The sequence below is a fragment of the Arachis hypogaea genome, chromosome 16 (assembly GCF_003086295.3).
Source record: "Arachis hypogaea cultivar Tifrunner chromosome 16, arahy.Tifrunner.gnm2.J5K5, whole genome shotgun sequence".
Lineage (NCBI taxonomy): Eukaryota > Viridiplantae > Streptophyta > Magnoliopsida > Fabales > Fabaceae > Arachis > Arachis hypogaea.
In genome coordinates, this window is record NC_092051.1 from 6139730 (window position 1) to 6209162 (window position 69433).

At 35.0% G+C, this 69433-nt stretch overlaps 9 protein-coding genes, 1 long non-coding RNA gene and 1 other non-coding gene across 13 annotated transcripts; 8 read left to right on the forward strand and 3 right to left on the reverse strand.

The window, feature by feature from the left end:
• The first annotated feature begins 2339 nt into the window (after positions 1 to 2339).
• On the forward strand, positions 2340 to 10018 carry LOC112754759 (RNA demethylase ALKBH10B). The gene is made up of 7 exons (XM_025802514.3): positions 2340 to 3139; positions 7520 to 7650; positions 7745 to 7862; positions 7981 to 8079; positions 8175 to 8290; positions 8406 to 8560; positions 9128 to 10018. The coding sequence occupies exons 1-7, from the start codon at positions 2677 to 2679 to the stop codon at positions 9609 to 9611; spliced, it is 1566 nt and encodes a 521-aa protein (XP_025658299.1). The 5' UTR covers positions 2340 to 2676; the 3' UTR covers positions 9612 to 10018.
• Positions 9672 to 12281, reverse strand: LOC112754760 (uncharacterized). 2 transcript variants are annotated; one of them, XM_072219216.1, is made up of 2 exons: positions 10734 to 12281; positions 9672 to 9809 (listed from the first exon to the last, which is right to left on the reverse strand). In XM_072219216.1, exon 1 carries the CDS (start codon positions 12209 to 12211, stop codon positions 10781 to 10783), a length of 1431 nt encoding a protein of 476 aa, XP_072075317.1. In that variant the 5' UTR covers positions 12212 to 12281; the 3' UTR covers positions 9672 to 9809; positions 10734 to 10780. The 2 variants fall into 2 exon arrangements, with proteins under 2 accessions (XP_072075317.1, XP_025658300.1); XM_025802515.3 differs by lacking the exon at positions 9672 to 9809 and adding an exon at positions 9896 to 10289.
• Positions 12282 to 13798: 1517 nt separating this feature from the next.
• Positions 13799 to 16460, forward strand: LOC112756503 (exosome complex component RRP4 homolog). The gene is made up of 6 exons (XM_025805107.3): positions 13799 to 14195; positions 14292 to 14337; positions 14437 to 14526; positions 15129 to 15194; positions 15286 to 15351; positions 15732 to 16460. The coding sequence occupies exons 1-6, from the start codon at positions 13939 to 13941 to the stop codon at positions 16167 to 16169; spliced, it is 963 nt and encodes a 320-aa protein (XP_025660892.1). The 5' UTR covers positions 13799 to 13938; the 3' UTR covers positions 16170 to 16460.
• Positions 16461 to 16651: 191 nt separating this feature from the next.
• LOC112756504 (protein RESISTANCE TO PHYTOPHTHORA 1, chloroplastic) lies at positions 16652 to 18289 on the reverse strand. Its single transcript, XM_025805108.2, has 4 exons — positions 17864 to 18289; positions 17255 to 17465; positions 16978 to 17147; positions 16652 to 16895 (listed from the first exon to the last, which is right to left on the reverse strand). Exons 1-4 carry the CDS (start codon positions 18167 to 18169, stop codon positions 16869 to 16871), a joined length of 714 nt encoding a protein of 237 aa, XP_025660893.1. The 5' UTR covers positions 18170 to 18289; the 3' UTR covers positions 16652 to 16868.
• A 296-nt stretch (positions 18290 to 18585) lies between these two features.
• On the forward strand, positions 18586 to 18667 carry TRNAS-UGA (transfer RNA serine (anticodon UGA)). Its single transcript has one exon. It is a non-coding gene; the product is annotated as a tRNA-Ser (tRNA).
• A 3657-nt stretch (positions 18668 to 22324) lies between these two features.
• On the forward strand, positions 22325 to 26519 carry LOC112754771 (uncharacterized). The gene is made up of 4 exons (XM_025802533.3): positions 22325 to 23224; positions 25164 to 25374; positions 25805 to 25934; positions 26024 to 26519. Exons 1-4 carry the CDS (start codon positions 22494 to 22496, stop codon positions 26311 to 26313), a joined length of 1362 nt encoding a protein of 453 aa, XP_025658318.1. The 5' UTR covers positions 22325 to 22493; the 3' UTR covers positions 26314 to 26519.
• Positions 26520 to 26871: 352 nt separating this feature from the next.
• LOC112754770 (probable indole-3-acetic acid-amido synthetase GH3.6) lies at positions 26872 to 29287 on the forward strand. Of its 2 annotated transcripts, none has more exons than XM_025802532.2 (3): positions 26872 to 27232; positions 27333 to 27440; positions 27838 to 29287. In XM_025802532.2, exons 1-3 carry the CDS (start codon positions 26952 to 26954, stop codon positions 29180 to 29182), a joined length of 1734 nt encoding a protein of 577 aa, XP_025658317.1. In that variant the 5' UTR covers positions 26872 to 26951; the 3' UTR covers positions 29183 to 29287. The 2 variants fall into 2 exon arrangements, with proteins under 2 accessions (XP_025658317.1, XP_072075318.1); XM_072219217.1 differs by having other exon boundaries at positions 26892 to 27232; positions 27338 to 27440.
• A 2022-nt stretch (positions 29288 to 31309) lies between these two features.
• On the forward strand, positions 31310 to 33785 carry LOC140179690 (uncharacterized). Its single transcript, XM_072219281.1, has 3 exons — positions 31310 to 32121; positions 32206 to 33240; positions 33339 to 33785. The coding sequence occupies exons 1-3, from the start codon at positions 31429 to 31431 to the stop codon at positions 33633 to 33635; spliced, it is 2025 nt and encodes a 674-aa protein (XP_072075382.1). The 5' UTR covers positions 31310 to 31428; the 3' UTR covers positions 33636 to 33785.
• Positions 33786 to 33897: 112 nt separating this feature from the next.
• On the reverse strand, positions 33898 to 35100 carry LOC140179691 (probable indole-3-acetic acid-amido synthetase GH3.6). Its single transcript, XM_072219282.1, has one exon. The coding sequence runs from the start codon at positions 34918 to 34920 to the stop codon at positions 34102 to 34104; it is 819 nt and encodes a 272-aa protein (XP_072075383.1). The 5' UTR covers positions 34921 to 35100; the 3' UTR covers positions 33898 to 34101.
• Positions 35101 to 40050: 4950 nt separating this feature from the next.
• Positions 40051 to 42445, forward strand: LOC112754769 (uncharacterized). Its single transcript, XM_025802531.3, has 3 exons — positions 40051 to 40849; positions 40931 to 41944; positions 42042 to 42445. The coding sequence occupies exons 1-3, from the start codon at positions 40172 to 40174 to the stop codon at positions 42207 to 42209; spliced, it is 1860 nt and encodes a 619-aa protein (XP_025658316.3). The 5' UTR covers positions 40051 to 40171; the 3' UTR covers positions 42210 to 42445.
• A 3034-nt stretch (positions 42446 to 45479) lies between these two features.
• Positions 45480 to 46512, forward strand: LOC140179675 (uncharacterized). Its single transcript, XR_011873438.1, has 2 exons — positions 45480 to 45804; positions 45983 to 46512. It is a non-coding gene; the product is annotated as an uncharacterized lncRNA (long non-coding RNA).
• Positions 46513 to 69433: the final 22921 nt, after the last annotated feature.

Sequence of the window (69433 nt, forward strand, 5' to 3'; positions counted from 1 at the left end):
TCTTTGCACGATTATATTCATTTTTCTATATATGGAAATGTCAATTACAGAATAATTTAGTGCGTGGTGGCAAATGGCAATGCAATGAGCATTTTGTATCTTTTGTGCAACTTGAACTGATACCTCATCTGATCTTGGGAATAGTTAATAGCCTATTGTTTTAATAAATAAATATTAATTTAGTATCTTTTAAATTGTAGCTGTCTTTCATTATTTTAATGCTTGAATTATTATTATTATTATTATTATTATTATTATTATTATTATTATTATTATTATTATTATGTTGCAAAATATGAATCAAAGTAGTGAATGCTTTTATTTATGTTATTTTGATATCATGATGACAGTTTATGTGACTTCTAAGCCAGCAACGAACATGAATAATAATTAAAATAATCAAATTATTTATTAAAATTCCTTTAGAAAGAACTAAAATAGACCCTGTCAACCAAATTTGAACATACTTTTTTATTCATATATCCTACAACTGAAATTATGTGAAATGCTAATATGTTATAATTAAGGCGACAAATAAATAAATAAATAAATGTTATGACATAGCAACAAAAATAAAAAATTAACTTTTGACATGATTTATTTACATTTTATATTTTTAAAATTTCATTAATTAAAACGACTTATAAATACAATTTAGAGAGTTAATAAGACACCATTTTATGTGTTTGTGTATAGAAAAAATTCAAAGTATACTAAAAATATCAGTGTTCTAATTATTTTAACTGTTGATATGAATTATAAAATATATATATATAATATATATTAATTAAAATTAATAACTAAAACAATTGAAACACCGTTATTTTCTGATACACTTAAAATTTTTTCCTATGTATATATTATTGTAGTTTGTTTGGTTCCAGAAAACACGAACAACTAACCACCACTATTACGTATTAACAAGAGCAATACCAAAGCTCAAGGTCTCCACTCTCCACCAAAAACAAAAGTGGTTGTAAGTTGAATCAAAGCAGCATTACTTAGCATTCCAATTTCTAAATTGCCTTACTTTGAACTTCAACAGCTACTACCATATCTCATTTTTTTAGATAAATTAGTCACATACTATCATATTTCATATTAACACTTAAGAGACTACTTTAATAAAGATACTAAAAATATCTTTTTTTTTTAAGATGTTCACACATGTTATATTATTATTGGATATTTTTATTAAACCGATTAATAATTTATTTTTTATTATAAACCAGAATAAAATTGGTTTATTATAGTAACAATAATAAATCTAATTGTCTGCATTATAACTATTAGACCCGATTTGATCCGATCGAATTATACCATATAAATCGAATATCTTTAAATTTTTTGGTAAAAAGACAATTATATTCCTGGTTTTTTGTTTTTCGGACATTTAAATCCCTAAAAATTTAAAAATACAATTAAATCCCTAAAAAAAATTAGATTTATTGTTATTGTTATAAAAAAAATCGATTTTATTCTAATTTGTTAAGAAATTCAAAAATAACCGATTCATTAATACGTCTAACAATAATATAATACATAAATATCTTTACAAAAAGACGTTTTGCGCATCTTTATGGAAGCATCCGCTAACACTTAATATACAACTTTTAAATTTTAACAATTATAATATCCAACTAATTAAATATACATTATTCAAATAACAGTATTTGACATAAATATTTGGTCTCGAGTCTTTACCAGGGTGGAGGGGTGTGGGACCCTTGGTCAGCTTCGCTCGGCAGCCAGTGATGTGAGAACCAAGAATAGAGGGCCTGAAGTGGGCCCCAAAGTCACCACCCTCACAATGCTCCTTTCTGTTCAGTCGTGGTGCAATTGCATAGACCCCGACCCATTGGGAAAGGGACCCACTTCTCTTCTCGCCCTTTAGCTCTCTTCTCTATGTTTTTTATTTTTTAATATTGGGAGACTCAAATCCGTTTACCTCTAATAAATATGAAAAAAATATGTCATTTAAATTATTAATTGAATAAAAAAAATCCTACTAAAGAGATAATGGACTATTTATACAATATGTACAATAGGCTAAGAGTTACAAAATGAACATCTCTTATACTATTTAATTTTTAGATTCACCAAAAATCGAATTTTTGATCTTTCGGATCTAGAGTTCTAATACCAAGTCATGATACCACTCATTCCAAAAACTTCAGCTATTGAAAAAAATAACACTAATGATTATATATCTAATACTCCCTAAATCTTTATTGTGTATATTGTACAAATATTCTATTAGCTCCTCATTCTTTCCGAAAAAAAAAAAAAAAAAGACTTTGTTATTGGTATTTGGTAATTTTCTGACTTAAACCTCTTTCATGTTATTTTGCCAGTTTGCCACGAATACCGAACTGTACGGAGTTGGCACTCACACAAAACAACACAACACAACACACTCCCCTTTTTATTGTATTAAAATCCCACACTCTCTCCTACCCTTCCCCTATTCATAAACCCTCTCCTCTAACTTCTGCATGTGAAGCATTTAAAAAATCAAAAAAAAAAAAAAAGAAGAAAAAACCTTAAAACACAAGAACCTCTTTCAGACTTTCACTGTGTCTCTGTTTTTGTCTCTGTTTGCGTTTCTGAAACTCATAAATATTGGGACAAGCTTCCTTTCCTTTCCTTTCCTTAATTGCTTCGACTCTGATTCTCATGGCGGCTGTAACTGCTGCTATTCCTCGTACCGATCCGCCAATGGTCGTGTCGGATTCCTTCGCCAAGGACGCCATACTCGCCTGGTTCCGCGGCGAATTTGCTGCTGCAAATGCCATCATCGACGCCCTCTGCTCTCACCTCGCCGCCGCAGCCTCATCCTCCGACGAGTACGACGCCGTGTTCGCTGCCATACACCGCCGCAGGCTCAACTGGATTCCCGTCATCCAGATGCAGAAGTACCACTCCATTGCTGACGTGACTCTCGAGCTCCGCAAGGTCACCGAAAAGAAGACGGCGACGGCGGAGGAGGCGGAGGCGGAGAGTAATGGCGGCGGAGACGATGAGAAGGGGAAAGTGGAGGAGGAAGTGACGGAGAGTGTTGGAAATGGCGAAGGCGAAGGCGAAGCTCAACAGAGTCATGAGGAGTATGAATCTCCAGAGAGCGAGATTACTGATTCAGGTACTTTAATTAATTACAATTAACAATCTAATTAATTACATATCTTAATTCTTTCTTTTCTTATCCACGATTCATCCTTCTAAAAGCTTTAATTAAGCTTCACTTTTCATTTCTCCGCAAATTCATTCGCTGTTTTCATAAAGCAGGGATTTTTTAAATTTCCTCTCTCTAAAAAAAAGCACCGGTGATTTATTATTATTATTATTTAAACAATTTTTGTTGGTTTGTGTGATATTATTGTAGGGACGAAATCATGAAATTTCTGTGTATGTATATCTTTTCAAAGAAGCAAAATTTGTTTTATTTTATGACATCTTATTAAAAATTAGTAGTATATTGAATTAAATATATTAATACTCGAAACATATAAAAGTCGTTTTTATTTCATTCATCATTAGAGTTTAACAAAATTTGAACACGAGAGTAAATAGTATTATTTGACATGGAAATCAGATTTGTATAGAAATTGTTTATAGCAATAGAATCAAATTTAATTTTCGTTGTGCAATGGTAGACCGCAGACATCGTTCAACCTTTTTGATCCTCCATTTTCCAACACTATTCTTTTCCAATATGTAACTTTACGGGGTACTCTATTGTATAGATTAGAGTGGTATAGAGAGAATATAATTCTTTTTATAATTATTTTTTATTATTTTATTATTATTTAAAATATGAGTTCTATCTTTATTAATCTCTTTTTCATTCTATTAAAAGAAAAATCTGTGTAAATTTATATTTTTACCATATAATTCATCTAATTTTATGCTGAGCTACCCTGACTAGGTGGAACTTTTAGAAAATAACTAGAATTTATTGTTTTTATTTAATCATTAATTATTAATCATTAAAATTATGAGTTAAAAATATATAATTAAATTATTAAATTAAAAAATATTAATAATTAGAAGTGATGGTAAAAAATAAAGAACAATAAATTCTGTTATAATTGAACTTTCGATGTATGCTCTCTTCCTTTTTAAGATAACAGTCTCAATTTTTATTAAAAAATCAATATATTTAGATGATTTTTCTATTTAAATGTATTAATATCTTAATATATTTAAAAAGTATATAAATATTTATTTTTTAAAAAAGTGATTAATTTGACAAAAAATGATTTGTTAGTAAATTAATTTCTTTTATCTGATAATAAGATAGTAAAACAGTGAATGAGTAAATATTACTAATTTAAAAGAAATTAAAAGTTGTTACTTGATTATTGGATAAAGAAATTAGTTTTTAATCTTTTTCAACTGAAAAATATTGATTTATTTTTACGAGTAGTTATCAAATATTTTTTTAACTCGTTTTTAGCTGAATCGAATTTTTTTTATTGAATTAACTATATTTAAATCTAAATTTTTTAGTGGAAATAATTTTAAATATTTTCATGTAATGTTCCACCAGAAAGTATATTAAAATATTTTTCGTGTATCCCTTATACTTACCAAACGCATTTTGTACCGTTTGATTTTTGGTGTGTATATAATTTTTTCTATTGTAGAAGAAATAAGTCTATTACTTTGTGATTTTCTTTTTTTTTTTTACCAAGATATATGAATTTGTGACTTTATATTTGGTGTGGAATTGCGATGATTTTAAAGTAATTTTAAGCTGAGAATGCAGTTCAAAGATTCTGTCCATAATACCGCTACATGTGTATTAAAACATTTCTTAATGTAAACAAAGTTGCATGTGAAAATAACGATGTTATTTACGCACCTAAAAAATTAGGATATATTTGATTTGTATTTGTATCTTTTATTTTTTATTTTTAGAATTTTATAAAGATGAAAAGCCAATATGAAAGTAAAATAGAAAATGAAATTCTATCATTTTTATTATTTTTTATAATATTCTAATAACAAAAAGTAGTAAAATAAAAGAGTCTTATTAACAAATACATTAAGATAATAATTTTTAAGGAAATCATAATTAAAAAATTTGAATAGAAAAATATAAACCTTTTAAATTTTGAAAAAAATAACATTTTTATTTCGATTTTATTAACCAATGCTCTTAGTCTCTTTGAACACCTTTTAACTAATTTCAAAACAAAAATAAAAAATATTTTCTCAAACCATTGTGCTTTTTATTTTTTATTATTTAATCGAAGAGGTGTAAGTCGATATCAATTATAATGTGCAAAATGTTATTTTATATTTAAAAGTCAATTGAAAGTAATATAAGCAATGCTTGGAATCTAAAAAGATTTTTAAAGAGATTGATTAGAAGAATAAATTATTTTAATTTTTAACAATAACCATATTATAATTTAAGAGAGAAAGATGGTTAGTTGGGGTTAATTCTCTAAAATAAAAAATTAATAGAAACAGGAAATAAAACAATTATTAATTAGATAATTTATACCATATACAGTTAGATTTTGAGTAAATGCTCTTTTCGGTCCCTGATCATTTATCCGATAAACTTCCCACCCCTTAAAAAATCTAAACATCCAAGTCGGTCCTTATCTATTTTGATATATGTTAGTTTGAGTAAATGTCATTTTCAGTCCCTAATCAGAAATTAGAATGTACATATATCAAAGTAGATAGAAACCGATTTAGGTGTTTAGATTTCTTAAGGGGTGAAAAGTCCATCGAACAAATGGTTAGGAACCGAAAAGGACATTTACTCTTAGATTTTTTTACTTTGTCAACCTTAATTTAGAAGAGCTTAATCCTCGTTATTTAGGTGTAGTGATGATTGACGAGGATAACAACGTTAATGAAGGAGAGATCTAGAGATATGAACAATGATTTTATTACAGGCGGCGGAAACATCATAGCAGACGGCATAATATGGTTGTTGACGTCACGTGACTGGTTCCATCTAAATGGTATCTTACCACGTGCGTGCGGCCTTCCCTCTCAATGGGGCTGGGTTGGATTGGTTGGATTTTAGAATATCTGGTAATGGTACCAATATTCTCTACTCTTAATTTAATCAACCCCCAATAATCCTGCCAGAGGAAAAAAAAAAAACATTGATTTTTCTTGTAGATTAATCATTTAATGCAACCTTGTTAACAAGTAAAAATTTGGAAGAATGTTGCATCATATTAGTACTTAATTTTGTGTGCATAAAAGTGAGATGTTTCTTATTACTTTGTAGTTTAATATGATCTTAGTAGTTTATAATTTATATTCGTCACCTCGTATAACTTTGTATCTAATCAACTTAGAATTTGTTGATTTTATTTTTTCAAACGATTTAATTCCTCATCAAAATCAAGGTGTCAAGTCATGCATCAATGAGCCGTGTTGAATGCGTTTTTCTTCTTCCTTCTACGAATAAGAATATGTTTTTAAAGATACTTTTTAAAAAAATCAAAATCAAAAGTAATTTTTTTATTAGAAGCTTAAAAGATTCAAGTTTTCAATACATTAAATATTTGATATGTTAAAAAGTTTTTTCTTAAAAAAATTATTCTAGTAACTTTGATGAATGTTCTTACAATCCTCTTAATATAATCTCTTATACTAGAATCTGTAAAAAGAATGTATACAAAGAATAATACAAAGATCATTTCTTAAAAAAAAAATAGTGATATTATGAAAACATTATATCAATATAACTACTAATTATAACTCTTCACGTGACGTTATATCAAGTTTTTAAACATCCTTTTTTATATCTACAAATATGTAAATATTATAAAAACAAATAAATAATATAGTGTTATGTGTAGAGTTCAGGGTAATAGACTAATAGTAACATGAGTCCTATCAATGGAAAGCAAGGGAACAAATGAATAACAACGGTTGAGAAAAGAAATTGGAAAGAAACACATGTTTAGGCAGCCAGATGTATTTATTTCATAGAGGGGACATGTGCTGCTGCCTTCCATAATTTTTTTTTTGTTTTTGATTTTTGAAGGAGCCATCATTCTTTTGTTTGTATTATACCATTATTGCCATGCCTAGACTCCACATCTCTTCTTCAATTCCCTTTATTAATTGCACTACCACCGTGGGGACATTGCTCATGACATGTGTTGCTGCGATCTCTTTCTAATTTATTTTCTTAATATTTTTTAAATGGTAAACAAATTGCATTTAATATTTTTCATTTAAAAGGATATGAGTGTTATATAGTGACAGTTTAGGTTAGTTTTGTCAAACATCTAGTTAAGCTCTCTGAGGTTGTCTAGTTTAACGGCCTAGTAGGATTTGACACCTGCAAGATAATCAGAGGTTCTACCAACTGGAATTCACAATATCTCTAATAACTAAATTTTGATAAGTGAATTTCTTTAGTACATATGGGTGGTGTGAACTCTTGAATCTATTTAACAATTGATAATTAAAAAGCATGTACTAAATTTTTGCTGGGTATTAAATTTTCGAAGATTTTCTTTGGTCTGATGAGCAGGATCTCAAGAAATGCACCCCAGTTTGACAAACATTAGCATATGTTCCAATCACGAAGAATGTGAAGGACGCTCATCACTGATAAAGTTGACAAAAGGTTTCCAAGCAAAGGAGTCAGTGAAGGGCCATATGGCAAGTTCATCAATTTTTTTCACAAACTAAATGCATTCTTTTATAAGTAAAACAGGTGGAAATTGCTAACAGAAAAAAATGTTCCAATTATCAGGTCAATGTTGTGAAAGGATTGAAGTTATATGAAGCCATTTTCAATGACTCAGAAATCTGTAAGCTGACTGATTTTGTAAACGAGATCCATGTGGCTGGCCAGAAAGGGGAACTCTCCGGTAAACCGACTAGAAACCGGTCAAACTGGCCGGAAACCAGCTGATTAATTTGATGCAAGCTGTCCTGTAGTCATTGTTTTCAGAATACTAATTGCAACATCACCATGAATAAATGTAGGTGAAACTTTCATACTATTCAACAAGCAGATGAAGGGGAACAAGAGAGAGCTGATTCAGCTAGGTGTTCCAATATTCGGGCAGATAAATGATGCAAAGAGTAAGAAATGATAAGTAGAAAAAACTTGATAGCTTTGGTAGAGTGGTGTGATGTGTAATTCTACTCACCCTTTTTGTTTTCATGTGTTTTTACAGGCAACATAGAACCGATTCCAGCACTTCTTCATGGTGTCATTGATCACCTTATACAATGGAAGTTAATTCCAGAGTATAAAAGGCCAAATGGTTGTATCATTAACTTCTTTGAGGAGGTATTGTTTTCCCTTTACTTCATTTATCCGGTGTCAGTACATTTTAGGAAGGTTGTACAACTGTATAAGCATCTGTTGCAACTATGAAATAACATAGCTATGTCTATAATTTTAGGGGGAATTTTCTCAGCCATTCCTGAAACCACCCCATCTGGACCAGCCTATATCAACCCTTCTTCTCTCTGATTCAACTATGGCTTTTGGACGTATCCTAATGAGTGAAAATGATGGGAACTACAAGGGGCCACTCATGCTCTCATTGAAGAAGGGGTACATATCAAACAACTTTACTCTTTGCAGTCCTAATCTTCCATTTATTATTTAAGATTCTATTCACAGTGCTGGATATGAAGGAAGAAATAGCTTCATCATGTAAGTGAATAATGTGAAATGCTATTATACAAGCTTTCCACAGGATGCAACTATACATGTTACAGTAATAATAACGCCCATATTATTCGGATCTTGCTTCTCTCCATTTCCTTTATCCTTTGGATAACAGAGAATCTTGCAAGCACTTCCAATTCACAAAATTATATTGTTTTTCTGCCTAGGAAAACTTAATAGCTATTTTGCATTTTCATCATTTACATAAAGGGTGCATTACAGGACCCCATTGTGATCCTTGATAGCTTATTTTTTCATAATATCTCTTCTCATTCATATTCAGTGGCTGCATCAAGAAACACCGATACGGTTGCCCTTAATGACAAAAGTGACGATAATATTCATCTTATTATGCAAACAAATTTGAGGCATCATGTAATGTGTATATCTTCTTCTAAAAGCAGATAGGTGCACTGTGCATATTAGATAATGAAAATCTTACTTTGGCAGGTCTCTTTTAGTGATGAGAGGAAATAGTGCAGACATGGCAAGGCACGTAATGTGTCCATCACCGAACAGAAGGATTAGCATCACCTTCTTTAGAGTGAGGCCAGACTCCAATCAATACCAGTCACTAACTCCTACCGTGACAAACGCAATGACTCTTTGGCAACCCGGCATTGCTAGCCCATATGCTGTGCCAAATGGAGCTGTAAGCAGCTATGAGACTATGGACATGATGCCCAAATGGGGAATACTTCATGCTCCAATGGTCATGCTAACAAACCCTGTACACCCTATGGCAATGAACCCTGGCAAACTTCCTGGTGGCGCTGGGACTGGGGTTTTCTTGCCTTGGAAGGTAGCATCCAGGAAACCTGCAAGGCATCTCCCACCTCGAGCCCAAAAGGGACGCCTTATGGCATTATCATCGCCAACCAATTCACATATGGGAGAGTCAACTTCTGAACCCAGCATTACAGTTGGAGGTTAAGGTAAGATTTTAGTTTAGAAGCAGCACTGGTTTCAAAGGAATGTGAATCAAGAAAGTTACCTTGGAACAGTGGAGGATGTCCATTTGTTGTACAAAGGAGCCCGATTGCTGCTAGAAGAGTGTCTTTTATCCATTTTTCACCCCTCCCCCGTCTTTTTCTTTTTGAACTTATTAGACGGATAGCTTATAAGGTATAAACTATAGAGTTCACAATAGGTTAGTATGTGTTCCAATCAGTTTAAGGATTTAGGAATCTAGCTTTCAAATGTGAAGAGTGTGAATTAAGAGATAGGTTATATTTTTCATTTTAAACATCAACATTATTCAAAGTTATGTTTATCTACTTAATACTGTGTTGGTACATTTACATATCAAGACAAGTCAAATATTTTTATTCGTTTCCAAAATTTCTGGACTGCCACATCTGATTTTCATACTATTTCTGGACTGCCACATCTGATCTTCATACTGTTTTAACCGAAATAGAAAGTACTGCTTTAAATGCTTCAAGTGAAGATTTTTGTTTTTTAATTACTTTCTGATCTGTCATCCGTCGTCTTCATACCTTCATTTTTTCACTCGGCAGGCACTACTTGATACGTTTATTAGTTTAGAGAGAACTAATATATTTATATAGGTTAAATGTGCTTACTTATTATACTTCAAACTTTCAACACACTGAAATCAAATGAACAAGTTGCTGGTTAATTGTTTCCATTGATAAAGCTCTTTAATATAACAAATTAGACTAACTGGAAGAGCTATTTAAAGAAGAGTATTCCAAATGATGCAACTATAAGTCTATAACCAATTCTGAATTTAAAAAGGATAATTTGCTGGCACTAATAATTACAACAGATCGATTAACTTATAAAAGAAATAGTAAGGGGATTGTCATGAAGAGTTATCGAAAATTCTGTTTGAAGTCATCATAATCTCATAAATATTCGAAACAAATGACATTTAAAAAGACAAGATAATCTATATAGAAACAATTGCTTTTCATACAAGAAGGACAAAAGAAATGACACCACTATTTCTAAATCAATTTATACATAAGTAGAAACAAAGAAAATGCTAATTTAATTTCACTTATCAAAGAATAATCATAATCACACTTACATAATTATGCCTCTCACCAGAACTCAGATCAGTGAGCATCAAGTGTCTCAAGACTTAACAGCATCATCATCATCATCTTCAATGTCCCAACTCAAGTCTTCTTCTTCCTCTGCAACACTCAGCCGCTTCCGCACATCAATTTTGCTTGGGCTTCCACTCCGAGGTGGACTTGTCTTCTTTTCATCAATACTACTGAGATCCTCAATCTCATCCCAACCGAGATCCTCCTCTTCCTCGTGTGCCGGGCTCTTACTTGCCTCAACCACCGAAGGTTTTCCATCATCAACTTTTGTTTCCACTATCACTTTCTCATCAGAACCAGCTGCATAATCACTATTCTTCCCAGATTCAACCACTTCCTTCACGACTTCCTTGCATGAGTTGCTTCCATCATCCGCCTTTTGAGCAATCACTGAACTCTCAACTTTAGTTTCCCCAACAGAATCATTGCCATGTTCCTTACTTTCACTTTGCAATGAACTATTCCCCCCCACTTCCACACTCAATCTCTTTGTTTCGACCACACCCTTTTCACCAAATTTACCACCTTGCAACTCAGAATTCCCCTCAATTGCCAAAGTTTCACCACTAACCTCCTTATCAATCACACCCTTTGATTTACCATGACCCACATTCTCTTCTCCCTCCTCCTCCTCCTCCTCATCATCATCATCTTCAACATCTGTTACATCCCAACTCAAATCCTCCTCTTCCCTTGACATTGTCGTCACAAGTCTAGCCCTCACATCCTCAGCTTTCTTCAGCTTATACACCTTATAGAAATACCTTAACCAGAAACTCTCGTTATCCACGCTATTCGGAACAAGCCTCTTGTAAATACTCTCCATAGCCTCATTCTCACTAAGCAAACCCTCCAATTCCTTATCCTTCCCTTCCAACGAAAACCCTAATTTCCATTTTCCATACTCTTCCAAATCCTCAGGCTCATCAGTGTAAGTGCTAGCATCACCCTGAATAGCACGAATCTGAGCTTCAAACCTACTATACCCTTTCAAATTCGAGCTACTACCATCTTTGCTAGGGCTTTTAGTGCTTCTGTTGCTATTGTTATCGGAATCGAGATCGGCGGCTAGGATTGCTTCCTTACCTTGGGAGATGATCTGGGCCGTTCCTTTGACAACAGTAGATCCCAACTGATCGATGGCCTGGCCCACCGTCTCGAGGGAGCCATGGGCGACCTCGATCTCCTTCTTGAGTCCCGTGCCGAATTCTTGGAGGTCCCGGCGATACGTCTCGATTATCGATTCGGATTTGGAGGTTAGGGTTTTGATCAGGCCACCGAACCGAATCCACCCGCTGCCATCGACGCCGTCACTGTGGTCGGTGGTGGCCGTGGCGGCGTCGGATGAGGAGGGATCAGGATCGGTTGCGTTTTGCGGGTGAGACGCATTGTCGGATTCAGATTCGGATCCAGGGGGATCTGGATCGTCGGAGAGAATGGATTTAAAGAAATTCATTGAAGAGAGATTAGAGTAAACGAGAAATGTGAAGTTTCTGTTGATCCTGTTGCGATACGATGGGTGCGTATCTAACTCTAGTCTCTATATATACCTCTTGCGTTTGAAGGGGATGCTACTAAAATGCACGTGCTATAGTTTCTGAGTTAATGATGAAGCCCAATAAGGCTCAGGCCCAATATAAATGGATTAGCACATACACTTTTGTTTTTTAAAGTTTTCCACCAGATCTTAACTCTTAAGTTAAAAGGTCAATGATTGTCCTGACCAAAAAAAAAAAAAAAGAAGAAAAAGGTCAATGATTGTTGGCTTGTTGCGGATCTAAATAACTAAATTTTTAAATAGAATTTATCGTTAATGCAGTGGATTTCCTCATGTTTATTTAAACAGAAGTAAATTCACTATTTCAATAATTCAAATTGGTTATTGGCACAAAGACTTTGATATAAACTCACAAAATTGATAGAATTTGATTTACGTCAAAGGTATATATATAAAAAAAGAGGCATGCTACAGATACAAGTCTTTTTGACTTATAAGTCTTACAAGTTGCTATACATACGGGTCTTTTAATGCGTTATTCAACCGTTTCCTATTTTTAAATCACTACACTCACCATGTATTATTATGAACGACTTTTCTTCTTCTTCTTTCTCTTCCTCTTCCTCTTCCTCTTCTTCTTCCTCTTCCTCTTCTTCTTCTTCGTTTTTTTTCGATTATCATGGTTTCTGAAATCAAGCTTTGAAATCGTTTTGAAGATAATGAAACTTCAGAAATACACCCAAACGATTACAAAAATACACCCAAACGATTATAGAAATACACCAAAAAGATTACAGAAATACACCCAAACGGTTATAGGAATTCACCCAAACGATTATAAAAATATACCCAAAAGATTACAGAAATACACCCAAAGGATTACAAAACTACACCCAAATGATTTAAGAAATACACCCAAAATTTGTTGAAGTACACCTTATGCATAATTCAGAACTCTTTCTCTTTCACCTCTTCATCTTCTGCTGCTTCTTCTTCTTCAAAAACGATTTCAGAGTTTGATGTCAAAAAACAATGGAAATCGAGAATAACGAAGAAAGAAAACAGAGAGAAAAGCACGTAAATGAAGAAGAAGAGGAAAACGAGGAAGAAGAACGTGCAGGAAGAAGAAGAAGAAGGAGAAAGAGAAGGCAAAAAACGAAAGAAAAGGAGAAGAAAAAGAGTAAGAGGAAGAAGAACGTGCAGCAAGAAGAAGAAGGAGGAGGAGAAAGAGAAGGTAAGAAACGAAAGAAAAGAAGAAGAAGAAGACGAAGAGGAAGAAGAACGGTTCGAAGCGCGTTTTGAGCGTTAGTTTTAATTGGACTTGTAAGGCTTACAAGCCTTAATCGCTTGTATGCGAAGAATTTCTCTAAAAAAAAAGTTAACTAATTAATATGTTTTCTCTTTTTATTAAAAATATAAGAATAGAATTATTAGTTATATATTAACTAAAATTTAATGGTACTTAAGTTTTTTCTCAGCTAAAAAAAAAAAAAAAAATTGGAGAGGAATTGTTGGGTAATAGTGGGTCAGGTGGGTTCATTAACTTGGGTTTAGCCCTTTCAATTTTCTTTTTCCATCTCTCTTCGGACCAAAAAAAAAAAAAAAAGGCTCCATCTCTCTCACGGAGGTTTAGGGTTTATGGTTTTCAATCTTGTTCCTCCTTCCATTGAGAAAGAGAAAGAGAGATGAGAGGATTACAGTTACCGTTGAGCCAAACTCAGAAGGTTCGTCTCCAGAACGCTCTGCAGCAGCTGGAGTCGCTCTCCTCCAAGGTCAACTCCGATGCCTCCGTCACCGTCGCCGATTCCATTTCTGTTAACCACGAGGAAGGCGTCCTCAAGGGCCACGGAACCGCAGACATCAACGGCGACCTCGTTGCCACCCTCTGCGGCGTAGTTGAGCGCGTCAATAAGCTCGTCTATGTCCGCGCCCTGCGATCCAGGTAAACCGTAAACCCCGAACACCTTATCTCTCAGCTTCTCTACTCGCCAATCTCCTTTTCTTCTCTTATTCGGTAGTTGAATTGAGCAAATTGCAGGTACAAACCCGAAGTTGGAGACATCGTCATTGGACGTGTTGTCGAGGTAGGGAAGAAACTGCTTCGTAGTTCATGTTCATAGTTTCATATCTGATGTGGCTGTGGAAGTATTTCATGCATTTTTATCGATTGGATTATTGTCTAGGTTTCTCAAAAACGTTGGAGGTTGGAGATAAATTACAGTCAAGATGCAGTTTTGATGCTTTCTTCTATGAATATGCCTGATGGTGTCCAGGTATTGCATGAATTTCTGATTCTTTATTGGAAAAGTTTCTGCATAGCTTGCTAACTAGCAGATTAAGCCTTAACTAATTGTAAAAAATTACTTTGGTAAGTCATATATTTATCCACATCTGCAATAGAACTGTTGTTTCCACTTGTTACAATGTTGTCTATGTTAATAGGCGCTTCATAATGATTATGGTTATTCAATATTTAATCATTGTTAGTTTTGTACTACACTGATTTCTGCAGTTTTTTTTTTTTTTTTGTATTATCGAACTGACCTGGGCCTTTGGGATGCGCTTGGGTCCTTCGGGCAGCTTATAACTAATATTAAGCTTGATCATCTGATTTTTGGTGCCGTCTAGCCTCATAATATGTTGGTTGTATTGCAAAAAGATTTGAGATGTAATTTGTGTAAAGAAAAATTAATTGTGGTCAAAGAAATAGTTAAGGTCAGGGGTTCAACTGTCAGTTGCAAAACAGATATTGTTATCAGATGCAGTGTTTTTAAGCTTCAATATTTTTGATCCTTAAGATATTTTTTTCTATTGCCTTTTCTGCCTCACATAAGCTTGAATACCCCTCATTTGAAGTGATTCTTTCTTCTGCTAGAGACGGCGGACAGCTGTGGATGAACTAAATATGCGTTCAATTTTTGAAGAGAAGGATGTTGTTTGTGTAAGTACGATTTTATTATTTATGTCAAACATGGCTTGCATTTGGTGAAGGATCAGTTGATTAAAGTTCTAAATTATTTACATGATTACAGGCTGAAGTTCGTGGTTTCCAGCGTGATGGCTTACATCTTCAGGCAAGAAGTCAGAAATATGGGAAGGTTTGTTGTTTATACTTGGGAAACTTTGTAAATCATTTTGCTTCTTGTTTCCTCTCAAAAAGTATTAGCCAGTTACAGAGTAGGAGATGGTAAAGAAAAGTAAATGTATATGGAGATGGCCAAAGTTGACAAATATAAAACTATACTTCCAACTGCCTGTTAATGATTAAAATGTCTTGTAATGCAAATGACTTTGAATGAGGGAGAATGAAATTTTGGTTGCCATGGTACTGTCGGTGATTATATAGCATAGATTTTATTTAATATATTCAGGTTGTGTAAAATACATATTGAAATTATATCCTTAAATTTTATTACGTTACTAATGGCTTTATTGTTGTTGCTGATGCTGATGCTAATTGTTTACACTTTTCTGTCAGCTTAACAGAGGTCAACTGCTAACAGTCCCACCTTACTTAGTTAAGAGGCAAAAGCAACATTATCATCATCTTGAGCAATATGGTGTTGATTTGATACTTGGATGTAATGGATTCATATGGATTGGAGAACATATTGAAGCCAAAGATGACATGGTAGAAGATCAAGTGAGCCATTCCAATAGAAATTCAGCAAGTCTTGAAGAACAAGAGAAAAATTATACGGCATTGGAAACAAGAAAATACATATGCAGGGCTGCTAATGCTATTAGAGTATTATCTACTTTGGGTTTCAATATGACATTAGAAATCATCAAGGGAGTTATTGATTTAAGCCTTTCTCTAAATCTTGATATACATGATATGCTTGGTTCGGAGTTCTATGTTCAGGTTGCTGAAAAAGAGGCTGAAAGGAGAAGCTCAAGTAAAAAGAAGAGGTAGTTTGTAACATCGTGGTTGAAATGTAGCTCTACTAGTTTCATTATCTATTTTTCCTCTGCATATGGGTAAAAGAGAAGAAATCGTTGCAATGTACACTCTTTACCCAATTTAGTTGACGTTATTGAATGGTTGATTTTAGACAACAATTAAATAGTTGTAAAATATACAGAGTCCCAATAAATTGGGAAGACGAGTTGCATTTTTTTTTAATTTTCTTTTCAATTGTTAACATTAATATTTTGACCTTGATTGTTTCACAGCAATAAACCGAGCTCGTCGTGTTTAAGTTTCCTTACAAGTCAAGAAAATACTTTACAGCCATGGATACAACCATCGAAAATCTCACTGATGCAACAACATATTACATTCATTGACTGACTAATAAAATAAAATCGTGTCATATTACCTCTAGGTTGTTGTCGGTAACATTGCAATTTTCTATTTGTAGGTTCAAAGTGCAATGAGATGACAAAGTAGCAAAATGTTTGAAAGAGCCTATATCATATACATATTCATTTGATAATGGGAAACAACTATAAGGATGTGTCTAGCTCCTTTAGTATACCCAGAAGATGTTTTAATACAGAATTTCTTGCAAGAAATGTTGCATGTCTTTTATTGTGTGTAAAAAAAATAATTCCAAGAGAGAAACAAGAGACCAAAAATGCCTTGGTAACAGTTGACTGTCTACTTGGTTTCCTAGTCCGTTTTCTGCAACCACCCAAACTGCAAGTAATGTTCTTTAGATAACTATACATGAGAAACAGAAAGCTAAGAGCAAAAATGGATAACAAGAAAGTATAGTTACCTTCCAGGCATACATTCCAAAGAAGGCTATTGTATCTGCCGACCAAACAACAGCAAAGGACTTCCAAAAGAATGGGATTATAACATTGATCAATGGGATGAGGAGAAAAAGATAGTTGAGAGCTTCCTTCTCATTCTTTGAGCAGTCTCTAGCTCGTAGAGAAGGAATTGCTGCATAAATGGATTGTTGTGTTCATCAGAGAAGTTTTAGTGCTGATTGGCAATAGCATGTGATTTCAAATCCAAGTTACTAGATTGGTAGGTAAGTATAAACTTACTGAACATCCAAATGGACCACATTCCCATTAATCTCCAAATGTCAGGTTCGTTTGAAGGGAATATCAGATTGAAAGACAAAGCTCCTCCCAACAACATTGATACATAACCTTGAACCTCAAAAACAGTGTACAATGCAGTTCCAGGCACTGCAGGATTCTTTGTAGCCGTGGAAGCCCTTGGTGCAAAGGTAGCTGCTGTCTTCTGAGCTACCTGTAATGTATAACACACACACACACACACACAAATAAAAAATAAAAAAAAAATAAAAAAAAGAAAAAAAGAAAAGAATTTAGCATACAATATTCAAATTATAATTTGGCACTCTAAATTACCCACTACATTATACTTTCAAGTGCATAATCTCAAATTAGAAAATCAACTTGCAACATTAGACACTTGTCCAAATCCAGAATTCAGCAAGGAGGATGGACCTTTTCAATCTCCAAACTCAAAATTAGACACGTACCAATGCCCACATGCAAAGTTTGAAACTTTGGGAATTCATCACTATTATACGCAAAAATCTTTAAGAAAGAAATATTTTTTACGAAATGGGCATCCTTAAAGAACTGTGTTTAGATATTAAATTAAAGGATGCGGGAAGTAACCTTTTTAAGCTCCTTGTCGATGGGAGCAGAAGAAGAAGTGGAAGTGGTAGTGGTTCCTTCGGTAGCATCGGATTCCAATTTGAGCTCCTCCTCTGAGAGTGGGGATTGGGATTCACCATCCAGTGTTTGTAAGCGTGTGTCTACCTCATCGGAAGTGGCACGTGCAGAGAGCGTGCCGCGGAGCAGAGAGTGCGGCTGCTGCTGAGGGAAGAAGGTGGTTCTGATGGTGGAATGGAACCTAGGAAGATTTGTATTCACATGGGGAAGGCCCGAAATGGTTGAAGGGGGTGAGAAGAGAGTGTTCATCGGAAAAAATTTGAGAAGATAAGAATTTGGTGGAGGTGGTGGAAGCTTGGTGGTGTTCCTACCCTATTCTTTTACCCATTTAATTAACTCAATAAATTATTATCTTCGTTTTTATATTATGGATTTATAAGTAATACTAATGTGATTTTATATGAATAATTTACGTATAACAAAATACTCCTCAGTTAATATTTTAAAGTTTAAACTTTAAACTTTCATAAGTAAAAATATTAATTTTTTATTTTATATGAATATAAAACCAAACATATTTATTCAGATATAAATTTACTGACATTTTGAATTTTCATAACTAAAAATAGTAATTTTTTTTATAACTAAAATATTAAATATTATTCACTGATTTGCATTATAAATAAAATAATATATATAATTGTAGTAGCCGAATTTTCCATGTAGTCGATATGTCCGAGTGGTTAAGGAGACAGACTTGAAATCTGTTGGGCTACGCCCGCGCAGGTTCGAACCCTGCTGTCGACGTTTTTGTTTTTCCATTTGATAAATTTCAGAACTATTCTTTTTTGTACGTTTCTAAATTCTAATAGCCCCACATTTGCACAATGTTTTATTTTCTGTTATAATATGATCTCTTAGCTTGGACCCATCATATTCAGATGTCTGCTATGGTGGGATATCAAACACGTTCTCAAATAACTAACACAACAAATACAACTCCATATTTCTCTATCCTTCATATAAAAAAATGGACCCTATTATTGCAATCATTTTTAATATTATATTAAAATTATGAGCACAAGGCACACGAGTTATGAAAACCAACCAGAGTTTTGGGTTCTCTATAGCCTTTGTGTACTTCAATCATGCTTCTTCATTAATCATTAATGGTCCTCTTTACCAGTTATGTAGCTTCATTAGCTGTAATTGTAGCCTTAATTCATAGACAAAAGCTCTGTCCATGATTCGGATAAGATAAGATCAATGAGCTTAAGTCATGAATGCTCTGCATAACATGGGTATCCAACTACCTCTCTTTCAAGTTTGAGACTTTCAGCTGGAAAAATAATAATAATAATAATAGTAATAATAAAGTGACAGTTTTATTTGGCAATTGACATGGAAATTATTCCCTTTCAAAACTATCATTGAGTGTAATTCTATTCTAATAATTGTGGATGACAATATTCTATTCTAATAAAGTGCTACTTTCAATCATTTTGAGACTCAAGTTCTTAAGGCTCGAAATTATACTGTCCTTGGCTAAAACAATCTAATTAACCTGTTCATTCGTTATTTATTTCATATTTATTTCTTAGCGTTGTTGCAAATTAAAATTAATTTGGCAACTTTTCCCCCCTTAAATTCTGTCACTATCATAAGAATATGTAGAATTATTATCTCCCATAACTGATTATTATTAATAATGGTGTAATGAAACTATCTGAAAGGAACATCCAACGACCTGAGTAATTAAAATATGATATCCCAGTATGTGACAATCAAGAAGGAATAAAAAGTTTGTCAATAAGTATATATCTTTCTGGGCTGTTAACACCAAATTTATGCAATTGGCATCTTATTTGATACATCAAATCCAAGTAGCCCCACGTATTAATATACAGCAATAAACATACACTTCTCATCTAGTGTCTCTTTATTTATGGATCATCATTAACTATATTCGTGGATAATAGGGACATTATTTCCTTTAAATTAATTAATTAATTACCAATTTCCAATTATGTTATTCAGGCTGACATACATACTCATCAGCCTGTTGGGCTCTGATTCATTGCTCCTTTTTTTTTTCCACAATTGTTTCTACATAAAGTGACAATTACATTATCAAAATAAATATATTAATAAATAGGTGAAAATATATGTTGGTATTATTCTCATTCGTTTAATTTTAAGGTATTTCGTTACATCACCTACAAGTTAAACAATTGAGCATGATAATAACATGGTTGAATGAAACAACTTCATATAATTATTGGATTAAATCTCATTAGATTATTCGTATTATTATACTTTTCAATAATATTGCCAATTGTCATGGCGGTCTAGATGTGAATGTTTATACTGTACAAATATATAGGTATGTCATCATATTCTTTTGGCTCTGTATGTCAAGAAAACCATATAAATCAGTACATAAAATGATTAAAAGGAGGATTAAATATTGAGAAAGTATTATATTGCCAAAATAAAAAACAATAAGAGGCATATCTTATCTTATTACATGATGCATATCTAATAATACGTATTTTAACATAATGAAAGAAAAGTAGTAATTATTTTAATAATCACAAAAAATATATGCTAAAATTAGCTATCAAAATCAGTTATTATCATTATATAATACATATTAAAATAAATTAAACTATATATATTTTTTTGTATACAAATATGTGGTAACTAATTTTAATGTATATATAATATTTTTGTTATTCTAATAGTGATCTAAACTCATCAGTGAACTTCAACTAATTGATGAATGAGGTAAAGCTTAACATCAACTCGCATATAGGTGTTATCTACATTTCCGATGAAAATAATACTGTAAGATCGAGAGTAATGTAACCTTTCAATGTTACTTAATTATTGAAATAATAATTATAAATTTATGATTGCATTGGCATTATATTATAACGGCAGTGCAGATGGTTTTGTATTTTGAGAAGAAGATGTAGAATTTGGATGAGGGTTCCTAGGCCACCCACATTACAATTTACAAGTCACGTTGAATGGGAATTTTCATTTCATTTCATGTCATGGGAGATGGGTACGCCGGGTTTCAAGTGACGTGGCGTTCCAAACAAGAATCTCACTGGTCAATACTCAATCAAGAGCAGATCAGAGTTGTTGCCCAATTTATTTTATGATGAAAATTCAAGTTCAGTCGACTTCACGTAAAGTTAGTGGTTGAGAGCTGTTAGATAAAAATTTAGTCAAATCAGTCAAATTATCTAACTACTTTCAGTCATCAACTTCACATAAAGTCGACTGCACCTGAATTTTCAACTTATTTTATTATAATAATCATACTAACTACTACTATTTGCTTTGCTTCATTCACTATTCTACTATCTTAATAAAGAAATACTTAATTATAACATTTTTAGTATTAATAAAACTATAACGAATTATAATTTAAATGACATCATCTTTTCTCTCACTTAAAAGTTTTGGATTCTAACAAACAAAAAAAAAACTCAGAGTAATGAAAACAAAAGAAAGAGTATTGGTGGTGAAGTGAAGATACACAATGAAGAGTTGAATAAGAGCATAAATAATGTCCTTGTAAGTTGTTACCTGAGTTGAAGGGTAAAGGACAGGAGAGCATCCAATAAACGACCATCTTTTCTTTATTTCTTTCTGGATCGGAGCAGTTGGGGTCTCATAGTGGCAACCGCAATAATATGCCATGCCAAATTTATGTTCTTTCATTTTCCTTTTGTTTCTCTTCTTAATAGTGGAATCTCCCAATTGACCCTACCAAATGCTATGGACTAAAGGGGCAATGTCAATCCCCTTCACCAACTTTTTACTATTACTTAATAATACAACCTAAATTAATATCAATTTCACAAACAAAAAGTATTCAATCAATAATTAAATATCAAATAAATTTAGTTAGAGACTAAAATAATCTGTTCAAATGAATCATGTTTCTAAGATAATTACTCATCTAAAAATCTTTTTATATGAAAATAATAATTAATATATTAATATATATTAATATGTGTTTAAATTATTTGTATAGAGTGCCACGTGTCAAAAGCTCATTTTCCAGGAAAGACACCCACCCTTCATGAGTAGACCGGAGCCTAAAGACACAACACAACTAGATAGCACCATATGTATATTCTAATCTAATCTAAACTATGACACATATAATATTATAATCCATTATTATTTTCAATTGTGTAGGTATATTATAAAATTAACTATTAAAATATTAAATATATATTAAAAATAAATTATAATATTTTGTAAAAAAATATTAAAAAATTATCAAAATTTATTGATTTTAATTATTATTTAGATATTAATATTTAAAAATATAAGATAAAATATATTATTAAATGAAAAAAATTAAATTAATAATTAAATAATAATAATAAATAATAAATTATGATCGTTTTTAATATTTTTTATATTTTTATATAAATATATAACGATTGAGTTTAGATTTTTAGTAAATAATTGTAATGTACAAATAAATATTGTATTATTTTTCCTTCCATAATTGTACTACTTATCCGATGATGAGAAAAAAAGGCAACACAGAGAAACTTGAAAAGCAGAGGAAGTGGCTGTTATTCTCCAAGCAAGTAATCAAAACATGATGAAGCTCCTCTGCCGTCTCTGTTCGCACCTCCGGTGGTCAAAACGGCGCCGTTTCCGCAAATCGAACCGAAACAAAAGCACCCTAACCACCAGCACTTGTTCATCAGCATTGGTTCACCCAAACAAGAAACCGCAGAAACCAATCCGCGTAGCAACCTTCAACGCCGCACTCTTCTCCATGGCACCAGCAGTCCCCACCAACAACGACGAAGAACAAAACGCGCGCTGTGATCTCAAACCCAAAAGCATTCTCAAGCACTCTCCTCTTCACCCAATAACTTCGGTTGTTCCACCACCGGAACGTCAATCGAAGCTGAGAGTTTCCATCAACCTACCAGATAACGAGATTTCGCTTCTGAGAAGCAGACAATCGAGCTTCTCGGAGCACGAGAGAGAAGGAGGAGGATCTTCTTGGCGATGGAGAAGCGTGGTGATGAGACAGTGCAACAGCTTCTCCGGCGTGGAAGGGAATGATGTGTACGGAATAAAGAGCCGGAAGACGGTGCTGGAGGTTCTGAGGGAGTTGGACGCTGACGTTTTGGCTTTGCAGGATGTGAAGGCGGACGAACAAAACGACATGAAGCCATTGTCGGATTTGGCCAAAGCTTTGGGCATGAACTACGTCTTTGCTGATAGCTGGGCTCCTGAATACGGCAACGCCGTTTTGTCCAGGTGGCCCATCAAACGCTCCAACGTTCAGAAACTCTTCGACCACACCGATTTCAGGTTAATTCACAAAATCTTACAGTATAATACTTCTCAGAAATGTTTTCGTACATTAAAATTAAATTACCTAATAATATACGAAGAGTCAGCACTTTTGTTAAATTCTCGCCAACACTTAACCATCAAAAGAAAATTGAATGATTCTATATCATTAGATGCAATCTCACATCATTAAAAACATCATTGATGACTAAAAGTTACAAAATCTGCTGGCCCTAAACTTTCTCATAATATATTTATGTATAAATAAATATATAAATTAATTTATTTTTAATATATATTTTATATTAATAATTAATTTTAATAATTAATTTTAACGTGTGTATATTATAATTAAATATTTTTTAATATAAAAACAAAAATTAAATAGAATAATACATATATTTATATATATATATATGCATAATAAATATTTTTTAACGATTTAAATATAAGACAAAAATAAAAAAAAAAATTGTTGGATCACTTAAAATTTCTCATATATATATATTTGTTGTGCGCCTTTTTACGGTTTCTTAGCTTGAGTGTACTTCGTTGAAGCTTCTTCATGGCCCTGTGCCATATCTAAGCAAAGCGGAGAAGGAGAAAAAAAGTTAGGGTCACTTATCTTTTCCCATAAAAGTATCCAATCATAAAATCTATAAAAAGAAAATAATAATAAAAGGCAACTAGAAGTAGATGATGATTATTTTGTTTTTCTAATTGTCGTAGTAATGTAATGGTTTTCGAATGATCTAACTCGGGAAAGTGTTAACGTGTTCCTAATGATAGCTGTATGCAGCGAGGCATGGATGGATCCCACACCTAACCCTTAAGCAACTGTGTCTTCTTCTTCTCCCTCTCTCTCTCTCTACACTTGTTTCTTTTCCACGCCTTTTAGATATTTTAATTTTGTTTTCCGCTATTCTCAACGTTCTTGTGAACACATTTATAGGTACAATAATTTATTACCAACACTTTTTAGACCGATTCAGTGCTTATTTTATTTTTTCTCCTCCGTACCACAATTTTGGGTTGGTTCTGGCTAATGAGTGCTGTCTGATTCCTTCTCATTATTGTAACAACTTCTCAATTAATCAACTGCCATTCTGATTGTTGTTAAAAGATTAGTTTGCTAATAGGACAGCCTCAAGAATTAATAATTATCCTATGGCATTAAAAAATTTGTCCTATTTCATAAACTCACTCAAAGTGAGGATTAATTTATTAATTACATGCTACTTTGAAGGCTAAAATAATCATAAGTATAATTAGAGAGTTAATTTTTTTCAGCTATTATCAACTAATCTTTTTAAAATAATTTTTGTATCTTAAATTCTATTCTGAATTTTATATTTTAAGACCAAAATTCTAATTATAAATCCTCCACTAAAAGTCAATAAATTATCGGAAATGTTTAGTAGCCATCATTTCTTTATATTCATCTAAATGTCTCGGATTCGAGTCTAACTCCTATCTTTAGGGGAAAAAAAATCCTCCACTAAAAGGTTTAAAGTTCAAAAAATATTTTCATAATTAAATTTTTTTAATGTTAATTAATAAATTTTTTTTCCTATACTTATTCTCATTTTTCCACAAACAATGCTGCCTCACTACAAGGAGCATAGTTTAGTTTGGCAATGAATGGTGCCATTTGAAGAAGTAGGTAGATATCGACCTTGCCTAATCTTAAAGAAGAGTAAAAATATTACAAACTCTTCTTGCTATAACTGAAGCAAGAAAACTTTTCTTACTTCACTCCAAAGCCAGCTTCTTGTCATTGACCATCTACTAGAGAATATGATCATGGGAATATTAGTGGAAATCTAGCTTGTGAAAGTTGAAAATTAAACAAAATACAACAACAAAAGACTCTGAATTCTGGTGGGTTAGAAATAGATTAGATTAGAGAATATGATTGAGCAACAAGTGCGAATGTGACTAATTTTATTGGCAACAGGAATGTTCTGAAGGCCACCATCGATGTACCTGAAGCTGGTGAAATGAACTTTTACTGCACCCATCTTGATCATCTTGATGAGAATTGGAGGATGAAGCAGATTAATGCAATAATCCAGTCTAATAATGATGAGCCTCACATCTTAGCTGGAGGGCTTAACTCACTTGATGAATCAGATTACTCACAAGAAAGATGGACTGATATTGTTAAGGTATATTTTTATACATAAGCTTTAAAGTTTTAACCATAGTCAAATGTAAATATGAGAAATTATAATGGGGTTAATGTCCAAATTGGCCTCCTAATAAGTCACACGATAGTCAAATTAGTCATTAAAACATTCCATAAATCAATTTAGTTTACATCCAAAGGGATTATAATTGGAGATATCATTGTTTCTATTACAGAAGTTTCTATTAAAATAGAAAATGACCTATTTTAGAATGTGATTTGAAGATTGATTTACGTAATTGAAATTAACTAAAGATTTATAGCGAAACCTAGAAATCGATCACTGATTCAATCTGAGTAACTCCAGAGGATATACCTCAACAGAAAACTAAGAGTAATGATACAAACTTAAGTCAAGTTAGTCCTATGTATGAATTGATATTATTTTTTTCCTTTGTTTTGTTTTTCAGTACTATGAAGAGATTGGAAAACCAACACCAAAGGTTGAAGTGATGAAATATCTAAAGAGTAAGCACTACACGGATGCTAAGGACTATTCAGGGGAATGTGAATCTGTAGTGATGATTGCCAAAGGACAAAGTAAAACAAGAATACCTTAAGCTTTTAATTATGTGACATACATTTAATCAATTTTTGAAAACTCTCTAATCCTCAAAATTATAATGCAGGTGTGCAAGGGACATGTAAGTATGGAACAAGGGTAGATTACATATTATCCTCATCAGATTCAACATATAAGTTCGTAGCAGGGTCCTATCTTGTGCTTTCTTCCAAAGGGACTTCAGATCATCACATAGTCAAAGTTGATGTGGTTAAAGAAAATAATAGCATTCTAAACAGTAGTCCTCTTCAAGAAGAAAACAATAATGTAACAAAGAAGCAGCAGAGAATGAAAACACAGCCAAGTCCATCAACTTGTATATGGAACAAAAACACATACGGGAGAGATATTGATTGAGTTTCTTATTTTCCTTTTTCTTCTCTTTAATTTGCTTACATTAATCATTGCTGAATTTAACTATAGTTTTGAAGATGGGGCAGTTCAGTTAGTTTTAATTTGTTCATGCTTCCTAATCCTCTAATCATATATGTTCTGTATAAATCTGTGTTTCCTAAAAGACAAAAGATTTACAAGATTATTGAGAGGCAAAATGTTATGTCTTACACATTTCTCTTTATTTATTTCTTTTGTTAATAAGCGCCGCATTGCTTTCATAACATAATACAAATGGGGAATAGTAGAAGGCTAATATTTTTAGTGTAAAAAGAAAAAAAGAAAGTTGATTAGTGTTAATTCAAATATAAGGTAAAAACAAAAACTATATTGATTAGTAGAATAAAAATATCTAAAGAATCTTCTGATAGAACATAGGTTATAGTCAAAGAAGTCACAAAACTTGGTACTTGCATTACCATGGGTTGCTGCTGTTTTAGTTTTACTCAAAGAAGTCAACACCTTAGTAATTGATGCTATTGATTTAGAGAAACTTGACATTAACTCCAACATTAATGAGTCAAAGTCAAAGACTATGGACCATGATCAAGGCACATATAAAGATAGGTACATAGAACAGAGAGAACAATGTCCCAAACAAGATGGCAGAAGAGGAATCCATCATAGAGAAGGTGGAAGAGTACACCAAGAACGCAGGGTTTCACCAGTTGGAAACTCTACGCTCAATCCTTCAACACAATTCAAAAGTGCAATATCTCCAACCATTTATCTCTCATCTTGATGTGAATACTTTCAGGAATATGGTGCCTCTGTCTTCCTATGATGACTATGTTGACTACATCAATCAAATGGCAGAACATGGAAAACAACATCATGATCCTCCTCTTCTCTCTGTTGATCCCCTCCTCTGCTTCTTCTACAGGTTCCAATACTGTTCTTTTTCTTGTTGGTAAAAACTAAAAACCTTCAGTGTTTGATGTTGGATTTGACCCTTTTCTTTTTTCTTTTGTCCTTTTAATCAGCTCAGGAACAAGCTCCATGAAGCCCAAATTGATCCCTTATTTTGATTCAACCCTTTCCCAAGCTGCATCCTTTATTGCTCACAGAGGCAGCACTGCAGTTCTTCACAGGTAAACTAATCTAGTTTCCAGAATTCGATGAGACAAGAAATTACTTATTACAAAATCTTAAAATGTTAGGAAAAATACATGAATGGTTATATACCTTGTTAGAATTCATGATAATAACTCAAGAATAAATTTGATATTCAGATATTATTATTCTGATGCTTCTGTGTGAATGTACAATGAAGAGTACCTATTTATGAGATATAATGGCTTTGATACCATGCTAGAATTCATGATAATAACTCAAGAATAAACTCGATATTCAGATACTGTTCTTGGAATGGACAACAAGGAGTACCTATTTATAGAACAAGATACAATCTAATTGTAATAACAAAATTACCTTAATGTCAAACTAAATAAACATAAAATCAATAATAGATATATCTAATGCATACAGGTTCTTTCCTCCAAGGCCAGGGATAAACAAGATCCTTTGGTTTCTCTATGCTGACAATATCACAACTACTAAGTGCGGCTTCAAGGTTATGGCTGCATCTTCTTACTCTTTGCAGAGTGGTAAGGCCAAACCTCAACAACTTGCTGTCTATTCAAGCCCTCCACAAGTGTTTCTTGGATCTTTTGTTGAGCATCAAATGTATTGCCACCTTCTCTGCGGCCTAAGGAATCTCGAAGCAATCGATGCTATTCGAACCCCTTATGCTGTAGGATTGGTTAAGGCTTTTGGCCTTCTAGAGTCCAAATGGGAGCAGCTTTGTGATGACCTTGAATGTGGCTTTCCAAGTATTGAAAATTCAGATGTGGCAATGAGGGAACCTGTGATTAAAGCACTTGGAGGGCCTCAACCGGAATTGTCAAACAGAATAAGGTTGATCTGTGGAGGTAATAATGATAATTGGGGTGGTATTGTTTATAGATTGTGGCCAAATATTCGTTATATAAGGTGTGTTTGCACTGGAAGCATGATGCAGTATTATCCAAAGCTGAAGTATTATGCAGGAGAGGTACCTATTGTTGGAGGAGATTACTTTGCTTCTGAGTGCTGTGTTGGCATAAATTTAGACATAATGCAACCTCCTGAGACGACAAGATTCGTGATACTTCCAACGGCTGCATACTTTGAGTTTCTTCCATTTAACATGAATGAGGAGAGCAATGATGCTGCTGATGAAACAGTGGATCTTAGCAGGGTAGAGGTAGGGAAGATGTATGAAGTGGTTGTTACTACTTATAGAGGATTCTATCGCTATCGGTTAGGGGATGTAGTGAAAGTTGTTGGATTCTATAACAAATCTCCAGAAGTAGAATTTGTGATGAGAGCACCTAAAACTCATGCTGAGATTCTAACAGAGAAGGACTTGGTTTCAGCAATCGAAAACTTTCAACTTGCAGTAAGAGGTGCCATGATGAAAATAGAGATAGTTGAGTTTGCAAGTTTCTTGGACCAGGAATCACAGCCAAAGCAGTTGAAGGTGTTTGCAGAAGTTCAAGAGGAATCTGATTTCATGGAGGACAAACTAGAAGAGTCAACAATGATATTGAAAAGGTGTATTTCCTCACTTGAAAGTGGCTTTGGAGCTTTGTACAAGGTGGAGAAGGATAAGGGTCAAGTAGGGAACTTAGTGGTATTCATTCTAAGGCCTGGAGCATTTGATAAGTTATATGAAGTAGCCATTAGAAATGGAACACCAGCTAGTCAATATAAACCACCCAAGATTATAAGAAATCATGAAATTGTCACACTCTTGCAAAAATATAGTTTTGTGACATTGAATGATATTTAGTTTATAAGCAGCATTGAATAATTTACTTTTCTGCAGTATAACTTATGATTGTAATCATGTTCATCTTTTTGCCTTTTGATGTTAAGAGAAACTAGATTAGCCACAGAATGCACAGAAAAATAAAATATTAAAATTATTTAAGATATATCAGAAGCAATATCTTAATACTTCTGATATGATTATAACAACAAAAGTATTTTAAGGCCTTAGATAGGCCAATTTTTAGAAAGAATACAAATGATGAGAGCAAACTTGATTGTTTTCATGGATATTAGTTTGTTTCTCAAATCTTCTTAAACATAATGTTGATTACACTCTTGAAAATGTACATCAACTTGTCTCCCAAACAGTTTATCATTCGGTTACATTACACAATTTTATCAGTATGAAATGAAAACAAGTTCCTTTTAGATGGTGAATGAAGATACTAAAAATTTTTTATTACTCTTACATATCATCTAATATCACACAAACTAAACTTTTCCAAGAGCCTAACAATTCCTCAGCAACATTGTTATTGGTTTCATCATTCATGTTAAATGGAAGAAACTCAAAGTAAGCAGTATTTGGAAACAACACATATCTTGTAGTCTCAGGGGGTTGCATTATGTCTAAGTTCAAACCAACACTATGTTAGTGTTGCAAGTGTGAGGAGTGTTGAAGTTAGTCCCACATCAAAGAAAGCATGGAAGAGTGAGGAGTTTATAAGATGAGAGACCCATTAACTTGATACCTTAAGGTTTTGAGTTGGATGTGGTGTCTTCTCATCTTATGTTCTCTCGCTTGATTCCTCCCCGAAATCTCCCCGGTTGTCGAGAGCTCTCCACGTTCGACCCAACAAAGTGGTATCAGAGCCGATGGTTAATCGATCTGGTGGTTTTAAGGGGTATTCAAGGTGAAGCATCGAAAGTCTTCCCGGCAAAGGTGGTCTGGGCGGCGTGTCCCGCGGTGTTTTGCGGCGGTGTGATGGACGAATACTCGTGGTGGTGGAGGAGCTAGAGGGGAGTTGATGCTTGATGTGGAGGCTCACACTTGAGGGGGAGATTGTTAGTGTTGCAAGTGTGAGGAGTGTTGAAGTTAGTCCCACATCAAAGAAAGCATGGAAGAGTGAGGAGTTTATAAGATGAGAGACCCATTAACTTGATACCTTAAGGTTTTGAGTTGGATGTGGTGTCTTCTCATCTTATGTTCTCTCGCTTGATTCCTCCCCGAAATCTCCCCGGTTGTCGAGAGCTCTCCACGTTCGACCCAACACACTACACTCAGAAGCAAAGTAATCTCCTCCTATAACAGGTACTTCTCCTGCATAATACTTTACCTTTGGATAATATTGCTTCATGATTCCAGTGCTAACACACTTTATATATCGAACGTTTCGCCACAATCTATCTGCAATTCCACTCCAATCATTACTATTATCTTCACAAATTAGCCTTATTCTGTTTGGTTTAATTAATTAAAAAAATAAATTAAAAAAATCTTTAATATAATTGCTAAACAATCTCAAACATGTGACATCCATCGTATTATTTAAGTGTAAAATTCGATTTTAATATAATGTATAACAAATTAGCGTATTCTACAAAGGAAATATTAAGACTATTTTTAGTAGAGAACTCATTTCTGTCTCTAAAATGTAACTCTAAATCAATCTTTACGTCATAAAAATATATAGAAACTTAAAGTATCTCTCTTTTTTATTAAGAGGAACTAACTTTAGTTAATTAATTAAAGTAATTAAAATTAATGTACTTACTATCTTTTTTACAATAATATTATTTAAATTTATAAATTTAAAAATAATTCACTATTAAAAAATATTAACATTAAAAATAAATTCAACGGCTAATTTTGCAATGGTTAGTTTTATAAATAAAAATAAACAACCTAACCAAAAATTATTTTGTAATATGTAAAAATTAAATTAATTATAATTTAATATAACAATATACATAATATGTAATAATAATTTAATACAATTTTTTATATTAATTTTGATTTAAATAATATTAATTATAATTTAATTATTTAAATAATATTAAATCATAATTATTATAATGTATTATGATTTGTTTTAACGTATTCAAATTTTAAATTTTATAAATTAAAAATTATTAAAACAAAAAATAAAAAATCTCTTATTAGCTTAAAAGGAGGAGGGGGTGGGGGGAATAGCTGTTGCAAATGCAATTCGAATTCTCTGATTCCTAACCGTATCATATCCTATATCCTCATTCGCCGCCGACATGAGCAACGAGAATTGGCAGTTGTTGAACCCGGAAACGGTGCTGTCAATCCCACTGAAGAAGACTGATCTGGTGGAGCTGTACTTGCCGTTACGTAACTTGGTAGCCTCAAAATACTCCGAGAGCGATGCACAAAAAGTTGAAAGCGTTCTGCAAACTCTGAACAAATGCCGCATGGACATGGTGGAGCGTAGAGGGGACCTCTCCCTTCCCATGCAACGTGACTGCCTCATCCATTACTTCAAATGTCTTTGCATGGTTGAGTCACTCTTCACCTCTCTCTCCTCCGACGCCGACCCCATCATCTTTGTCTGGTACGACGCCTTCAACCCTGAGCACGAGGATGGGGTCTCCTCACAGCGCAACGGCATCCAATTGGAGAAAGCCGCTGTTGTCTTCAACCTTGGAGCCATCTGCAGCCAGATTGGTGCCTCTTGCGACCGTACCACCGCCCTTGGCCGTCACCTTGCAATGGAAGCCTTCAAAGTTGCCGCCAATTTCTTCTACAAACTCTGGAAGGCTTTTGCCAAGCATGTGGTCTCCGCCACGCTCGATTTGACTCTATTCTTCGCGGAGTTTCTGCACCGTCTCTTCTCCGCTCAGGCTTCCGAGCTCGAATTACAGGAGCAACTCAACAACAACGACGCCGGTTACGCTCTCCAACAACACCGATGTGCCCTAGCGTTTGCATCGGTCAGTCTTTACTCTTGAATTCTTGATTGATTTTACATTTATTTTTTCATTCTAGTGATGATGATGATGATGATGACGATGTAGGTTTATGAGCATTATCATAGAGCATATGAACTGATACCTCCTGATTCGGCAGCACGGAAACATGTCGACTCTTTTGACCAAACCTGGGTAACTCATCTTTACCAGAAGGTGACATTCTTTCAGGAGGAGGCTCGTCAGAGGCAATCATCCATCCTAACCGAATCCGAGCGACCTTCTGTGTTCTCAAGGGTCCAATCTTGTGCTCTTGATCATGATGCAGAATGTGTCACTGAGATATTAGTTAGAGGGTTTTGCAGCATTTCCAGGCACTCGATATTCAAGCCACGACAAATATACGTTGACCTCATCCTCTCGGAGTACAATCCTTTTAAGCTTATGAAGGATGGAAAGCTGGTGGCTTACCCATGGGACATGCCTCCCCCTTATCAAACGGATTCGGCAATCCTCTCATCTTCGATGTCTTCTTCGCCGTTTTCACATATGCTTGCATTCCTTCCTTTGAAGAAGACTGAGCCCTTGCATCTCTATGAATCCCTGCGCAATTACTTTGTCCTCAAATACTCTGAGAGCGTGGCAAAGAAAGTAGAAGGCCTTCTCGAAATGCTACACAAATTGCGCAATCAGATGCTGCGTGATGACCTTTCTCTACCCTTTCGCCGTGACTGCCTCATCGGTTATTTCAAATGCCTTTGCATGATTGAGCCTTTCTTCCCTATGAATGCCTCACCCAACCCACCTATCTTTGTTTGGTACAATGCCATCAACCCGCAACAAGACTGTTCTCAGCATGACATCCATTTGGAGAAGGCCTCTGTTCTCTTCAACCTGGCAGCCCTCTGCACCCACATTGCTCTCTCCTGCGATCTCACCACCATCCAAGGCCATTGCCTTGCCGTGGATGCCTTAAATGATGCTTTACATTGGCTCAAAAAACTGATTTTTCCGTCTAAGAAGGCATCTGGCACGATTGACTTGTCAGAACTATACACCCGTGCGATAAACAATGAGATTGTCAGCTTGAAATCCAAATTTCCTCATCCCCAATGTGATGTATCCTCATCACCTGGATATCCTGTATGTAAAACTAACTACCTTTTTCAGTTGATACTTTCTTAGTACAATTGATTGATGTCAATCTTGATTTGTTAAATTGTTTGATTGAGATGATGCAGGCTGCAGCTTCTGATCCGTTGGCATCTGGGCCTTTAGCTGAGATTCTTGTTCAATCCTCGCCACCTGAATTTCGTGGGTCGAAGATGAAAACCTGCCCGAGTGACAGTGACGTCATCGGACAATTTCTTTTAGGGTATTATAAGGCTCACTTCCTGCTTCAAAAGGTATGTGAAGCACCATGCTTGGACCTTCTCTCTGAGGTTAGCCCTGTCAAGATTAAGGATGGAAATCTTGTGGCCAATGCAACCTTAGAGGCGGCATTGGAGAACATGAGCTTGCAGGAGACACAACAGTAACATTACCGTAGAGAAAAACTAAACAAGATTTAGGAATGCACTTATTTACTTTTTTAAATTGGATGTTGGAACTTTGTTTGTTGATGCTAGAACTCTTTTTGTGAAATATTATCCTCGTGATTTTGTTTGTTATGTGAATATATTTCTTCTTATTCGTCGACAATTTGTAGTGATCTGTATGCCTCTGATATGATCTCGTAGCTATTGCTAGTTATTGTTGCATATTAGTAAATTGAACTTATTCAGTGTCTCCAATCTCCATCAAGGCCTAATAATTTTAAACAAGCAAATAATATCGTTTCATTTAGAATCATCCAATATCACACAAACTAAACTTTTCCAAGACGCTAACAATTTCATGATTCCTTAGAATCTTGGGTGGTTTATATTGACTAGCTGGTGTTCCATTTCTAATGGCTGCTTCATATAACTTATCAAATGCTCCAGGCCTTAGAATGAATACCATTTAGTTCCCAAGTTGACCTTTAACCTTCTCCACTTTGTACAAGGCTCCCAAGCTACCTTCAAGTGAGGTAATACAACTTCTCAATGTCCTAATTGATTCCTCTTGTTTATCCTCCATGAAATCAGATTCCTCTTGAACTTCTACGAACACCTTCAACTGCTTCGGCCTTGATTCTTGGTCTAAGAAACTTGCAAACTCAACTATCTGTGTTCTCATCATGGCACCTCTTAGTGAAAGTTGAAAGTTATCAATTGCTGAAATCAAGTCTCTCTCAGTTAGAATCTCAGATGCAGCTTTAGGTGCTCTCATCACAAACTCCACTTCTGGAGAAGAATTATAGAAGCCAAGAATTCGCACTACATCACCTAAACGATAGCGATAGAATCCGCCATAAGTAGTAACAACTATTTCATACATCTTCCTAACCTCTACACTGCTATGATCAAACATTTCGTCAGCAACATTGTTATTGGTTTCATCATTCATGTTAAATGGAAGAAACTCAAAGTAAGCAGTATTTGGAAACAACACATATCTTGTAGTCTCAGGGGGTTGCATTATGTCTAAGTTCAAACCAACACTACACTCAGAAGCAAAGTAATCCCCTCCTACAACAGGTACTTCTCCTGCATAATACTTTACCTTTGGATAATATTGCTTCATGATTCCAGTGCTAACACACTTTATATATCGAACGTTTTGCCACAATCTATGTGCAATTCCACTCCAATCATTGCCATTATCTTCACAAATTTGCCTTATTCTGTTTGACAATTCAGGTTGAGGCCCTCCAAGTGTTTCTGTTACAGCTTCCCTCATTGCAACATCTGAGATTTCATGACTTGGGAAACCACGTTCAAGATCATGACATAGTTTTTCCCACTTGGACTCAAGAAGGGTAAATGCTTTGACCAATACTAAGGAATATGGTGCTGCAATTCCATCTATAAGGTCAAGATTCCTCAGGCCACATAGAAGGTGGCAATAGGTTTGTTGGTCAGCATGTTAAAATCTGTATGAAACATCATAATAATTTTGTTAATTTCAGATTCAGTAACATTTTAGACGTCTAAAGCAAACAGTAATCAGGCCCAAGGCTCAGAAGAGTGTTAGTGCTAAGACCATAGCAGCTGCAACCAGTGACACAGTATCTAGATTATTCAAATTTATTCCAACACCGGGATTGAAGCAGTCTACGAAAAAATGATGCTTTTAAGGATTTCAATACCATATTTTATTACGTTGGAGGAAATAGACTTTTTGTTGTTTGGGTTGGTTTGGTTTAGTCTAACAATTTGAGACATTTCAATCTAAAAATTTTGATAATCAACACAGATTAAAACTTGCCTAAACAGCCACTACATACATACAAAACACAACTACAACTACCAATGCCCTCAATTATTATACTCCTAAACAAAGCAAAAACAGTATGCTTCTTCACAACTTGGCTATCCTCATTCTTCTTCAACAACAGATCCTCCAACTGCTTCACACTCTCTCCTCAAAGCTATCGTTTAACATACATATTAAGTCATTTAAAATTAGCATGTCTTGGAATTCGGGACATTTTTTGTGACATGTGAAGGAGAATTTTCAATTTGAGTGTCATGAAAGGGAGGATTAGAATTTTGCAAGCTACCAGGTCCAAATATATCAATCTATGTTTTCAATGAAAACAAAAAAGGGCAATGAATATTAGGGGTGTCCGCGGATCGGATCGGATATGACCGAAAATTCGATCCGATCCGCACAATTTTCATCGGATCAGATCGGATATGTTATCCGCACTTTTTAGTGCCGGATCCGATCCGATATCGGATCGGATATCGGATATATCCGCATAATTAAACATTCTCTTTTTAATCATATTTCTATGTAAAAAAATTTGATAAAAATATTTCTTTCATACTTTTAAACTTATTTATTTCTAAAATATTTTTAATCAAACTCTCTCTAAATAACAAAAATAAAATAATACAATATATGAATAATAATTACTAACTAAAACATACAAATAAGTAAATATAATACCAAATATATATATTTATTTATTTTTTAATTATTATAGTGCAGATCTGCGGATCCGCGGATCGGATACGCGAATGTAGAGCAGATATCCGCGGTCCGATCCGCAAAGAATGCGGATCGGATACGGATATTTACCGCGGATCTGTGGATACGATCCGATCCATGGACACCCCTAATGAATATATTTGAGGGTAATGTCACCTATTATAGATCAGATAGGTCTCCAAACATTTGGTTATCAGATAAATATGTCCCTATAGAAGTATAATCATCAAGCAGATAGGTCCCCTCGAACAGGCAGATAGATCCCCTATAAAAAAAACGTTGCTGTTTCGCAACTCTGCCTTCCATGGTGGGAACGAATTTGCCCTCCACGAAACGACGTCGTTCGCCTCATAATCTAATACGACACATATCATCAGCAACATTGTTATTGCTTTCATCAGCAACATTTTGTCAGCAACATTGTTATTGCTTTCATGATTCATGTTAAATGGAAGAAACTCAAAGTAAGCAGTATTTGGAAACAACACATATCTTGTAGTCTCAGGGGGTTGCATTATGTCTAAGTTCAAACCAACACTACACTCAGAAGCAAAGTAATCTCCTCCTACAACAGGTACTTCTCCTGCATAATACTTTACCTTTGGATAATATTGCTTCATGATTCCAGTGCTAACACACTTTATATATCGAACGTTTCGCCACAATCTATGTGCAATTCCACTCCAATCATTACCATTATCTTCACAAATTAGCCTTATTCTGTTTGGTTTAATTAATTAAAAAAATAAATTAAAAAAATCTTTAATATAATTGCTAAACAATCTCAAACATGTGACATCAATCGTATTATTTAAGTGTAAAATTCGATTTTAATATAATGTATAACAAATTAGCGTATTCTACAAAGAAAATATTAAGACTATTTTTAATAGAGAACTCATCTCCCTCTCTAAAATGTAACTCTAAATCAATCTTTACGTCATAAACAATAAATAGAAACTTATATCTCTCTTTTTTATTAAGAGGAACTAACTTTAGTTAATTAATTAAAGTAATTAAAATTAATGTAGTTACTATCTTTTTTACAATAATATTATTTAAATTTATAAATTTAAAAATAATTCGCTATTAAAAAATATTAACATTAAAAATAAATTCAACGGCTAATTTTGCAATGATTAGTTTTATAAATAAAAATAAACAACCTAACCAAAAATTATTTTGTAATATGTAAAAATTAAATTAATTATAATTTAATATAATAATATACATAATATGTAATAATGATTTAATACAATTTTTATATTAATTTTGATTTAAATAAAAAATTATAATTTAATTATTTAAATAATATTAAATCATAATTATTATAGGGAAAAGCTCAGTATACAAGCGATTAGGGCTTGTAACTATTACAAGTTCATTAACGCCTAATCCACTAAAACGCGTTGCAACTCCTACGTCACTTACACGCGCTATACAAAGATCCCGCATTTGTATAACTACCAAATTTAAAAGATTTGTTTCCTTCTTTGTTTTCCTTCTTTCCAAAATTCATCGTTCTTCTTCTCGCGCGTCTTCCCCTGGTTTTTCGATCGTTCTTTTCTTCTCCTTTCTCATTGGTTTGTTCTTCGTCATTGACGTTAGTTCTTCTCTCTGTAACTCCAGCTTCGTTTTCTTTTCGATTTTCTGGTTTCTGAAATCAAAGTTTGAACTCGTTTTGAAGATAATAGATGATTCAACCTCAGATTGTCAGCTGAATCAGGGCGAAGTGGAGCACAAATAGGAAGGAAAACGAGATTAAGAATCAATTGATTACATGTAGCAAAGAGGAAAAATGAAACCCTCATAGCAAAGACTCATTTGATAGGAATTGGAATGATTTTCTGCTAAATTTTGGTCTTGTGGACAACAAGTGGCTTTCAGGTAGTGTTGGGTTAAAATATGCAGCAGAGGTGTAAATTTAATTTTTTATCGGGTGTATTTATAGTCTGTGTTTGGGTGTATTATGCAGATCTCTATGCAGACCGTCATATATGGGTTCCAATCTATTTGGAATTCTGGATCACCACTTCATATTATAGTACCTGTAAATCAGACATTTTGAATACACCAGAGAGAGTTTAATTAATTTTGGTCTTGTGGACAACAAGTGGCTTTCAGGTAGTGTTGGGTTAAAATCTGCAGCAGAGGTGTAAATTTAATTTTTTATCGGGTGTATTTATAGTCTGTGTTTGGGTGTATTATGCAGATCTCTATGCAGACCATCATATATGGGTTCCAATCTATCTGGATCACCACTTCATATTATAGTACCTATAAATCAGACATTTTGAATACACCAGAGAGAGTTTAATTAATTTTGGTCTTGTGGACAACAAGTGGCTTTCTGGTAGTGTTGGGTTAAAATCTGCAGCAGAGGTGTAAATTTAATTTTTTATCGGGTGTATTTATAGTCTGTGTTTGGGTGTATTATGCAGATCTCTATGCAGACCGTCATATATGGGTTCCAATCTATTTGGATCACCACTTCATATTATAGTACCTGTAAATCAGACATTTTGAATACACCAGAGAGAGTTTAATTAATTTTGGTCTTGTGGACAACAAGTGGCTTTCAGGTAGTGTTGGGTTAAAATCTGCAGTAGAGGTGTAAATTTAATTTTTTATCGGGTGTATTTATAGTCTGTGTTTGGGTGTATTATGCAGATCTCTATGCAGACCGTCATATATGGGTTCTAATCTATCTGGATCACCACTTCATATTATAGTACCTGTAAATCAGACATTTTGAATACACCAGAGAGAGTTTAATTATGGAAAAAAAATTTACTTATAATTGGATCAAATATATTTATATCATGTGTTCAATTTCTTACAAGAGTATATAACAGTTACATTAATCAGTGACAATATCATTAGAATCTATCTGACAAAATGGACTCAATAACAATGAGGATGGCCTGGACAGTCTTATTGCATCACTTCTCCTTGCTCATATTTCTGAATTTCTCACTCAACAGATGGGTTGCACACTTTAGGTCCTTGATTTACTGTAAACAAAGCAAAATTAGAGTTAGATATATTTCTATTATGAAAAACTGATTTGATCGAAGACATATATTTGTTCTTACATTTTTTTCAGCTTGGTTTCTGCCTGCCATTTTTTTTGAAATGAAAAATACACCCATAGATATCAGTCAGATATCACTCAAATACACTCAAATGATTACAGAAATACACCCAAAGGATTACAGAAAATACACCCAAACGGTTACAAGAATTCACCCAAACGATTATAGGAATACACCCAAAATTCGTTGAAGTACATCTTATGCATCATTCAGAACTCTTTCTCTTTCTCCTCCTCATCTTCTGCTGCTTCTTCTTCTTCAAAAACGATTTTACCATGAAAAATCGAAAAAAAAGAGAAAACAGAGAGAAAATACGTAAATGAAGAAGAAGAAAAAGAGGAAAACGAGGAAGAAGAACGTGCAGAAACGAAAGAAAAGGAGAAGAAGAAGAGTAAGAGGAAGAAGAACGTGCAGCAAGAAGAAGAAAAAGAATTTTAGAAACCATGAAAATCGAAAAAAAAAAAGAAGAAGAAGAGGAAGAGGAAGAGGAAAAGGAAGAAGAAGAAGACGAAGACGAAGACGAAGACGACGAAGAAGAAGAAGAGAAGAAGAAGAAAAAGACGAAGAGGAACCGTTTGAGTGCGGCGCGTGTAGTTACGCTCCATTCAAAATGAGTTAATGCGCGTGTTAATGAAGTTTGGGCTGATAACTTGTAAAACTTGTACGGCCTTTTTACTTGTATGTGTAGCAGGCCCATTATTATAATGTATTATGATTTGTTTTAACGTATTCAAATTTTAAATTTTATAAATTAAAAATTATTAAAACAAAATAAAAAATCTCTGATTAGCTTAAAAGGAGGAGGGGGTGGGGAGAATAGCTGTTGCAAATGCAATTCGAATTCTCTGATTCTCTGATTCCTAATCGTATCATATCCTATATCCTCATTCGCCGCCGACATGAGCAACGAGAATTGGCAGTTGTTGAACCCGGAAACGGTGCTGTCAATCCCACTGAAGAAGACTGATCCGGTGGAGCTGTACCTGCCGTTACGCAACTTGGTAGCCTCAAAATACTCGGAGAGCGATGCAGAAAAAGTTGAAAGCGTTCTGGAAACCCTAAACAAATGCCGCAGGGACATGGTGGAGCGTAGAGGGGACCTCTCCCTTCCCATGCAACGTGACTGCCTCATCCACTACTTCAAATGCCTTTGCATGGTTGAGTCACTCTTCACCTCTCTCTCCTCCGACGCCGACGCCGATGCCGATCCCATCATCTTTGTCTGGTACGACGCCTTCAACCCTGAGCATGAGGAAGGGGTCTCCTCACAGCGCAACGGCATCCAATTGGAGAAGGCCGCTGTTGTCTTCAACCTTGGAGCCATCTGCAGCCAGATTGCTGCCTCTTACGACCGTACCACCGCCCTTGGCCGTCACCTTGCAATGGAAGCCTTCAAAGTTGCCGCCAATTTCTTCTTCCAACTCTGGAAGGTTTTTGCCAAGGACGTGGTCTCCGCCACCCTCGATTTGACTCCCCTCTTAGCGCAGTTTCTGCACGCCCTCTTCTCCGCTCAGGCTTCCGAGCTCGAATTACAGCCACAACTCCTCAACGACGCCCGTTACGCTCTCCATCAATCGGTCAGTCTTCACTCTTGATTGATTTTACATTTATTTTCTCGTTCTAAATTTCTAATGATGATGATGACGATGATGATGTAGGTTCATTTGCTTTATGCTAGAGCAGTTACACTGATACATAATGTTTTGAGAGCGGCTAAACTGAAACATGTCTACTGTTTTGACCGAACCTGGGCAACTCATCTTTCCGAGAAGGAGGGATTCTTTGGTAACTCATCGATGCATTCTTGGAATCTGGCTCAGGCAGAGGCTCCTCAGAGGGAATCATCCATCCCAGAGCAACCTGATGCAGAATGTGTCGCTGAGATATTAGTTAGAGGGATTTGCAGGCGCTCGATACCCAATCTACAACAAATATACGTTGACCTCATCCTCTCAGAGTACAATCCTTTCAAGCTTATGAAGGATGGAAAGCTGGTGGCTTACCCATGGGACATGCCTCCTCGTTATCCAACAGATTCGGCAATCCTGTCGTCTTCGATGTCTTCGCCGTTGTCAGGTATTCTTGCATTGCTTCCTTTGAAGAAGAGTGAGCCCTTGAATCTCTATGAGTCCCTGCGCAATTACTTTGTCCTCAAATACTCTGAGAGCGTGGCAAAGAGAGTAGAAGGCCCTCTCGAAATGCTACACAAATTGCGCAATGAGATGCTGCGTGATGACCTTTCGCTACCCCTTCGCCGTGACTGTCTCATCCGTTATTTCAAATGCCTTTGCATGATTGAGCCTTTCTTCCCTATGAATGCCTCACCCAACCCACCTGTCTTTGTTTGGTACAATGCCATCAACCCGCAACAGGACTCTTCTCAGCATAACATCCATTTGGAGAAGGCCTCTGTTCTCTTCAACCTGGTAGCTCTCTGCACCCACATTGCTCTCTCCTGCGATCTCACCACCATCCAAGGCTGTCGCCTTGCCATGGAGGCCTTAAATGAAGCTTTAAATTGGTTCTCTCCACTGCCGGGTGAGTCTAAGAAGGCATCTGGCACGATTGACTTGTCAGAACAATACACCAGTAAGATAAAAAATGAGATTGTCGGCTTGAAACACAAGTTTCCTCATCCCCAATCCGATGTATCATCATTACCTGAATATCCTGTATGTATACTCATCTAACTTTTCAGTTTATCTTTTCTTAGTACAATTGATTGGTGTCAATCTTGATTTGTTACATTGTTTGATTGAGATGATGCAGGCTTCAACTAATGATCCGTCGAGTGATGTCACTGAACAATTTCTTTTAGGGTATTGTAAGGCTCACTCCCTGCTTCAAGAGGTATGTGAAGCAGCATGCTTGGACCTTCTCTCTGCGGTTAGCCCCGTCAAGATTAAGGATGGAAATCTTGTGGCCAATGCAACTTAGAGGCACCAAATTTGGCATTGGAGAACATGAGCTTGCAGGAGACACAACATTAACATTCCCCTTGAGAGAAACTAAACAAGCTTTAGGAATGAACTTTTTTACTTTTTTTTTTTTAATTATTGGATGTTGCAACTTTGTTTGTTGATGCTAGAACTCTTGATTTTGTTGGTTGATTTTGTTCATCACCAATTTGTAGTGATTTGTATGCCTCTTATATGATTTCGTAGTTATTGCTAGTTATTGTTGCATATATTGGTAAATTCATTGTATACCCAAAAAAAAGATCTAAAATTATTAAAGTCAGTTATCTCTTTTCAGAAAGTTTATTATTCAATTAGGCAAAATGCATTCCGAAAATTAAAATCCGAGAAAAGTTAGCTGCTGAGAATGATCCAAACATGCAAGATGTTGTTGCAACTGAAGAAGGGAGTGGGAGCCAGTGGAGTTTCCTCCCAAAACCATCTCATCATAAGTTTGTTTAGTATCTGACTGAATCTTCAAACTATCTGCCTAAGACCGAGGATATGATTGGGAGCAATTATGCATCTCTTGATTTGGAAACGATGCCAATGGAACAAACATGATCTTTTGTAAAGATCCTGGAAAAGCTTATACCTTTAAAACTGAAGTTCATTCTTCCAATGAAGTAGACATTGGCAAGGCAGGAAAGTCAGCAAGACTGAATGTGTATTTGAATTAGCATTTTCAAATCTAAGTTGAGTGAATATGAAGAATTGCGTTTCATTGCAACGTGATTTTGTTTGAAAAAATTTCCTGCAAGAAGTGATTTTGACATAGATGTTGTTTGTATAGTAATATTAGGGAGCAAAGATTTCACAATAATTGTACTCTAGTTTCTTCTAGTTGTTTCACTATTTCTTGGTTAAATTTGCGGCTTATAAATGTACATAGAATGAATGATACCCAAATAAAGATTTTATTCTCTGTTTTCAGCAAGTGGAGTATTGGAGACCTGCTGAGAGTGAAGTCCAGCAGGAATCAATGCAATTTGAAAGTACTCAACATCATCATCCCCTCTATCGTGAGGTCAGTTAATGCTTTAACAAGCATAATATACTGTATAGTTTTTATCATTTGAAGACTTTATAATAATGATTTCCATTAATCTTGTGCTAGACTCCTGCTTAATGGACACCAGAAGCAAGTGGAGATAATCCTAATGTTTCACAGCTTGATCCATCAGTAATGGCTGGCACACCTAGTTTCCTTCCTAAACCAGGAAGAGGCTCAACAGCAAGACAGAAAGCCAGTGACCGAGTAAGTCAAGTATGCCACTATTAGTTTTCTCCAGGCATACAAAATTTGAAGATCACATGCTGAATTCAAATTTTGGATATTGCAATGTTTTTAACTTTTAACACAATTTATCTTCATTAACCATGAATTCTACATCATAGCAACGCAGGCAACGAATTGCTGAGCTGAAAGCACCACACGACTTGCTTCCAAATCAAGAAGAGGTAATTTGTAGTAAGTTGTCAATGCAACATGGTGATGTGTTATCCTTTCCCTTGGAAAGTTTTTCAGTGAATAAAGTGGCAATTAACATAAGAATACCTAACCTGGAATAAGATATCTCACTGCTGAGAAATAAGTGACAAAATGAAAATAAAGATTCTAAGTAGCTTTTATTGGTAGGTTCTGCTTTAAGAACACGGAATACTTAAGTACAACATCTTGATTGTTGCATGCATGAAATAAAACAGCCCTTTCAAAAATATCTCACCATTCTTATCTTTGAGCAATACTTTGGCAGATCATATATACTTAATCTCATTTATATCAATAATTGATTTTTAATCTATAAGGTAGTCAAGCTTATATACTGGACGACGTTATTGACCATGTTAAATATTTGCAGCTTCAACTAAAGGTACCTATTAACTTTGGATCATCTCAATTTTCTCAGCCTCATTCATTCTCATACATATGTAACGGCTGTGCTAATGATTATGATTGTGCTATCATATCAAATGAATTAAGATGATGTCAGAATGAACAAACTAGAAGTTTGGCTACATGCAAACACAAAATGAGACTAAATGATTTCTTTCCCCTTGAAAGAACTATCCATCATTTAGGAAAATAATAAAATTGGGCATTGTCATACTATTAGACCATTAAGCTTCAGGCTTTTGGTCCCTAAATCAAGCAAAGTGGAGATATAGACTAGACTTGAATTTGTTAATGTGCAAATTAACGTAGCATATGTTCCTTACAGGAACTAAGTGGAAATAGACTGCAAGCTGAATCAACTGCTATACCACTTGTTTTCCATGAGGTATATGTCTTGTCCTTGCACACAATCACTATGAATGTTCTAGCCCAAATTCTGTCCCATAGGAAATATCAAATATCTGCCCTCCAGAGTGCCAAATTCACTGACTCGAGATCTTGTTTTGTTTGATTAGGAGGGTTATGGGCATTATATTCACCAGCAGAAGTTGAATGAACCACTTGAAGAGATGATGGGGAAACTGCTTGAAGAGCATCCTGTATCTGCCAGTGTATCTGCCAGTCAGCTGCTGGAGAGCAATGGTCTTGTCCTGCTGCCTATGGAGTTGGTTCAAGACTTGCACCAATCCACGCAAATCTTCGGCAACGGCAATGCACTTGTCCGAGTTCGACTAGTCAGGCCGGCATGCACCATAAATCGGAGACAATTTGACAACATTAGTAGCTTACTAGCTCTAGGTATTAGTAGACGATCATCTTCTTTCGTTTCATATGGAAAGTTTAGAAACTCTTTTCTATATGACCTTTAATTACTACACTGCAAGAAGATATTGGAATGTGCATTGACATGTATGTATTCAGTTTATGTCTATAGACTATATACTAACTCCCATGGCCATGCATATAAATGCGGAAATTCATTAACAAATCCATAGCTTAAGCCTATAGATCAAAATGCTCTTTTGAATAAAGTTAATAATGGTAACACATGCAACTAATAACACACACATGTCATGATCATAATGAAATATCTAATAATTCTTTGTCATTATCTGTCCAATATGAACTTGGGATCATAACAAATATCAATGCCTTTTACTAATATTGGCAAAGTTTATATTTTTCTTTGATTTGAACCAAACGACTTTAATTTCATTTTGCATTTTGCCTGCTAATTTGACTAAAAATAAATTTATAGATATACTGAAATACTGATCCGGTGGAACTGTACTTGCCGTTACGTAACTTGGTAGCCTCAAAATACTCCGAGAGCGATGCACACAAAGTTGAAAGCCTTCTCCAAACTCTGAACAAATGCCACATGGACATGCAACGTGACTGCCTCATCCACTACTTCAAATGTCTTCACCTCTCTCTCCTCCGACGCCGACACGTCTTCAACCCTGAGCACGAGAATGGGGTCTCCTCACAGCGCAACGGCATCCAATTGGAGAAGGCCGCTGTTGTCTTCAACCTTGGAGCCATCTGCAGCCAGATTGCTGCCTCTTGCGACCGTACCACCGCCCTTGGCCGCACCTTGCAATGGAAGCCTTCAAAGTTGCCGCCAATTTCTTCTTCCAACTCTGGAAGGCTTTCGCTCCCAAGAACGTGGTGATTTGTATGCCTCTTATATGATTTCGTAGTTATTGCTAGTTATTGTTGCATATATTATTGGTAAATTCATTCTATACCCAAAAAAAAAAAAGATGATCTAAAATTATTAAATTGAGTTATCTTTTTTTAGAAAAGTTTATTATTTAACTAGGCAAAATGCATTCCGAAAATTAAAATCCCAGAAAAGTTAGCTGCTGTCTGCTGAGGATGATCCAAACATGCAAGATGTTGATGCAACTGAAGAAGGGAGTGGGAGCCAGTGGAGTTTCCTCCCAAAACCATCTCATCATAACTTTGTTCAGTATCTGACTGAATCTTCAAACTATCTGCCTAAGACAGAGGATATGATTGGGAGCAATTATGCATCTCTTGGATTTGGAAACGATGCCAATGCAACAAACATGATCTTCTTTTGTAATGATCCTGGAAAAGCTTATACCTTTAAAACTGAAGTTGATTCTTCCAATGAAGTGGACATTGGCAAGGTAGGAAAATCAGCAAGACTGAATGTGTATTTGGGTTAGCATTTTTAAAACTAAGTTGAGTGAATATGAATAATTGGGTTTCATTACAACGTGATTTTGTTTGAAAAAGTTTCCTGCAAGAAGTGATTTTGACATAGATGTTGTTTGTATAGCAATATTAGGGAGCAAAGATTTCACAATACTTGTACTCTAGTTTCTTTTATTTATTTCACTATTTTTTAGTTAAATTTGCGGCTTATAAATATAGATAGAATGAATGATACCCAAATAAAGATTTTATTCCTGTGTCTTCATTAACCATGAATTCTACATCATAGCAACGCAGGCAACGACGTTATTGACCATGCAACTAAAGGTACCTATTAACTTTGGATCATCTCAATTTTCTCAGCCTCATACATATGTAACGGTTATGCTTATGATTATTATTGTGCTATCATATCAAATGAATTAAGATGATGTCAGAATGAACAAACTGGAAGTTTGGCTACATGCAAACACAAAATGAGATTAAATGATTTCTTTCCCCTTGAAAGAACTATCCATCATTTAGGAAAATAATAAAATGGGCATTGCCATACTATTAGACCATTAAGCTTCAGGCTTTTGGTCCCTAAATCAAGCAAAGTGGAGAACATTAAAATAAAGTAAAGGACCATGTTGCAGCGTTTACAAGAAGAACAAAGGGTTTGGTCAAGTATATGTCAATGTGCAAATTAACGTAGCATATGTTCGGTCTCATAATATGATATCTTGTACATAGCATTACTAAGCCACCTTGTATACTATTTAATTTTTAGAGTAAAAATAGAAAATTTGTTTGGTCGTGAAGACAATATTTAAATTATTATTTTATTTTTGGTAATTTTTATTGTATAAATTTTAAGTGGAAAAAATAAAAAATAAAATCATACGATCATATATCATATTTAATTTTATCCAGTGTTAAAAGGGGTTGAGAAAAATCATTCTCCAACAAATTGGTGCACTAAAAAAAATTGCTAACCTTGCCAAATGCCAATGCCAATGCCATAATGGCAGTTAAGGTTACTAGATTGGGGAAATTTAATTATTTTATTTGTTTAAGCGTTTAAGGAATTAGCCTTGCCAATGCCATAAATGTTTCAAGAACATTAGTTAAGTTAAGAGAATTAGACATTTTATTTCTTTTAATATTTTAGAAACAAAAATATATTTTTAATTATTGAAGACTTGAGTTTTTAGCTTTTCGAAACTAAACTTCTACCGCTTTTGACTCTTTAAATGGTGTTTTAAGAACATAAGTTAACCAAAAATTTTATATATATATATATATATATATATATATATATATATATATTCATTTTAATATGTCTATATTACGATAATTACAGTAGTTATGATATTTTAAAAAATATTATTAAAATTAAAATAATATTTCTTATATTTAATAATTTTTTAAAAAAAGTATTATCAAAATTAAAAAATATTATTAAAAAAATATAATTTAAATTTTAATAATACTTTATAATTACCGTAATTACTATAAAAATAAATATATATTTTAATAAGATCTCAAATCTAACTGTTAAAAATGGCCAATACAAATGTTTACTTTCATGATTAGATGTGCATGCATCTTAAACTTTTGAGATAGAATGTGTAGAAAAATTGTTTTAATTTCTTGATACAGTATAATAGAAATTAAAGAACCTTTATATATACTCATATATTCCTATGGTTCTCTGGTTTTCTAATTCGGGATTTGTCTTTTCTAATGTTTTGTTTTTTCTCAATGAAAAAGTAAGATAAAAGGACACTGAAAACCTTTACTAAGTATACAAAAGACAAAAAATTCAACACACACAGAATGAAATACCAGGTTCCAGCCGTGAAAACAGCAATTATATAATTACCATGTTGGTTAGAACTATGGAGTGAGTCCCTGTTCATATAATAAGTGGTTAATGATTGCTGATATTTAATGCACATATAGTAATATTTTCTGGTTGGTATTATCTACTTGACTTTGCACAAATCAACGTACAATAAAATTCATTCTTATTGTTCCTGTCCAGTAATCTGAGCCGAGCTATAACTTTTTCTAGTGCTGAAATATAACTCCTTCTTCCGTGTGTATGGAATTTTCTGTTCTAAGAGCACAGATGCCGAGCTATATTTCAGCCGTCAAGTGTATGGAATTTTCTGTTCTAAGAGCACAGATGTCGAGTTATACTTCAGCCGTCAAAGAACACTGGAGGAGGTTGGGACCTGCAAAGAGACTCCAACGCTCAAGTTAGTAAGAGTATAAGATGAATATCAAATGACTCAGAATGAATAGTGTTGTGTACCTAAGATTGGAGGTGGACGTATTTATAGAATTATTGTGATACGATTACTCTGATGAGCTGTTATTTAGTGGGTCTGATAACTGCTTTTTAATGAGCTTGTTTAGAGAGATTTGCGGAGAGATTCCTGTGTCATCTGGGTTGGCACGTAGTTATTTGATTGTATATGATAAGTTCGTTAGGAGAGCAAAACACGTACTCTCCACGTACTACTGCACGTGTGTATTTAGTTTTAACCAGATTGATTCCGATTTATAGTCCTGAGTCGAATTATAGCCAACAGACGGATCACTTATATTTGTGCAATAATTCAAAGATAAATAGAGAATTTAACATAAACAGATGAAAATCAAGAAAGTACTAGAGAAAATCAAAATACGACTACAAAATCAAAAAATGTACTAGAATATGCTGTAGTCGCTATCACCAAAAACGGATGATATTGCTATCACCAAAAACGGATTTAATTGCAATATCATGCCAACAATAACATTTACAGTTAATATGCTCGGAAGGTACAAAATTATTTTTTAAAAAAAAAAACTTTAAGTAGGCCCCATTTTTGTGCCATCTCATCATTCATCAGGGTAGTTATTTGATTGTATAGGATAAGTTCGTTAGGAGAGCAAAACACGTACTCTCCACGTACTCCTGCACGTGTGTATTTAGTTTTAACCAAATTGATTCCGATTTATAGTCCTGAGCCGAATTATAGCCAACAGACGGATCACTTATATTTGTGCAATAATTCAAAGATAAATAGAGAATTTAACATAAACAGATGAAAATCAAGAAAGTACTAGAGAAAATCAAGATACGACTATAAAATCAAAAAATGTACTAGAATATGCTGTAGTCGCTGTCACCAAAAACGGATTTAATTGCAATATCATGCCAACAATAACATCTACAGTTAATATGCTCGGAAGGTACAAAATTATTTTTTAAAAAAAAAACTTTAAGTAGGCCCCATTTTTGTGCCATCTCATCATTCATCAGGGTAGTTATTTGATTGTATAGGATAAGTTCGTTAGGAGAGCAAGTTCGTTAGGAGAGCAAAACACGTACTCTCCACGTACTCCTGCACGTGTGTATTTAGTTTTAACCAAATTGATTCCGATTTATAGTCCTGAGCCGAATTATAGCCAACAGACTGATCACTTATATTTGTGCAATAATTCAAAGATAAATAGAGAATTTAACATAAACAGATGAAAATCAAGAAAGTACTAGAGAAAATCAAGATACGACTACAAAATCAAAAAATGTACTAAAATATGCTGTAGTCGCTATCACCAAAAACGGATTTAATTGCAATATCATGCCAACAATAACATTTACAGTTAATATGCTCGGAAGGTACAAAATTATTTTTTAAAAAAAAAACTTTAAGTAGGCCCCATTTTTGTGCCATCTCATCATTCATCAGGGTAGTTATTTGATTGTATAGGATAAGTTCGTTAGGAGAGCAAGTTCGTTAGGAGAGCAAAACACGTACTCTCCACGTACTCCTGCACGTGTGTATTTAGTTTTAACCAAATTGATTCCGATTTATAGTCCTGAGCCGAATTATAGCCAACAGACGGATCACTTATATTTGTGCAATAATTCAAAGATAAATAGAGAATTTAACATAAACAGATGAAAATCAAGAAAGTACTAGAGAAAATCAAGATACGACTATAAAATCAAAAAATGTACTAGAATATGCTGTAGTCGCTGTCACCAAAAACGGATTTAATTGCAATATCATGCCAACAATAACATCTACAGTTAATATGCTCGGAAGGTACAAAATTATTTTTTAAAAAAAAACTTTAAGTAGGCCCCATTTTTGTGCCATCTCATCATTCATCAGGGTAGTTATTTGATTGTATAGGATAAGTTCGTTAGGAGAGCAAGTTCGTTAGGAGAGCAAAACACGTACTCTCCACGTACTCCTGCACGTGTGTATTTAGTTTTAACCAAATTGATTCCGATTTATAGTCCTGAGCCGAATTATAGCCAACAGACTGATCACTTATATTTGTGCAATAATTCAAAGATAAATAGAGAATTTAACATAAACAGATGAAAATCAAGAAAGTACTAGAGAAAATCAAGATACGACTACAAAATCAAAAAATGTACTAAAATATGCTGTAGTCGCTATCACCAAAAACGGATTTAATTGCAATATCATGCCAACAATAACATTTACAGTTAATATGCTCGGAAGGTACAAAATTATTTTTTAAAAAAAAAACTTTAAGTAGGCCCCATTTTTGTGCCATCTCATCATTCATCAGGGTAGTTATTTGATTGTATAGGATAAGTTCGTTAGGAGAGCAAAACACGTACTCTCTACGTACTCATGCACGTGTGTATTTAGTTTTAACCAGATTGATTCCGATTTATAGTTTTAGTTTTATCTGAGTCGAATTATAGCGAACGGACGGATCAAGAAGGATAACTAAGAGGATAATTTCCTAACCATTACACTAAAAGTAAATCATTAAAGTAAATAGTTATTGTAACACATTCTGACCTGACATTTTCTTATAATTTTATTGATTAATATTGTAATTGCATCAATATTAGTGTAAATCCTAAACATATACAATCCAATCTCTATATTTTTATAGCGAACACTGAAATTGATCTTTAACAAATTTTTATTATTCTATAAATTTTTAAAAGTTATTTTCGTTGGACAAATTGATATTTTGTTATTTTTAAAATTAAAAAATTAATTTATTTTATAATAATATTTTTTGAGACCTATTTATTTTATAATAAAATTTGATAAAAATTTATTTGTCAAACACAAATTATTAAAAATTTAATTAAAAATAACAGAGAGATCAATTTATTTATAGAGAATAATTTTTGAGACTTGTAAAATAATAAAAATTTATTAAGGGCAAAATGTCTAATTAATTACTATCCTCTAAAAAAGATTTAATTGATAGAGGATGTTGATTATTGATTTTTATTATTTTTGTTTTTGTAGTGATGAATCTATGGTACGGTGGTGGTTGATATGTGCAGTGATGGTGGTCGTGGTGGATAGATGATGGTCAACTGGTCATCATGCAACATGCATGATGAATTTTGTTTCTCTTTCTTTCTTAATATTGGAATGATTAGAGACTTTCTAGGATTTTTTTTTTGTGATTGAAATAAATTAAACAAATAAAAATAAAACAAACAAAATAAGGAATTGCTTAAATAGAGGGATAGTCCCGTTTAAGACTATTCTTAAACTCCTCCCAAGGTGAAAGAAGCTCCACATGCGAAAGTTGTAACTTCATCGCCATCTTTGCCATAGTATCTGCCACCGTGTTTGCATCTCTCATAATCAAACGAAGGTCAACACGCCAATTCCAATGCATGATATCTCTTATTTTGAGTACCAATGGATCAATAAACTCAAAACCATCTTGAGTAACAAGATTAAATGCTTCCACACAGTCCGTCTCACAAATAACATCTCTTTGACCCACATCCCAAGCTAAGAGATATCCTCTCCAAATAGCAAACAATTCTTCTTGAAGAATACTATTACTCTCAATCATTCCCAAACACCCTCTTTGCCAGCTCCCATTATAATCTCTAATAACACAAACAAAACTAACACTATCACCCGAACTAAAATAACTAGCATCACAATTAATCTTAAAAGTACCAATGAATGGAAGAATCTAAAAACCATTTAGAGTAGAGGAAAGGGACATACGTTGTAATTCAAAAATATTTTTAAGCTCCTTTTCTAAAGTTAACGACAGACAAATATTCCTAGGATTTATATGTATGTTATGCCTTCTCTATTAATTTTACGAATATATAATATATACAAATATTAATAATATTTATGTATTATGTCGTATTTTGTGTTTGTCTTATTATATTTATTAGTTTTTTTCACTATATTTTATTAGTGTATTAATAGATATATATTAACATGATTAATTGATTCACACTCTTATTTATTAATTGTTTGATTAGCAAAATGGTAAAAATTTTGTACTATAATTAAGAGATTTTGAGTTTACATCTTAGAAATTGAGTTTTTTTTATATTATAGTATTTAAATATAACGTAATATATCCCTTTTAAAATTTTTTATAATATATTATTAAAATTTGTCTCTCACTAAATTTATTTTCTATTATATATTATTAAAATTGGATTTTTTTTTCAATTAATCATCTATTTTATTTGATTGACATAAATATTAAATTATTTACTAATGAATTACATAAATTATTTGATTCGACTGAAAAAAATGAATTGATTTTATTTTAACTTACATTAATTTTTTCATTTTGTGTATTTTGATTAATAATTTTTAAGAGTGCCATAATTATTAATCATATATTTAATTTGATTGAGATAAATATTGAATTATTTAATATTTTATTTGACCACATTACCTATAATTAATTAATTATATTAATTATTTGATTTGACTGAAATAAATAAATTGATTTTATTTTAATTTGCATTAATTTTGTTGTCTTATATATTTTGATTAATAATTTTTAAAAGTGTTATAATTTTTACATAATATATTTATAAGATAATAAGATATTATTTATTTAACTTACTTTATTGAATCAAATAATTATAATTGATTTATTATATCAATTATTTAACTTATTTTTTTTAATCTTAAATATTTTAAATTTAAATTTCAGAATTTTATTCATTATTTATATTTGTTGTTTTAATATCAAATCTAGTATGTCTATTTATTTTTTAGTTTAAATATTTATCATCAACCGTTATAAAACTAAACAAAATTGTAAACTTCTTAATCAATTGAATTCAGTTCATATTATTATTATTCATATTATTAAATTTAACTTCTTAATCAATTGTATATTCATATTATTCATATTAAAAATATTGGATACCTTTTTTGGATAAAAAAAATAATTTCTTAGAAATATAATAAATATTGTTGCTCATAAATAGATATATCACAAGATTAAAGATCATTTCATAAATAATTTAAGTAACTCCATCTAATGGAGCTATATTTTGTCTATAAACTAATATTAATGGAGCTATATTTAGTCTCTTGACCATTCTTTATCAGCTATATTTGGTCGGTGGATTGGTGGATTGGACAACCCCCAAACCTAGGTACACAATACACACTCACACACTCTTCACATACTTACCAATTTTTTTGGTCTCAGATGTAGTTGGTAGGACTTGAACCCGAGACCTTTGAGATGAGGAAAGGGCGGAATGCCATGTGAGCTATGGCTCATTGGCGTAGCAGAAAGTTTATATTAGAAGAGTTAACTTTTTTCTTTTTTTTGGTAAGGGGTGGAAGAGTTAACTTGAGGTAGACTTTTTTTTTGGACATAGTAAAAAACGGGCAAACCCGGCCCAGACCCAAAGGATCCAAAACCTAAAACCCACCCAAACCCACACTCCCTAATTCAAACTAGCTCTCCCTCTTCCTTTGTTCTCCCTCTTCCTTTGTTCATTTTCCAATTTTTACCTCCCGTCTCCCGAAGCAACTATACTCATCACTCTCCAGAAATGCATAAGCCAGGCTATTATATACGGATGCTATTCTGATAAGGACAATTCCACTCTTTCTATAACTGATTCTGTTAGAACCTCCTTTTCGAGTTTGAGAAAAATATAATGGAGCTATATTTTGCCTATAAACTAATATTAATAGAGATGCTTATGGGTCTCTTGACCCTTCTTTATCAACGAAAAATAACCTAATATCATAGAAACTACAGAGATCCTAGTTCAGCAGGCGGCAAGAAGACATGCAGGTCTTTAGTCCACTCCTCAGCTGTCTCCAACAAATCTAAATCATCGGGAGCGGCGAAGTGGTGGGCCAACCGTAGATAGCTCTCGACCATTGGGGAGACTTCGGGAAGGAATCAAGTGAGATAACATAAGATGAGAAGACACCACATCCAACTCAAAACCTTAAGGTGTCAAGTTAATGGGTCTCTCATTTCATAAACTCCTCACTTTTTCTTGCTTTCTTTGATGTGGGACTAACTTCAACACTCCTCACACTTGTAAGTAATGCAACACTAACAATCAGACCGATCAACCATCGGCTCTGATACCACTTGTTGGGCCAATCGTGGGGAGCTCTCAACCACCGGGGAGACTTCGGGGAGGAATCAAGCGAGAGAACATAAGATGAGATGACACCACATCCAACTCAAAATCTTAAGGTGTCAAGTTAATGAGTCTCTGACACCTCACTCTTCCTTGCTTCCTTTGATGTGGGACTAACTTCAACACTCCTCACACTTGCAACGCCGCCCGGCTCTGATACCACTTGTTGGGCCAATCGTGGGGAGCTCTCAACCACCGGGGAGACTTCGGGGATGAATCAAACGAGAGAACATAAGATGAGATGACACCACATCCAACTCAAAACCTTAAGGTGTCAAGTTAATGGGTCTCTCACACTTGCAACTTGCAACGCCGATTAACCATCAGCTCTGATACCACTTGTTGGGCCAATTGTGGGGAGCTCTCAACCACCGAGGAGACTTCGAGGAGGAATCAAGCAAGAGAACATAAGATGAGATGACACCACATCCAACTCAAAACTTTAAGGTGTCAAGTTAATGGGTCTCTCATTTTATAAACTCCTCACTCTTTCTTGCTTTCTTTGATGTGGGACTAACTTCAACACTTCTCACACTTGCAACACTAACATAGCCTTGTCTACCAACCGGGCCTTCACTTCTAACGGCTCATAGTGAAACCCTTCTGCGTTAAGGCGTGTTCTAGAAGCGTAAGTCTTAACATAGCTCACATCAGTTCCCGGCCAAATCACAAATTCAAACTCAGCGCCATCCGAAAGAATCACCTTTAATGTTGGAAAATCCATACGTGCCTGAAAAAAAAATTTTATGAATAATAAAAAATAAACTAAAAAAACATAAAGAAAGCAATTCAATTAATGTTTTAACCAAAAGCTCACAGTAGAGAAGTTCAGTAAAATTGGGGGGGGGGAAATGAAAGAGAGGTGTCGGTATATATAGTAGTAGGAGATTTGAAGTGAAGAGTTTATATTAGAAGGGATGCTCTCTATTTTCGTAGCAGAAAGTTTTTATTAGAAGAGTTAACTTTTTTTCTTTTGGTAAGGGGGTGGAAGAGTTAACTTGAGGCAGACTTTTTTTTTGGACATAGTGAAAAACGAGCAAACCCGACCCAGACCCAAAGGATCCAAAACCTAAAACCCACCCGATCCCATACTCCCTAATTCAAACTAGCTCTCCCTCTTTCTTTGTTCATTTTCCAATTTTTACCTCCCGTCTCCCGAAGCAACTATGCTCATCACTCCCCAGAAGTGCATACGCCAGGCTATTATATACGGATGCTATTCTAATAAGGACAATTCCACTCTTTCTATAACTGATTCTGTTAGAACCTTCTTTTCGAGTTTGAGAAAAATATAATGGAGCTATATTTTGCCTATAAACTAATATTAATAGAGATGCTTATGGGTCTCTTGACCCTTCTTTATCAATGAAAAATAACCTAATATTATAGAAACTACAGAGATCCTAGTTCAGCAGGCGGCAAGAAGACATGCAGGTCTTTAGTCCACTCCTCAGCCGTCTCCAACAAATCTAAATCATCGGGAGCGGCGAAGTGGTGGGCCAACCGTGGAGAGCTCTCGACCATCGGGGAGACTTCGAGAAGGAATCAAGTGAGATAACATAAGATGAGAAGACATCACATCCAACTCAAAACCTTAAGATGTCAAGTTAATGGGTCTCTCATTTTATAAACTCCTCACTCTTTCTTGCTTTCTTTGATGTGGGACTAACTTCAACACTCCTCACACTTGCAAGTAATGCAACACTAACAATCAGACCGATCAACCATCGGCTCTGATACCACTTGTTGGGCCAACCATGGGGAGCTCTCAACCACCGGGGATATTTCGGGGAGGAATCAAGCGAGAGAACATAAGATGAGATGACACCACATCCATCTCAAAATCTTAAGGTGTCAAGTTAATGAGTCTCTGACACCTCACTCTTCCTTGATTCCTTTGATGTGAGACTAACTTCAACACTCCTCACACTTGCAACGCCGCCCGGCTCCGATACCACTTGTTGGGCCAACCGTGGGGAGCTCTCAACCACCGGGGAGACTTCGGGGAGGAATCAAACGAGAGAACATAAGATGAGATGACACCACATCCAACTCAAAACCTTAAGGTGTCAAGTTAATGGGTCTCTCACACTTGCAACTTGCAACGCCGATTAACCATCGGCTCTGATACCACTTGTTGGGCCAATCGTGGGGAGCTCTCAACCACCGAGGAGACTTCGGGGAGGTATCAAGCGAGAGAACATAAGATGAGATGACACCACATCCAACTCAAAACCTTAAGGTGTCAAGTTAATGGGTCTCTCATTTTATAAACTCCTAATTCTTCCTTGCTTTCTTTAATGTGGGACTAACTTCAACACTCCTCACACTTGCAACACTAACATAGCCTTGTCTACCAATCGGGTCTTCACTTCTGACGGCTCATAGTGAAACCCTTCTACGTTAAGGCGTGTTCTAGAAGCGTAAGTATTAACATAGCTCACATCAGTTCCCGGCCAAATCACAAATTCAAATTCAGCGCCATCCGAAAGAATCACTTTTAATGTTGGAAAATCCATACGTGCCCGAAAAAAAGAAAGTTTTATGAATAATAATAAATAAAGTAAAAAAACATAAAGAAAGCAATTCAATTAATGTTTTAACCAAAAGCTCACAGTAGAGAAGTTCAGTAAAATTGGTGGGGGGAAATGAAAGAGAGGTGTCGGTATATATAGTAGTAGGAGATTTGAAGTGAAGAGTTTATATTAGAAGGGAGGCTCTCTATTTTCGTAGCAGAAAGTTTTTATTAGAAGAGTTAACTATTTTTTTTTTGGTAAGGGGGTGGAAGAGTTAACTTGAGACAGACTTTTTTTTTTGGACATAGTGAAAAACGAGCAAACCCGGCCCAGACCCAAAGGATCCAAAACCTAAAACCCACCCAAACCCATACTCCCTAATTCAAACTAGTTCTCCCTCTTCCTTTGTTTATTTTCCAATTTTTACCTCCCGTCTCCCGAAGCAACTATGCTTATCACTCCCCAGAAGTGCATACGCCAGGCTATTATATACGGATGCTATTCTGATAAGGACAATTCCACTCTTTCTATAACTGATTCTCTTAGAACCTCCTTTTCGAGTTTGAGAAAAATATAATGGAGCTATATTTTGCCTATAAACTAATATTAATAGAGATGCTTATGGGTCTCTTGACCCTTCTTTATCAACGGAAATCAACCTAATATTATAGAAACTACAGAGATCCTAGTTCAGCAGGCGGCTAGAAGACATGCAGGTCTTTAGTCCACTCCTCAGCCGTCTCCAAAAAATCTAAATCATCGGGAGCGGCGAAGTGGTGGGCCAACCGTGGAAAGCTCTCGACCATCGAGGAGACTTTGGGAAGGAATCAAGTGAGATAACATAAGATGAGAAGACACCACATCCAACTCAAAACCTTAAGGTGTCAAGTTAATGGGTCTCTCATTTTATGAACTCCTCACTCTTCCTTGCTTTCTTTGACGTGCGACTAACTTCAACACTTCTCACACTTGCAAGTAATGTAACACTAACAATCAGACCGATCAACCATCGGCTCTGATACCACTTGTTGGGCTAACTATGGGGAGCTCTCAACCACCGTGAAGACTTCGGGGGGGAATCAAGCGAGAGAACATAAGATGAGATGACACCACATCCATCTCAAAATCTTAAGGTGTCAAGTTAATGAGTCTCTGACACCTCACTCTTCCTTGCTTCCTTTGATGTGGGACTAACTTCAACACTCCTCACACTTGCAACGCCACCCGGCTCTGATACCACTTGTTGGGCTAACCGTGGGTAGCTCTCAACTACCGGGGATAGTTCGGGGAGAAAACAAACGAGAGAACATAAGATGAGATGACACCACATCCAACTCAAAACCTTAAGATGTCAAGTTAATGGGTCTCTCACACTTGCAACTTGCAACGCCGATTAACCATCGGCTCTGATACCACTTGTTGGGCCAACCGTGGGGAGCTCTCAACTACCGGGGAGACTTCGGGGAGGAATCAAGCAAGAGAACATAAGATGAGATGACACTACATCCAACTCAAAACTTTAAGGTGTCAAGTTAATGGGTCTCTCATTTTATAAACTCCTCACTCTTTCTTGCTTTCTTTGATGTGGGACTAACTTCAACACTCCTCACACTTGCAACACTAACATAGCCTTGTCTACCAACCGGGCCTTCACTTCTAACGGCTCATAGTGAAACCCTTCTGCGTTAAGGCGTGTTCTAGAAGCGTAAGTCTTAACATAGCTCACATTAGTTCCCGGCGAAATCACAAATTCAAATTCAGCGCCATCCGAAAGAATCACCTTTAATGTTGGAAAATCCATACGTGCCCGAAAAAAAAAGTTTAATGAATAATAATAAATAAACTAAAAAAACATAAAGAAAGCAATTCAATTAATGTTTTAACCAAAAGCTCACAGTAGAGAAGTTCAGTAAAATTGGTGGGGGAAAATGAAAGAGAGGTGTCGGTATATATAGTAGTAGGAGATTTGAAGTGAAGAGTTTATATTAGAAGGGAGGCTCTCTATTTTCGTAGCAGAAAGTTTTTATTAGAAGAGTTAACTATTTTTTTTTTGGTAAGGGGGTTGAAGAGTTAACTTGAGGCAGACTTTTTTTTTTGCACATAGTGAAAAACGAGCAAGCCCGGCCCAGACCCAAAGGATCCAAAACCTAAAACCCACCCAATCCCATACTCCCTAATTCAAACTAGCTCTCCCTCTTTCTTTATTCATTTTCCAATTTTTACCTCCCGTCTCCCGAAGCAACTATGCTCATCACTCCCCAGAAGTGCATACGCTAGGCTATTATATACGGATGCTATTCTAATAAGGACAATTCCACTCTTTCTATAACTGATTCTGTTAGAACCTTCTTTTCGAGTTTGAGAAAAATATAATGGAGCTATATTTTGCCTATAAACTAATATTAATAGAGATGCTTATGGGTCTCTTGACCCTTCTTTATCAACGAAAAATAACCTAATATTATAGAAACTACAGAGATCCTAGTTCAGCAGGCGGCAAGAAGACATGCAGGTCTTTAGTCCACTCCACAGCCGTCTCCAACAAATCTAAATCATCGGGAGCGGCGAAGTGGTGGGCCAACCGTGGAGAGCTCTCGACCATCGGGGAGACTTCGAGAAGGAATCAAGTGAGATAACATAAGATGAGAAGACACCACATCCAACTCAAAACCTTAAGATGTCAAGTTAATGGGTCTCTCATTTTATAAACTCCTCACTCTTCCTTGCTTTCTTTGATGTGGGACTAACTTCAACACTCCTCACACTTGCAAGTAATGCAACACTAACAATCAGACCGATCAACCATCGGCTCTGATACCACTTGTTGGGCTAACCGTGGGGAGCTCTCAACCACCGGAGAGATTTCGGAGAGGAATCAAGCGAGAGAACATAAGATGAGATGACACCACATCCATCTCAAAATCTTAAGGTGTCAAGTTAATGAGTCTCTGACACCTCACTCTTCCTTGCTTCCTTTGATGTGGGACTGACAAACCCCAATTTGACGGTTTATCTTGTATTGAATTTAGGAGATTTTATCACCTTTTACCCACATTTATTCAATGAAATAGCATGGTTTTGTATATTCTCCTTTAATTGTGCTTAAGAGTGAAAACATGCTTTTTAGGTCTTAAAATAGCTAAATTTAATTCTCCTTGATTCCATTAGATGCCTTGATATGTTTGCTAAGTGATTTTAGATTTAGAAGGCAAAGATTGGATCAAGGGAATGAAGAAAGAAGCATGAAAAGATGGAGAACTCATGAAGAAATGAAAGAACCGGAAAGCTGTCAAGCCGACCTCTTCGCACTTAATCGACCATAACTTGAGCTACAGAGGTCCAAATGATGCGGTTCCAGTTGGGTTGGAAAGCTAACATCCGGGGCTTCGAAAAGATATAAGATTTGCCATAGTTGCTACACGTATGGTGGCGCGCACGCGCAAATTACGCGCACGCGCCGTTGCTGCCACCTAGTTCACTTAAAGCAAAACGTGGCCAACGAATTCTAAAGCCTTGTGGGCCCAATCCAACTCATTTCTGATGCTATTTAACCCAAGGAGTGAAGAGGGAAACATATGTTAGTTACCAATTAGTTTAGTTTAGCTTTGTAGTTAGAGTTAGAGAGAGAAGCTCTCTCTTCTCTCTAGAATTAGGATCTCATAGTTCTAGGTTTAATTCAAGTCTCCTTCTACTTCTACCTTCAATTGATGATTGCTACACTTTGGTTCTTCTCTCTATCCCTATTCTCTTGTTGTAATTTCTCTTATTTTGCTTCTAGGTTTTGTAATCATGATACTCTTGTTCTCTTTATTTTCTTTCAATAATGCAATTTGAGGTAATTCATGATACTTGTGATTTCCTTGATTGTTGTTGTTAATTCTTTACATTCAATTGTAGTTAGAATTCATTCTTGTTGTGATCGACTATGCTTTTCTTTTGTGCCTTCCAAGTGTTTGATTAAATGCTTGGAAGAATTTTAGACTAGAATTTTATGTTCTTGGCTTGAGAAGGTAACTTAGGATTTCTTGAGTCACTAGTGTCCAATTGATTGATAGTTGATAGCCATTAACTCTAGCCTTCATTAATCCAATTAGTGGAAAGCTAGGACTTACGGACTAGGATTGATATAACTCACTTGACTTTCCTTTGTTAATCGATTTAAGGATGACTAAGTGGGATTAATCCTTGCAACTACCATACTTGTGGCTAGTGATAATGATGAAGACCCTTGACAACCAAACCTTGCCAAGACCATTTTGTGAATAAAGTTTTCCTACCATTTACTATTCACATTCCTCATCCAAAACCCCAAAATAAACAAGTCCATAACCAATAACAAGAACACTACCCTGCAAGTCCTTTGAGAGACGACCCGAGGTTTAAATACTTCGGTTTATAGATTTTAGGGGTTTGTACTTGTGACAAACAAATTTTTGCATGAAAGGATTATTGTTGGTTTAGAGACTATACTTCAACGAGATTTCATTTGTGAAATTCTAAACCGTCAAAAATCCGTTCGTCAAAATGGCGCCGTTGCCGGGGATTTGCAATGGTGTTATGTTATTGGTTATTGTACATATGTGAAAAGTGTAAATAGTTTGTCTTTTGCTTGTTTACTAGATTTTGTTAGTTTTATTTTGTTTTTCCATAATGAATTCTCACTTTGGCTATGAGTTTGGCTCTAATTATGTTGTAGGGAATGTGAACTTCAATGCTAACATGTACCAAGGATGGAACACTCCAAGATGGGAGGAGCCTCAAGGAATTGATCACTCCTATTGGCATCAACCTCCGGACACTTATAGGTATAATTCTCATCCTAATGCATGTCAATTCAATGGCTATGGTGACTCCTTTTATGACAATCAACCACCACCATATGCCTATGAATCTTATCCTCAACATGATGCTCAACCATACTCACAAGCCCCTTTCTACCAAGTACCTTTATGTGACCCATATCCACCACATGACCAATCACCCATATCACATTCTTATGACCACTATGAGCAAGAACCTCTAGAATCACCACAACCATATCAAGATTACTCCCAAGAACCACCTCAATACTCATCATCTCCATACCTTTACCAAGAGGAACCACCTTCTTACCATAAAAACTCTCTCCAAATTAATGAACCTTCCTACTCACCCCAAGCCCCAATAGACGATCCTCTCATCTTATTACTTCAAGGACAAGAAGCCATGAAGCGGGATACACTTAAGTTTGTGACCAATTTGACCAAGGTGGTGCACACTTTAGCCCACCAATGCTTGAATACTCAAGGTACTTCCGTGACCACATGTGAAAGGTCAAAAGAAGAGCAAAGCATGAAGGAGAAATTGGAAACTTCGGTGGAAAAGGAGGAGTCAAATTTTGTGTTGGAACAATTGGAGAAGCCTATGATCATTGAAGAAAGGGGAGAAGTGGTTGAAGATCTCGGAGATGTTGAAAGTCCATGGGAATGTAGCATCATGGAGAACTCTTCCAAGAAGCTTGATATTGATGTTGAGGAGGGTGCGCAATCTCCAAGACATATCATCGTTGGAGACTTGGAAGAGGTTTATCAAGAGATGGATTCAATCATGGATGGATTTCTCTCTACAATGGAATCCTCTCCCATTGGACATGGAATTGAAAGTATAAAAGAGTGTGCACAACCCCCCATACCCTTGGTGAGCAATGAGAAAGAGAGCTACCAAGAGGAAAATGTTGGCATGGTGTATATCGAAATTGAAGAATATGAAGAGGTTGATCAAGAAATGGATTTATTCATCAATGAATTTCTATCCAAAATTAAATCACCTCCCATTAGGCAAGAAATCAAAGTTCTTGAAGACAACACCAAGCTATGTGATAAAAGGGGAAAGGTTGAAATCAAGGAAGCTCGCAAAGAGGTGGAAATACACAAAGAAGAGCACAAGGAAGTAGACCTTGCATTATCTAAGTGTGGGGAGGTCTCCCTTCCCGAGTCACCATCCAACACAACATTCAAGTGGGTAAAATTCCTATCCATAAGCTTTACTTTCTCGCTTGAATATGGTTTGATTGAAACAGATGGACAACTTAGAGCTCTTTGTGGAATTAAAAGCAAGAATGAGTTGTGTAGTGGTTGCGAGTTGGGAATTAGGCTCATTAAGGTCAAAGTTTCAAGGCATAGGAACGATGATTGGAAGAATATCACATTGCATGGGTCTCAACGGAAGGTTTGGTATGTTAAAGAGAATTCTATATGTCAACCACCCGGAAAGAAAAAGTATGAAGATCAAATCGAAGATGGGTGTGAAGATAAGATATGGGATCCCGGTTCGCTATATGAAGACCAACTATGGGGACTCATATCTTGGGTTGAACTTTGCCCAAGCTTGGTGAAGACGGTTGGATATTCTGTCAACCAATTGAGAGGCAAAGATCCTTGGAGATTCAAGGATGAGTACAAACATAAGCCACTATGACAATGAGCCCCCCATAAGTCCAACTTAAGGACAATAAACAAAAGTGCTAGGTGGGAGACAACCCACCATGGTAAAATCCTTTCATTTTCTCTTTTGTACATATTGATAGAATTAGTTTAATTTCATGTTTTGTTTAGATAGTTGAGTTTAATTGGTAGTTTAGTATGTTAAATAAGGTTTTAGGGTGTTTTGGTAGATGCTTGGAGGTTTAGAATGCTGAGATTAGTGCAAAAAAAAAAAAAAAGGCCATCGGTGCGCTAGCACGCTGTGCGCGCGCGCGCACATTGCACTTCCGCAACTTCTGGTACAAAAACCAGAGAGTTGTGCGCGCGTTGTGCCAGCATTGTGCTGGGAGCACAAGCTCATCCACGCGTAAGCGCGCTGTGCGCGCGCGCGCGGATCGCCCCTGCTGCATCCACGCATAAGCGCGCTGTGCGCGCGCGCGCGGATTTGCTTCCTGCTTTTCTCCTTCCTCCTTTCTCCTTCTTTCCTCTTCTCTTCTTCTTTCTTTCTAATTTCTTTTTTCTTCTTCCTCTCTTAGAAATTTTTTTTCTTCTTTTAATATAAATGAAAATTTTTTTTTAAATAAAAACAAAAAAATAATAATAATAATATAATAATAAATAAATAAATAAATAAATAAAATACTAAAAAAAAAACAAAAACAAAAACAAAAAAAAAAATTTCTCCCTTTTCCTCCATTTTCTTTTATTGCATTTGCTTATTTTCATTCATTGCATTTTAATTTTGTTTTTTTTACCTTGTTCTCATTTTATTTTCTAAGTTTTCCATTTTAATAATGGTGTTGAACTTTCCTACTCAAGTGTTGAGACTTTCTTACATTATTTTGGTGCTTCTTGACTTGTTTGATATTGTTGGGTGATGAAATTTTTAAATCAATGCTTCATCTTGTATGACTTTTGTGTCTTTGTGCATTGATATGACCTCATATTGTCTTTCATAACCCACTTCGTCTCATTTGAACTTGATGCTCAACACACTCTTCATACTTTAACTTTACTCTTGCATCGAGCTTAATGATATGCCTTAGCTTACATTGTTTTCTCACTCACATGCTTAGCTAACATGTAGTAGAAAATCATACTCTTATTTGGCATTAGCCCCGCCTATGTTCTAATTGCCTTGATATCTTTGTTATAGGCTTAATTTTATTTCCTTTTCTCTCCTTTTAGGCTGGCCACCAAGAAAGGAGGAAACGGAAAAGCTTTTAAATGGAGCAACAAACAAGTCCATCTGCACAACCTTTTGAAGGAGCTCATCAATTGTAGCAACCCATCCACCTTGCTATTCTTTGCATGCACCGAGGACGGTGCAAATTTCTAAGTGTGGGGAGGTCGTCCGACCGATCTCCATGGGTAACAATTTCCTTTCAACACTAATTTTTCAATTTTTGCCCTTGTTAGAGTAGTTGCAGCATTGCATGATAGGTTGCATGTTAGTTAGAATTTGTACATATTTTTAACACTTCTTTCGTATTAGGACTACTTGGTTATGGTGATGATTTCCTTCCAAGAAACTATGTTTTTAGGGCACCCTACCAATTTGAAACTTTTTGTTGAACTTGCTTGAAAGAATGTATTTTGGAACATGGTTTTTGAGCTAAGAACACAAGCTTGTGAGATTTGAGCCTAATGGTGTGGTTACATCTTACAACCACTTATTTTCCTTCTTGCGTGTAATTGTTCTCTTTCTATGATTGTAATCTTTGATTTGTTTGAATCTATATGTCCCATTATTCCTTGTATTCATGCATTTATATGATTGAGGTCATCATTTCATTAGCTCACTTATCCAAATAGCCTTACCTTTTACTCTCCTTTGTTAGCCGATTTTGAGCCTAAGCTTAACCCACTTGTTCTTATTTTAGCACATTACAAGCCTTAAAGCGGAAAACAATGAATGTCCTTTATTTGGATCTTTGATTAGCTTAGGCTAGTGAGTGTGAGTGTCATCCAAGAGTGGGAAAACTTTAGGACATTGGTTGGGATAAAAGGGTGTTTGTGTTTTGTATTTCTATATTGGGGAATTGGTACATACTCATGTATTGATTAAATGTATAGACCTTATGCATTAATGTTCTTGTATTAGTTTGAAAGAAAAAGAAATAAAAGTGAAAAAGAAAAAAAAAAGAGAAAAGAAAAGAAAAAATGTATATAGAAAAAGAAAGAAAAAAAAAAGAAGAGCAATAAAGGGGATAAAATGCCCCAAAGTAAAGTCCAATAAAGATCAATGCATAAGTATTGTGAAATGAAAAGGGATGCATGAGTATGTGAAAAAGTGAGGAATGGGTAGTTAGGTTAGTACTTAATTGTATAGGCCATTATATAGGTTAGGTGGGAAAGTTTAAGTTAATCAAAGATTCAAATCCTTAAGCCCACTAGCCATATATGATCCTACCTTGACCCTAACCCCATTACGACCTAAAGAAAAGACCTCATGATACATGTATGCATGCATTGAATAATTGTTGATTGTTAGAAGAAAAACAAATCTTGGAAAGCATGATTAAGGGAAAATTGAGGGAATCAACCCCAAACACCGAGCGACTAGAGTGCAAACATTTCCGGTGAGGGTTCGATGCTCAATTCCTTGATTCCCGGCTTTCACGAGCGTTCTTCTTGCAAGTCTATTTGAACTTCAATTTTTATATTTGAATTGGTAGGATTCATGAATCGTTATATGATCTTGACCCTACTTGTGCATGAATGACTTGGAGGATTTATTTATTTTTAACCAAGTAGGTACAACCATTTTGCATCTAGTTGCATTCATGTAGATAGGATGCATATAGATAGGTTACATTGAATAAATGTTGATGCCCTTTGCTTTCTCTTGGCTTAAGCATGAGGACATGCTTGGTTTAAGTGTGGGGAGGTTGACAAACCCCAATTTGACGGTTTATCTTGTATTAAATTTAGGGGATTTTATCACCTTTTACCCACATTTATTCAATGAAATAGCATGGTTTTGTATATTCTCCTTTAATTGTGCTTAAGAGTGAAAACATGCTTTTTAGGTCTTAAAATAGCTAAATTTAATTCTCCTTGATTCCATTAGATGCCTTGATATGTTTGCTAAGTGATTTCAGATTTAGAAGGCAAAGATTGGATCAAGGGAATGAAGAAAGAAGCATAAAAAGATGGAGAACTCATGAAGAAATGAAAGAACCGGAAAGCTGTCAAGCCGACCTCTACGCACTTAATCGACCATAACTTGAGCTACAGAGGTCCAAATGATGCGGTTCCAGTTGGGTTGGAAAGCTAACATCCGGGGCTCCGAAACGATATAAGATTTGCCATAGTTGCTACACGTATGGTGGCGCGCACGTGCAAAGTACGCGCACGCGCCGTTGCTGCCACCTAGTTCACTTAAAGCAAAACGTGGCCAACGAATTCTAAAGCCTTGTGGGCCCAATCCAACTCATTTCTGATGCTATTTAACCCAAGGAGTAAAGAGGAAAACATATGTTAGTTACCAATTATTTTAGTTTAGCTTTGTAGTTAGAGTTAGAGAGAGAAGCTCTCTCTTCTCTCTAGAATTAGGATTAGGAATTAGGGTTAGATTAGGATCTCATAGTTCTAGGTTTAATTCAAGTCTCCTTCTACTTCTACCTTCAATTGATGATTGCTACACTTTGGTTCTTCTCTCTATCCCTATTCTCTTGTTGTAATTTCTCTTATTTTGCTTCTAGGTTTTGTAATCATGATACTCTTGTTCTCTTTATTTTCTTTCAATAATGCAATTTGAGGTAATTCATGATACTTGTGATTTCCTTGATTGTTGTTGTTAATTCTTTACATTCAATTGTAGTTAGAATTCATTCTTGTTGTGATCGACTATGCTTTTCTTTTGTGCCTTCCAAGTGTTTGATTAAATGCTTGGAAGAATTTTAGACTAGAATTTTATGTTCTTGGCTTGAGAAGGTAACTTAGGATTTCTTGAGTCACTAGTGTCCAATTGATTGATAGTTGATAGCCATTAACTCTAGCCTTCATTAATCCAATTAGTGGAAAGCTAGGACTTACGGACTAGGATTGATATAACTCACTTGACTTTCCTTTGTTAATCGATTTAAGGATGACTAAGTGGGATTAATCCTTGCAACTACCATACTTGTGGCTAGTGATAATGATGAAGACCCTTGACAACCAAACCTTGCCAAGACCATTTTGTGAATAAAGTTTTCCTACCATTTACTATTCACATTCCTCATCCAAAACCCCAAAATAAACAAGTCCATAACCAATAACAAGAACACTACCCTGCAAGTCCTTTGAGAGACGACCCGAGGTTTAAAAACTTCGGTTTATAGATTTTAGGGGTTTGTACTTGTGACAAACAAATTTTTGCATGAAAGGATTATTGTTGGTTTAGAGACTATACTTCAACGAGATTTCATTTGTGAAATTCTAAACCGTCAAAAATCCGTTCGTCAGGGACTAACTTCAACACTCCTCACACTTGCAACGCCGCCCGGCTCTGATACCACTTGTTGGGCCAACCGTGGGGAGCTCTCAACCACCGGAGAGACTTCGGGGAGGAATCAAACGAGAGAACATAAGATGAGATGACACCACATCCAACTCAAAACCTTAAGGTGTCAAGTTAATGGGTCTCTCACACTTGCAACTTGCAACGCCGATTAACCATCGGCTCTGATACCACTTGTTGGGCCAATCGTGGGGAGCTCTCAACCACCGAGGAGACTTCGGGGAGGTATCAAGCGAGAGAACATAAGATGAGATGACACCACATCCAACTCAAAACCTTAAGGTGTCAAGTTAATGGGTCTCTCATTTTATAAACTCCTAACTCTTCCTTGCTTTCTTTAATGTGGGACTAACTTCAACACTCCTCACACTTGCAACACTAACATAGCCTTGTCTACCAACCGGGCCTTCACTTCTGACGGCTCATAGTGAAACCCTTCTACGTTAAGGCGTGTTCTAGAAGCGTAAGTCTTAACATAGCTCACATCAGTTCCCGGCCAAATCACAAATTCAAATTCAGCGCCATCCGAAAGAATCACTTTTAATGTTGGAAAATCCATACGTGCCCGAAAAAAAGAAAGTTTTATGAATAATAATAAATAAAGTAAAAAAAACATAAAGAAAGCAATTCAATTAATGTTTTAACCAAAAGCTCACAGTAGAGAAGTTCAGTAAAATTGGTGGGGGGAAATGAAAGAGAGGTGTCGGTATATATAGTAGTAGGAGATTTGAAGTGAAGAGTTTATATTAGAAGGGAGGCTCTCTATTTTCGTAGCAGAAAGTTTTTATTAGAAGAGTTAACTATTTTTTTTTTGGTAAGGGGGTGGAAGAGTTAACTTGAGGCAGACTTTTTTTTTGGACATAGTGAAAAACGAGCAAACCCGGCCCAGACCCAAAGGATCCAAAACCTAAAACCCACCCAAACCCATACTCCCTAATTCAAACTAGTTCTCCCTCTTCCTTTGTTTATTTTCCAATTTTTACCTCCCGTCTCCCGAAGCAACTATGCTTATCACTCCCCAGAAGTGCATACGCCAGGCTATTATATACGGATGCTATTCTGATAAGGACAATTCCACTCTTTCTATAACTGATTCTCTTAGAACCTCCTTTTCGAGTTTGAGAAAAATATAATGGAGCTATATTTTGCCTATAAACTAATATTAATAGAGATGCTTATGGGTCTCTTGA

What these genes read in the sequence shown, in the direction of transcription:
- LOC112754769 (XM_025802531.3), top strand. Translation starts at nt 40,172, where the DNA reads ATGAGCAACGAGAATTGGCAGTTGTTGAACCCGGAAACGGTGCTGTCA. An exon ending in GTTACGCTCTCCATCAATCG is followed by an intron (nt 40,850 to 40,930) that starts GTCAGTCTTCAC and finishes ATGATGATGTAG; the next exon opens with GTTCATTTGCTTTATGCTAG. An exon ending in CATCATTACCTGAATATCCT is followed by an intron (nt 41,945 to 42,041) that starts GTATGTATACTC and finishes GAGATGATGCAG; the next exon opens with GCTTCAACTAATGATCCGTC.
- LOC112756504 (XM_025805108.2), bottom strand. Translation starts at nt 18,169, where the DNA reads ATGAACACTCTCTTCTCACCCCCTTCAACCATTTCGGGCCTTCCCCAT. An exon ending in GTGGTCCATTTGGATGTTCA is followed by an intron (nt 17,148 to 17,254) that starts GTAAGTTTATAC and finishes CCATTTATGCAG; the next exon opens with CAATTCCTTCTCTACGAGCT. An exon ending in TTGGAATGTATGCCTGGAAG is followed by an intron (nt 16,896 to 16,977) that starts GTAACTATACTT and finishes CATTACTTGCAG; the next exon opens with TTTGGGTGGTTGCAGAAAAC.
- LOC112756503 (XM_025805107.3), top strand. Translation starts at nt 13,939, where the DNA reads ATGAGAGGATTACAGTTACCGTTGAGCCAAACTCAGAAGGTTCGTCTC. An exon ending in TCATTGGACGTGTTGTCGAG is followed by an intron (nt 14,338 to 14,436) that starts GTAGGGAAGAAA and finishes ATTATTGTCTAG; the next exon opens with GTTTCTCAAAAACGTTGGAG. An exon ending in AAGAGAAGGATGTTGTTTGT is followed by an intron (nt 15,195 to 15,285) that starts GTAAGTACGATT and finishes ACATGATTACAG; the next exon opens with GCTGAAGTTCGTGGTTTCCA.
- LOC140179691 (XM_072219282.1), bottom strand. Translation starts at nt 34,920, where the DNA reads ATGAGGGAAGCTGTAACAGAAACACTTGGAGGGCCTCAACCTGAATTG.
- LOC112754760 (XM_072219216.1), bottom strand. Translation starts at nt 12,211, where the DNA reads ATGAATTTCTTTAAATCCATTCTCTCCGACGATCCAGATCCCCCTGGA.
- LOC112754759 (XM_025802514.3), top strand. Translation starts at nt 2,677, where the DNA reads ATGGCGGCTGTAACTGCTGCTATTCCTCGTACCGATCCGCCAATGGTC. An exon ending in AGTCAGTGAAGGGCCATATG is followed by an intron (nt 7,651 to 7,744) that starts GCAAGTTCATCA and finishes TCCAATTATCAG; the next exon opens with GTCAATGTTGTGAAAGGATT. An exon ending in ATGCTCTCATTGAAGAAGGG is followed by an intron (nt 8,561 to 9,127) that starts GTACATATCAAA and finishes TTACTTTGGCAG; the next exon opens with GTCTCTTTTAGTGATGAGAG.
- LOC140179690 (XM_072219281.1), top strand. Translation starts at nt 31,429, where the DNA reads ATGAGCAACGAGAATTGGCAGTTGTTGAACCCGGAAACGGTGCTGTCA. An exon ending in GTGCCCTAGCGTTTGCATCG is followed by an intron (nt 32,122 to 32,205) that starts GTCAGTCTTTAC and finishes ATGACGATGTAG; the next exon opens with GTTTATGAGCATTATCATAG. An exon ending in CCTCATCACCTGGATATCCT is followed by an intron (nt 33,241 to 33,338) that starts GTATGTAAAACT and finishes GAGATGATGCAG; the next exon opens with GCTGCAGCTTCTGATCCGTT.
- LOC112754770 (XM_025802532.2), top strand. Translation starts at nt 26,952, where the DNA reads ATGGCAGAAGAGGAATCCATCATAGAGAAGGTGGAAGAGTACACCAAG. An exon ending in CTCCTCTGCTTCTTCTACAG is followed by an intron (nt 27,233 to 27,332) that starts GTTCCAATACTG and finishes CCTTTTAATCAG; the next exon opens with CTCAGGAACAAGCTCCATGA. An exon ending in AGCACTGCAGTTCTTCACAG is followed by an intron (nt 27,441 to 27,837) that starts GTAAACTAATCT and finishes TAATGCATACAG; the next exon opens with GTTCTTTCCTCCAAGGCCAG.
- LOC112754771 (XM_025802533.3), top strand. Translation starts at nt 22,494, where the DNA reads ATGATGAAGCTCCTCTGCCGTCTCTGTTCGCACCTCCGGTGGTCAAAA. An exon ending in TTCGACCACACCGATTTCAG is followed by an intron (nt 23,225 to 25,163) that starts GTTAATTCACAA and finishes TATTGGCAACAG; the next exon opens with GAATGTTCTGAAGGCCACCA. An exon ending in GATGATTGCCAAAGGACAAA is followed by an intron (nt 25,935 to 26,023) that starts GTAAAACAAGAA and finishes ATTATAATGCAG; the next exon opens with GTGTGCAAGGGACATGTAAG.